This window comes from Thunnus albacares, chromosome 10 (genome assembly GCF_914725855.1).
Source record: "Thunnus albacares chromosome 10, fThuAlb1.1, whole genome shotgun sequence".
Taxonomy (NCBI): Eukaryota; Metazoa; Chordata; class Actinopteri; order Scombriformes; family Scombridae; genus Thunnus; species Thunnus albacares.
Window position 1 is genome coordinate 23,394,735 of NC_058115.1, and position 60,014 is coordinate 23,454,748.

Genomic DNA, 60,014 nt, shown 5'->3' on the forward strand with positions numbered 1-60,014 from the left:
TACATAAACACAGACCTCCACTTGAAGAGAGGTTCTGCTTTGTGATTCAGGCAATAAACAACCAATATCACCATCAATGGATTGTACTACATAGAGGGGTATTATTGGCAAAGATGGGATGTGACAAACACAGGAAAACTGGACATGGTGTTACGCAACAGAAAGTGTGTAAATTTGACCATCAGACATGAATGTTTAAATCAAATGCATTATTGTTTGCATATTTCATGAGCTCCTTGCAATTTTCTTTATGGTATTTTTTTAATCTTTGTGTAATAATTGAAATGACAAGATTTTATGTGAGTGAACCTCCTATTTGACAAATTGTATCATAGGTCATCAGAGATAAGAGATGATTCTAAACTATGTGTGTGTGTTTTTCCACCACGCTGCACACTGAAAATGAAAATGCATCACTCATGGAGTGATGAGTCTGGTATAAATCAGCTGAGCAGATCATAATCTGAGCGTTCAGAATCATCACAGCAATCTGTTTCTCGTCGACACTTGTAGTATTATGAGTAGAAGCCCTCCCTGTGTGTTTGTATTTTGGAAGTTACTGCTCTGGATGATTTTAATATCAATGCCCGCGGTGTAATATCACTACAATGCAAACAAAGCATTGCATTCTGATTTAGTTTTGGTAGAAACCTTTGTAGACCCAATCCCCACTTATTTTCCACCATGCTGCCTAAGGACTCTCTTCAGGAGTCATAACTCTGAGCTTTAGACAACTTAGATTCACTTGACTAATTTTTCTCCCTGAGGAGCACTTGATAACTTTCATATCACAGTCTTCTCCAGCGTATCTTCCTCTACTTTTACTGAAAAGTTCATCAGCATTCAGTATGCATACATATTTTTTGAGGATTGTTTTAGAGGGAGACACACCATACAATATGATCAAAATAAAGGGTTTAGATAAAATATAACCACACAGAAAGGGACTTCAACTGTGATTTAAATCACAATTACAAACACTGCTACAAAGGTGGCTTTAACAAATAGTTGATTAAATCAATTGATTGAAAATCTGAAACAATTTTTACAACAAATGAACTGTTTCAATTGTCTATCCGTGCAAAAGAAGCCAAATATTTGCTGGTTCCAAATGTGAGGATTGGCTTCTTTTAAATTGAATACTTCGTGGTTTGGGGCTGTTAGTCAGACAAAACAAGACATTTTAAGATGTATTTTTCTCTTTTTTGTGGTCTTTTCTCTGACTAAATGAAAAAAGAAATCAAATAGACAATGAAAATAATCAGTAATTGCAGCCTTAGGGGGCTTAGCCTCAATTCAATTCCAACTCCAATAATTTATTTGTTATAAAAAATGTTTGGAAGGTACATCAGTTTAATAACTAAAAGAATTGTTAAATGCATCAAGGAGAACACTTGAAAAACATGACAGAACAGATCATCAGACCAAAGAGGAACATTGGTCAAACATTGAAAATAACCAACAGGCATATACAGTTTGATAAAAAGCCATAAATTGTATGAAATATGACGGACCTTTGTAACAGTGTTTGCAAAGGTGATTTAGTCCCTTTTTATTAATTTTTGGATTCTGTCTGCTTCCATTGTAGAAAAACAGCAAAACATTATAGCCTTCACAGTAAGCCTTCACTGGATTGATCTCCTCACCAAGTTTACAATAGCTGCACCCAGGCTATTAATCTGGCTTGGCCCGACAACTAGTGACAACAACATGCTTTTTCAACACGCAGTGCAGCAGTAATGTAACATGCTACATCACAGCTCGAGTGGTCACGAGTACAATCAACCACACCTGAACAAACCCAGCTGTGATGTTAGGTGTCAGAAGTCAGAGGCAAACCTCTCAGCCCATGGAGGACAGTGCAGCTATATTTTTCCTCCTTTCAAAATCTACAGTGGAAAAGTACTCTTTAACAGCAAATATTTCATAATGTGTATGAAAAGCTGTGCAAGTACATTTACTGTATGTAAAACTTTAAGTGGATGCAGTAGCAAAAATCACGCTTGGGTTATTCTTTAAGCCTGTGTCGAACACGTAATTTGTTTGAATTTGTTTATATTGAAACTGCAAATGGTTGAGTCTCACTACACGTTCCTCGCCAAGTCTGACACACAGACTTGTTCAATGATGGCACCATTTGTTTCCGACTCACATTTAACAGCACTAGCAAGAAGACAATCACGTCATCCTGTGTCACAACAAGGGGTTAATAATGCAGGATGTTCTGACTTGAGTATTGTTAATTGTGTGTTTCCACCAAAATAATGGCAACATGTAAACAGTGGAGGGTGATGGAGTGTAGCTATTTTCATCTCTGAATCTTTTTCCATTATACTGGTTTCTGGAAAAACTCTTGCCAGGTGCTTTACTATAGAGTTACTCATCCTTTGGCCTAGTTATGTAATGAAAGAAAACTTCGTTGACGTTGTGTCTTCCTTTTACACACGATGCTACTTCTGGGCATTGATTCCTTGTTTAGTCTTTGGCAGCCAGCTGCAGCCTTCTGTCTATATGTGCTGCAGAGTAAAAGTAGTCCTAGAAATAGTTAAAGCTGTCTGCTAATGGATACATTAAAAATTAAACGTATACTTTTATACGTTTACTTTATTTAATGTCCAGACAAATACAGTCACTCTGAGGTGAAGCAGCAGGTGAGCTTTTAGTAAGACAGATCAGTTTGAAAGCACATCTTTACGTCACAAATGGCTCTATAACGCTGTTATATTCTCACTTCAAATAAAGAACACCAAAGTACTTCCTGAAGTCATGTGAGTGTTAGTTTAGGTAAACATGTATTCAGTTGCAATGTTTCTGTCTCCCAAAAAGACTTAACCAAGTGTTCCCCTCAGCAGCACCAAACAAAGCATTTGCCATTTAAAAAGGTTGAACGATGCTAATGTGTAAACATTGATCTGAGAACTTTTATTTGCAGCACTTCTGGTCCTGTTAACAATTCAACGGCACGTTCCCAGAACAGAAAATACTGAATCATTCATAACTGTCTAATCTCAAAACAAGCTCCGTGCCGATATTGGCGAAGCTTAATAAGTCAAACTATTCACTTTTTTCCCTCTGGCACAAAAACTCAGAACCCCGTATAGCAATGTTCACGGATACAATGAGAAATAAAAGGGTATAATGCTCACAAACACATAGTACAGCAGCCACAGGTAAAGAGTTTCTGCTTTTCTGATTATTTCCTTTCAAGTCCAGGGACTTGTCTTTGCTGATAATTTCCTTTTAAGACCAAGGACTTATTTTCTATGAACAGTTACTGTAGCTTTAGCAATAACAAATAAAGTGATGTGACAAAGGGCAACAGTCTTGATGGCGAGTACAATTATAATGTCAGGGTTTTCCTTATGTACCCTGCTTTGCCACATCTCTTCTAGATAGTACTGCTGGACGTTTTAGAATCAGGGTGTTTGTCCAGGATGTCTGAGCAAAATGTAGCTCTATTGTCTCTCTGTCTCTCTTCAATTCCAGTATTGATCAGAAATAATGGTCCTCTTTCAGTCACTTGAGGAGAGTGGTATTAAAGCCCCATATACTCCAGCAGCTTTCAAATCATTCTGTGTACAGACCGGACACAAAGTTCTCTGGTTCTCTCCATGTTTTTTCCTCACAATATTTCAAATAAGAGCTTCTGTTGATAATACAAATTTTCACAGGTACTGGTATACTTCATGTCTTTGTATCATACTGTACATATCTGTGTTATAATTTCATATTAACTCTTGAAAATAGATACTGTTGGATAGCTGAGAGCTGGGTTAGTCCACAAAAGCAATACTTTGACTTCATTTTGGCTTGACTTGATTGCAACAACAATGTACAAATGTACAGACTGGCTTCAGTTTGCAGACAGTCTCCCACACTCTGAGCGAGAACACTGGCAGGTGGAACTGGACCACTTAGACACAAAAATAGAAAAAAAAAACAAAAAAAAAATAGAATTGCTGTACATATTTAGAAGGAGGACTATGCCAAACGGTCCATTTTCCTCTGAACTGCACTGGTCCTCCCATCTGCTTTGTACTAGGAGGGTCCTCAGTACGCTCCCCTGCAGTCTTTAGTGTCCATTGTTGAGCAGATGAAGGAGCAACGACAGAAGGCTGAAGGCAGCTTGAAGCATTAGACTGGGAGGTGAAGCAGACTTTGGGAGGCTGTTGGTAGGCAGGGTGGACTGGCCCACTAGTAGTTCATTTCCCATGGCCTAGGAGGAGACAGAAAGATTAGTTTATGAAAATTCTTTATTTACATGTCCAGATATGCTTGGTAGTATATGTTAGTTCACTGAGTTTCAGGTGATGCTCACTGAGTAAAAGCGGGCTACAGATATTCTGTGTCTGGGTTGCTCTTAGAACTGTAAGTCAGGATAAATGCAAGGCTTCAGGCGAGATTAGGGCCACTTGTATCAATGAAATTCAGTGTTAATGTACGTGCATTCGAATTTGATAATGGACTCATTGTTTCAGTCATGTATTAAGCAAAAACACACAAGATTGGCTGCTCCTAGCTTTTCAAACGTTACTATTTGCGTCTTTCTTCAATTTTATAGAATTACAAATTGAATATACTTGGGTTTTGAAATGTTGGCCAGAAAAAAAACAAGCAATTTAACCTTGGAATCTGTGAACACAATGCATTTTTAAGTCTTTTTGTGTTTAATTCATAGAAAAAATAATTGATAGATTTATCAATAGTTAAAGTAATCATTAGTTGCAGCCCTTCATGATTTACCTTTTTTTGTGTGTCATATTATGACATCATATATTATTAGGGCTGTAACTGATGATTATATTCATTCATCTAATTTCTCGATTAATCAAGGAACCAATCAATTAGTTGTTTGGTCTACAAAATATCACAATTTAGTGAAACATGCCCATCACAATTTTCCAGAGCCCAGGTTAACATATTTATGTCTTGTTTTGTTTTGCTTGTCAGTTCAAAAATGAACAGTATTTATTTATTTTATTTATTTATTTATATCCTTATCATAGAAGACTTAGAAATTCCATTCAAATTTGAGAAGGTGGGACCAGTAAGTTTTTGGCATTTTTTCTTAAAATATGTAAACGAATCATCAATTATCAACATTTTTGCAGATAAATTTTCTGCTGATCAACTAATTGATTAATTGTTCCAGCTCCAATATTTAATATTAAACAATATAATAGCTGAACCGCTGAGCAATATTTCCTGTTAGCATCAGCAATTGTCCATTGCTGGATGAGTAACTGTGTGAACCTGCCGTAGCAAACTGACCATGACAAAAAATTACACACCTGTGTTGGTATTATTGTATCCATGATGTTCCGCATAGTTTCTAGGTTTTCTGGTTGGGAAGTACTGCTCTTGTTTTCTCTGCTGCTGTGGTCGGGGCTGGGTGTACTGGACTGGCTGAGAGTCGGCTGCTGGTCTGGTTCGCTTCCAAACGCCATAAGAGCGTTCCCTGAAACATGAGACATAGCAGTGAAAAAAGTTTATTAAACTTCAGCAACATTGTCTTGAAATGTTTTCATCAAGTTCCATCGAGTTTCTGTCATGATTGAATAAGACATGAGTGTCTTATTCAATGACGACAGATGCCTTCAGCTCTGAATTGTAAATTTTGCATGAGGGCTTTTGCCGGGCCATAGCTAGTTTGGATTTGACTGGCAGAGGAGAAGAAAAAAAAAAAAAGAAAACGGAATCAGTATTCTCTTCAAGTATCTCTGCACCTGCCTCTCCACATCGACCTCATTAACTCATAGACCATTTGCACTGGCCAAACAACTCTGAGACCTCTCTCTGTATCTTTTCTAGGCAGGAGGCCCGAGGAAAGACTGGCCAAAGATTCACCTCGCTGCAAACACCAAGCAAAGATGGTTATTGTGTGTGTATATGTAACATATATATATATATATATATATATGAGAAATGGAAGGGTGATCTTCAGCTATTTATGGTATTTCTGTTGCTTCTAAACTGCCCAGCTTACCTTCTTAAATCTGCAATCATCACTATTCATACTGTAGTCCATGCCACTTGATGTGCAGTGTTGGTCATGTTGATTAGATTTTGGTTCTCTTTTGATATATATTGACTTTAATCATATTTTAATCATTACCCATCTTTGTCTGTCACCACCATTCAGGTTTCAGAACTAGCAGTAACTAGCAGTTGAACACATGTGATAGTCAATAATCACATCTAACCCTTGAAACATATACCTGAAGTCTTCAGAGGACTGGGACTATGTTACACCCTATTTAATTCATTCATTTTATTCAGTGAAGTCTGCTAGTGGCTGTCGGTTCACCTGTGTGGTCCGGACTGAAATATCTAAAACGCAATTCAATGCATTGCAGTGACATTTTGTACAAGCATTCATGATCCCCAGAGGTTATTTTTCCTCTAGTGCCACCATGGGACTGACATTCGTAGTTTTGTGTGAAATGTCTTGACATCCATTGGATCAATAGCGATGAAATTTGATACATTCATGTTTCCCTCAGGATGAATTGTAATAGCCATTGTGATTTGTACAATACTAATGTCATTCTCATTTAATTGTACGTAGCAAAAGTTAGCATACTGAAATGCCAAATTAACATGTTGAACATTATAACTGCAAAAATCAGCACATTAACATTATCATTTTCAATTTTAACAAATTAGCAGGCTGACATTAGCATTTAGCTGACAGCACTACTGTACCAGGGCAAACCCTCACAGAGCAGCTAAGATGGCTGTAGACTGGCAGTCTCGTTAACAATTTTCTGGCATCAAAATGGCTGAAAATCACTGTTTAGTTAATGTGTTTCTTAAAAGATTTTATAGGGACAGTAGAGACCAGAGGTGTGTAAAACTCAGAAGACTTGAGTTTAACTGCATGCAGTGTGCAACAGCGATTTTTATTTGCGATTTCTGTGCTGACGGATTTGTGTTATGTGACATTCATTGAGCAGTTACAGTAACAAAGGTTACAATATTGTAACCCTAGTTCTGTAAGCACAGGTTGAGCCCTCTACTGGACTCTATGGGTAATACTCTCCTACAATCACACGCACACAATCGTCAAGAAAGGAAAGCAAGACGCTAACTTATATGTTGTGTGAGATGCACGTACATGCGTGTGATTGGAGTATTACCCATAGAGTCCAGTAGAGTGTGAGACAGAACATTTCAACAGTCATTTATAAGTGATTAGAAAACACTAAATGAAATATGCTTTGGGGTTTTTATTTGTGTGTGTGTGTGTGTGTGTGTGTGTGTGTGTGTGTGTGTGTGTGTGTGTGTGTGTGTGTGTTTTCTGTTAGCAGTTTAGTCTGAAAAGTTTACTAGCAGTATTACTTTGATTTGTAGCTCAATCTGTGTTGCATAAATAACAGGTCACTAAACACCCAAAGTATGTATGAATGTTTGGTATAACACCCATGCATTTAAGGGTTAAAAAAGATACATTAGTGTTGAAAAAACAGCTTGCTATAGGAAAAAGTGTCCAGGAGTTAGCTCTCTAACTTTTTCCGTCAATTTGTAAAAGAAAAAAAAGTAGATCAGGAGTTTGGAGGAGATTTAATAAATATATATAATTACCTAACAATCACATGGTCAGCTTACTTATAATTCACTAAGAAGTGATTGTCTGAACACCCAGGTGGAATTACCAAGGAAACAGCATGAAGGGGATGATTAATAATGAGAGAAGATGAAGTGAGAGAGTAAATAGGGGAGAGAGAAACAGAGAGAGCATAGTGTTCATTTTACCAAAAGCAGAGCATCTCAGATTTAAACACATGTCGCGCAGCTGCTGTTTGAGCATGCTGGGAAACATCTGTCTCACTGGATCCCAATAGCTCTGTCCTGTCACTGTCTTCTATTAATTCTGTCCACTTTGCTTTTTACATATTGAGCCTATTTTGAGGTCCCCTGGCACAGGTTATCATTGCCAATTATTCTGATTAGGAAAGGCCATTTTTGTATTTCATTTCATAATGAAATCATCACGCTGGCTCTACCAGCTGTGGAGTGGGATGATATGAAACCATAGAAATTCAAACAAGCCCCTGACGTATTTATGGAACAGTATTTGTTTTAGCAGTATAGTGATAGCGTTTTTCCTTACATACTCAAATGTCTTGCCCTGTTTAGGCTTAAAATATCCATATGCTTTATTTATGTTCTCCAGCGACACCACTCTGATGCTTCCTATGCAGTGTACACAGCTCAATGACACTTCAAGTGTCATTTTACAACCTGGATAACATCTTATAAGTGTATGACTCACATGCAACATACACTCCCTGCCACTTCATTAGGAACACCTGTGCAATCTAATGCAATCCAATACAACAGCTTTAAACACTTTTCGATATAATGCACTCCGGTACACCACCACCACCCACTATGACCTCAATAATAAACATAAGGTAGAATTATCACCTTTCTGACACCTTTCTGACAGTGTCAACAAAAACTGAAAATGTACAAGCTTTGGAAATGTAGAATTTATGGCAAAGATGTTGTATTGGATTGCATTAGATTGCACAGGTGTACCTAATGAAGTGGCTGGTGAGTGTAATTTTTTGAATGCTGAAATTGGGAAATATTAATGGCAATGTAATAAACAGTTATGATCTGAACAAACTGTGAAATAATAAATAGGTGCAATTCTGATCTCAGACAAACTATTAATCTTTTCAGTGTGGCAATGCAGTTTTTGTCCTTGGAGGTGCATAGAAACTGCATTTTACACTACATTATGCAACATTCGGTACAGTATCTCACCGCTGATGGCCTAATTTTCCTGTAAAGAGTCTTGGTTGTTTTAAATAGTCAATTTCTGACTCATGAACGGGAGCAGACCAAAATGTAGCCTGTAATAATGTCTGTAAAAATATAGCAGCTCTTCCCCCCACCCCCACCATCATTTGAAAGCAAATACCTCTATATAAACACAACCTCTAGCCCAAAAACCTGAGTCAGTACATTCCATGGACAGAGGACATTGTGGGATAGAGTGACACTCACGGAGACAGATGTTGTCAGTGAAGTATCCCAGGAAATCATCACACTCCTTCCTCCGGCTCCCACTGGCTGAGCAGGAGCACCATGGAGCCACGCTCGATGTGGAGTTGTTGACATAGTTGGGAGTTATTGTACTTCCTGTAGAGAAACAGCACCAGGTGTCATACAGTGTTAAATATTCATACGTCTTTGAGTTGTTACACCATATTTATAATGCTGCATGAGCAAGATGGACACTGTGTTTCCTATACAGAGACCTGATGTAAAGGGCTGATAATATTCTAGCATTGTTGGTTAGACTTGCTGCGCACTGACTTGTATGATATAATAGAGATCCTGAGAAGCACTCCAATTTTCTCTTTCTTGGGTCACAGAAGTCTCTGGCCTTGAGATTTTTTTTTTATGTGGCTGTTTTTTTCCCAACATAGTGGAGGTGGGATTTCAGATGCTTTAATAAATACAAGACAGGAATGAAAATGCCAAGTATGTGTTTGTGCTGAGGGGCACCATTTGAGGTTCTTGAAATGCATTAGGTTAGGCTTGCTCCTCTTTCCAGTGCATGGAAAGGAACTGCTTCCCTTTTTCTGTTGCGGACCGTTACAAAACAAATTAAACATGCGTGCATTGTGTGAAGAGTTTTCTGTTTTTCTATAATGAGAGATTTTTGTATCTCACACCATCTTGAACTTTGTCTTTTGGTTTAGAATTAGAAGTTTCATTTCCTTCTCCCACTCACTCTTAATCTTCTGTATTTATTAATTTACCCTCTAGCTAGCTTTCAGTCATTCCTGCCTCCTTGCAGCTGCACAAGTCTCTCTTTCATCCTCTCACACAGCATATAGCACATATGTTCTTTCTGTATTTACACAGTGACTACATCTCTCCACCTCATTTTTCTTCTCCTGTACATATCTTCTCTCTGTGTGTTACCTCTCAGGTGTGAACCTACCTATGAGCCCTGTGTAGGCAAGGAGACATGCTCCATAGTTCCTTTGCTTGCAGCCACTGGCAGACGTTTCGGAGGGTTCACAGTCATATTGAAACTGTGCCAGGCGAGACCTACAATACAGAAGCAACGGGCACTGGTTAGCAAGAACATGATAAGGCCTTGTATTGTTTTATGTAAAAAAGTTTCCTAGTTCTTTTTTATAATTTTTTTCTACTATTACTTGGACATTTAATTAAGAGTTTGCCCCTCTGACATAAAGAAATATTGTTGGCTGTGGTGAAGACTGAAAGCATTGGACTGTAATGTGAAAGTGATAGAAAGAGTAATATATTGCATCCCCCAGATCTAGGATCATTAGTAAAGCCCTCTGAGTGTAATGGGGCTGTGAAAAATAATGGCCATGACCAGAGATAGCAATGAGCGATAACTCTGATCCATCTGGCTCTTTATCTGGGCTAAATATTTAATGTGTTATTCCAACAGACTCTCTGGGGTGTTCTAACCAATGGTGGTAGAAAGCTTTAGGGTAAAACAGCGGGCCATTTTGTTGATTGAATGGCTGTTTATTTGGTTTCAAAGAGTCATAATACTGAATAGCTCTGGCCAAAATATATATGATGAGTATATCTGAGATCTATATCCGAGGAGTACTTGAATAAACTAGGAATAATGAAACATTGTTTTAGCTGGTTTGGGATACTGTGAGAAAAGAGAAGGACTATTAAGCAAAATAAAACTGGGGATTACAATGATATTACAGCCATATGTTATTGTATCCATATGAGAACATGGCTATGTGAGCAATAACTTTAATATCTGTTATAGGCATGAGAGAAAAACTGGAATAAATGGAAATCAATTAAAAGCTTCCATTTAGCTTTGTTCTAACCTGCACACGTAGTCGGCATCACAGATCCGCATCTGTGTAATGCAGCTGGGTTTTTCCACGCTTTCATAAGAGCAGCTTGGTACAATGGTCTGCCTTCGACGTTCTGCGCATGCTGTGTCCGTACAGGGGCAAAAGAGCAGCTCATGTGTGTAGTCGGCAGGGACGCGGTCAAAGAACCTGCGAAGAGCCTTATTGCATTTAGGTCGGTTGCACAGTCCGGACTTGGCAGTGGGTTTGATACAAGCTGAGACATATTCTGTGCGGAGCTTCTGGCACAAGTCGTCCACATTGCAAGCCTTGGCTGCATCCAGGCAGCGATTCACAGTTGTCATGCCAACATCAGAGTCTGTGGATAGAAGTAAGGTCAAAGACAAGCGTAGATATCAGTGGAAAAATAATGGCAATAGAGCAAAAAGGTTTTGTGTTTATATGAATAAGGGTATATGTGACATGCAGAATGTATTCTGTGTATTTATTTTAAACATGCTGAGATCTTGTCTTGTTAGAGTTTCAAAAGTTGAGATAGGTAGCTTTGAATTAAAGTTCAGCTTCAAAGTGTAAGTGTCCATAAATAAACAATGGATGCTCATTTTCTGAAGACCAGAATAACAATGCGATTATTAAGAGATAAGCCGAGTCTCTCTGTTCTTATGAAAATAGCACAATTTCTTAAAATAAAAATAAGTAAATAAACGTACGGTAAGTATAGCCCTGTGGACTGTTTTTTTTTTCTTTTTTGTTTGTTTGTTTGTTTTTTTGCATTATTTTAATGTCAGCACAATAACCAGGCCAACACAACACTCCATGCCCTTCCATCCTACCAGTTAAAATTATCACAGTATGCTGGCATATTGCACTACCAGCCTTTTAACTTCAGCTGTTAACCTACTGTGAGCCATTTTGCAAAAGTACAGGCTGCTATTTTGGTATTCAGCACAGTGATGTGTCTCTACTGTCTGTTGCATATCCCTCTTTGTTGTCTCAGGCTGTTTGTAGAGCCCTCTTTTATCAGTAAAATGTGCATCAGTACCATGTTACTATGTCTATTCCTCCATTTGTTATTTCAAAGGAACTAAAGTAAAAGCAGTCTTTTGTGTTGTGTGAAATGATGTACATACAGCACAAAAGATTTAGCTTTTATCAAACCTATTATGCTCATTTCCAGCTCTATATTTTTATTCTGGGACTCCACTAGAGTAGCTTTGAATGGTTCACAGTTCTAAAAACTCCCTATTTATCTTATACTGGCCCTTTATGCAGTCCCTCAGTTCAGCCTCTGTCTCTAACAAGCAGTCTTAGCTCCTGTCTCCTTAAGGCCCCCCTCCTGATGAGCCCATTCTGTTCTGATTGGCCAGCTTTCCAGAAGCCTGCCAAGGGGCGGCCGTATCAAAGTTGTGTTAAGTTACTGCCAATGGAAACACATTTCCTGCTTTACTGCTTCATATTAAAAGCTTTTAAATGACTCACTGACCTTAAGTTTACAGGAAATGAAACTTGCTCCTCACCGAATTAGCAGAGCTTTGTTAGCGGTACTAAAAATTGGTCGACACAACAACATATGGAGATATTTGGAGTTCTTTGTTCAGCGGATCAGTTAGAAATAATACAGGGAGGAATAGTTCAAGCAGAAACAGCCAGTGGTGATGATGTTTGATGAAGAGCTGCAGACAACCAGCACAACTCCAACAGGTAAACAACCTATTTTACTTTGCAGTGCTGTGTAATAGAAAAACACTCACAGCGTGCCAGCTCAATTCAAGTCATGGCTCGGCGTGACTACCCCCAAAACAATGGAAAAATGCTATAATGTTAGCAGAGTAGAGCACTGAACTCCCATGCTGTGCGTGGAGCAGATGAAGAAATCCATCATGAGCCAATGTCGGCTCGGGCTGAAAGTAGAAAAAAACATTGGAAACCGAGCGTTCCAAGCAGTCTGAAGCCGGTGCTTTTGGCTCACAGGGATTACTTCTACATACATTTACCTCATCATTTGACACTTTGGCCATGTTTAATATGAACATCTGACATTGTAATATTATATATATGATAGGATAAGGAAAAGCATTTAGAAAGTAATGAAAGAACTAACTTATAAGAATCTTATATATGAATATATCTAAGAATATATCTACAGAATCAGATGAAGTGTTATGCGATTTGGACTAAAGGCACCAAAAAAAAGCTCCAGTGCCTTTTTGCATCAGCAAATAAAGCGGTCCTGAATTTCTGAATAGGCATGTTTGGTGTGAGAGTGAACCCTGGTGCTCAGTGTGGCAACTTCTGAATGAACCTTTTGTGTATATCCTGCCTGGGAAATGAGCAACCAGCCATTGAACTTTTTGAGCTTGTTGCTTCAAGTATGAGTCATCAGCTTTCTGCAGCATGGTAGTTATAGTTTTGTAACAATGACAGGTGTTCTAGCTGGGGTGGTAGATAGATATACTGTATATCTATACACATGTCTTTGATTTTCTAATGCTAGTCACTTTTTTCATTTCTTGCAAAATGTTTTCTTTAACCATGATCAAATAATTAACATAGTAGTCTAACTTTTAGTTCTTTTACCCTAATCTTTACTTTGTTTACATGTACAGAAAACGTATATTCGTGGTGTTGTCATTTAATTCTTCCATAATGGAGGATAGTTGTTTTTTTTGCTTAAGATTGCATTTTTATATGAGCCTGACAATATAACAAACAATGCAAATTTGTAAGATATTCTATTCTATCATTTCATATTTTAAGTTAATGTTACACAAAAGTGACTGTTTTAGTATCTGTCAGCATTAGTATTCATTCACATTCATAGGTTAAGTTTTACCGGATATGAACGAGGTTGCCATCCAACAACCTGAAGACAAATATATAATTTTGGATACTTGAATTGTGTTCAGGTAAATGGTAAAACTTGTATAACTGTGCATGTCTTAAGGATATAACAGTCCTCTATTTGCCTTGGGCAGGCTTCCAGGGAACATTCAGGAGAGTCATGTATTCTTGCGAGGACAAAACATCTTCAAAGGGTAAAATGGTATAAAATAAGGGGAAAATTAATGAAGGTCAGTGAACTTGCCAGCTGTAATAGAGGCCAAGCGGACATAGTCATAATCCCTCTGCACTGTCTCGTAAGGATAACTCTCCACCAGGTTGAGTCCTGAAAGAATAATAGACACAGGCAGGAACATTGGCTTGAATGTTCATCTTAACTGTATGAAACATAAATAATACTCTAATGTAATCATTTTCATTTGGCCACTGAAGCTCCAATTGGATAATTCATAACTTATACACATATGAAAGTCTTCCCATTATCTATTCATCTCAGTTACTGTATTATGTTTTAATGAACCATTGTTCATCAGCTACAGTGTGTAAATAAAATAGAGATGTGATAATGTGATGAAAGTTTTTTTTAGCAGTAGAGACTGCTGCTATCCAGTAACCACTGACCATGTATGATGGACTGATGAAGGCTCCAGTAGATGCTCAAGCAGTTCTTCTCCTTCTTCATGCCCCGTTTACACTGGCAGCCATGTAAGGGGCTGGACAGAAGGGCAGACACTGCGTTGGCACACTGGCTCCTGGCACCAGGGCCCAGCTTCATGCTGCCGTTGCCCGCAACACACTGGCGCAAAGTCCGCAGACGTGGGCTACAAGTCTCATCACTTGAACATGAGTCTCCAGCCACCAAGCAGTCTCTGCCGGCCAGTATAACCTCTAACAGAGCTGTGAGAGAGTGAAACAGAGCACAACAGAGAGCAGAGAGATAAGGGGATTTCAGATGGCAGCTGAGTTGTGAGGTTATGAGATGAGACGGGAAATTCAGAATAAAGGAGAGGCAGGCTGAAAAGTCTGACCCAAATGTCAAGAATAAGAAAGGAGGAGAGCAGTAAAAGTAAGGAAAATTCTGAAGAAGAAAAATGTGAACAGTTGTAAGGGGATATTGAGCATTATTAAATCCACTCCTTATTACAGCACTCCTATCAGAGCAGCCAGTACAGTTTTCATAGATGCAGTTGACGCAGCTGATTACTTTGTTGCTACAGAACTTGAGATGGATCTGAAGTTTGGAACAAATCTGAGTAGGCATCCAAGATATTATGTGTGATAGACGGGCAGATAGTTCTTAGCTCGAGGTGCAATCAAGAAAGATTTACTGTAATTTTTGTATTTTGTGTTTTTAGCCACACTAATGGTGGGGTTCTACGGGTTGCAAGGTCAGTCAATTCACCACACTATCAAACCACAACTATTGGATGGATTGCCATTAAATTTTGCACCGACATCCATGAACTCTTCAGGATAAACTGTAGTAACTTCAGTGACCATTTAACTTTTCATCAAGTCCAACTTCAAAAAAAAAATATTCAGCCTCAGCTGTACTTTGTGTTCAGTGCTAATTAGCAAATGTTAACATGCTTACACACCAAACTAAGATGGTGAACATGGTAAACATTGTACCTGCAAAATATCAGCATGTTAACATTTTCACTGTGAGCATATTAGTTACTGTTTAGTTCAAAGCACCACTTTGCCTGAGTACAGCCTCATGTAGGCTCTTGGTCTTGTTTTTCCTGTTGACTCTGTGTTTCCTAAAAGTATAAACAAAAGTATCCCCAGACTATAGTTGAGTGTAGGTAAAGTAAAATAAAGAATAGTGAAAAGTTAGTCTTCATTGTTGAAAGCAGGGACATTGAATGAATAGAATGAATCTTTTCTCATCCAAATATCCCAAAACAAAATACTGCAGAAAGTAATTCAGCTCTTTTGGATAACTGAGATTATTCCTTCCACACCACACAACTCTTCTTTTTATGATGAAAAATCATCTTGAAGAACACTGAATGAAACCACTTCTTGCATAAGCTGTAATATCTGTTTATCTTTTCACATAACCTCTGTTAGGTTGATACCTTGATAACTTTGTTTGAATTCATTACAATGGATAACATGCTTATAGTCTATCTACTGTCCTACAACTGGGCCTGTGGGCTAGAGCATTTGCTGCTTTATTCTGAGGAGAACGGCCTCAAGGCTGAGTTACTTCAGGTATTTTCACTAACCTCTCACAGAGTACAAGATATGTTGATATATTGTATTTGTAATGCAGGGTGAATAAATTACACGCAGTTACTGTGTGAGTGGCAGAGTAATGCAGTAGCTAAACAATGCTGTCGTTTTTTTTTTTTTTTGACAAATCTTGTCCTGAGCAGGTTTTGAGCTCCACTGTATGATTCAAGCCTATTCTGTGATAATAAGTGTGTGTCATGAACAGAATATCCAGAGAACATTAACAAGTGAAAGAACCATAGATATTCATCTGTTGCTGTGGTGGAAAGATCATGCAGTACCATGTCTGTTTATTGCTCTCTATCTCAACGTGCCAACATAACAGCCGGTGAGATAGTAGTTGCTGGTTCTCTTTTGCACGGCTGTGTTCTGGGATGGCAGGATAAATACTTTAAGTAAACATGGGATGAACGGAAAAGGTGATATTTATGTTAAGTAGTGTATATACTAGCAGTACATGTGGTTGTATAGCAGTATTTGAACCGCACTGTCTAATCATGAGGGAAAACAAAGTGAAATGTATTATGCATTATTTAATATTATGGCTCTTTGTTCTTATATGTTGCAAACATCTGACACTGTAGTCATTAATATAGAATTTAAAATCAACTTACTGCTGTTTCTTTTATATCCTGCTGTGTATCTTGATTTAGGTTGAATATTCTTTGACATCTTGTACAGCCTTTAAGTGCTGTCACACAGTTGAGATAACTTAGTATACAGAGACTTCATCCAATTAAATTCAAACTTTTGGGGCTTAATACTGAGTGACATTTCGTAGTATTTGGGATCCCAAGGATTTTAACCTCAGTCATCTCCATTTTAAAATTATGTTAATCAGAAGAAACGGATCACCAAATTGCCATGGATGAATAAAAATGTAATGTGTCAGTACGTACAGCAACATACAGCAATAGGAGCTCTTACATAACTTAATAATGCACACCAAGATGTTGGTCCCAGATGTAAAATGTAGACAGTTAAAAGTAGAACATTTTCATTGGATATGTTTTTGTCATAGAGCTCATAAGCCACATAACATACAGCCCCTAGCTGGAGTTAATTGCATTGGAGGTGGTGAATTTGTAAAAAGAGCTGCCAGTCTTCTTTATGAGTTTCTTGTATTCTTACATTCTCTGCAGTTTTTTCTAAAAATTCTACTGTAATGGGAAAAAAGTAAGATTCGTAGAGTAAAGTGTTTTCATTTTTATTCCTGCTTTCCATTAGTGTTTGTTTAACTTGATGTTTTACATCTTAAAGGTGCAGTGTGTATAATTTAGTGGCATTTAGCAGAACAGACCTGGCAGAAATGGAATATAATATTCAAATATATGTTTTAATTAGTATATAATCACCTGAAAATAAGAATATTTGTGTGTTACCTTAAATAATATATCTACATAGGGAGCCCCTTCAACAGAGCCCACCATGATGCACTGCCATGTTTCTACAGTAGTCCAGAACAGACAAACCAAACACCTGCTCTAGAAAGGGCCTTGTGTGTTTTTTGTGAGTTTTGCAGCCACCGTAGGTTCTCCTACATGCTTGGAAGGGGAGGGTGAGGGGAGGTGTATTCAGTTGGTTGTAATCTGCAACCTCACTGCTAGATGCTAACCTCACTGCTATTTCTAATCAAGAATTGTAGGTATGTTTTTTTAGGTTTGTGTTCTCAGGTTTTTCTATAAACATATTCCTAAGCATGAATTGTAATAAGCCAAGTGGATCCTATTATTCAAACACTGTAAATTCATACCACCTCTGGTATCTCTCGTAATGTCTCTTACCTCCTCTGCTTAAATCAAATTTTTTTCAATTTCATGCTGCTTTCATCTGCTTACATTGTAGGTAATTTTGGGGCAAACTAGTTTCAACCATTGTCTTGATTTCCAAAACACACAAACACAGTAGGAAAGAAAGAAAGTAATAAAACAACATATTTTCCATTCTGTCAACACCATTCAATCAATTACGTCTGCTTTCAAGGCTGGATCTTTACTAAAATCCCATAGGTGTATCGAGTCTGCCTCACATCAGGAGTTATCGGAGCTCTCATCTTCTATTCAGCACATGTCAGCTAAGCGCATCCAAAACAGACGAGGATACTGTGGGGGTGGGGGTGAGGGGGTGAGTTCCAACCAAAGCCAACGTCCTGGAAGTCCAGATGGTCAGTTGCAAATTCAAGGCAGAGATCCCAGGCCCTTCCTCTACAGCTATGTGTGTCAGTTTGTGCTGCCTGGGCAGAAGCTGGAATAGACACCATACATCATGAATGCAAATGAGCCGCTTGATTTGACATTTCCAATAAGCCTGTCTCAATGTACCAGTGGGTTTAGCCAATTAACCATGTCAGTAATCAATGTGTTCTGAGGCTCAGTTAAGTCCTCAGTTTCCCTGCCACATAAATCACGGGCAGATTAGCTGATCAGTTACCCTTGCGCACCGACTTAATGGTCCACTTCAGGAGAGATAAAATGGAAAATGAAACTTAATGAAGTCAGCTGGAATGTTAGGCTCACTCCTACAAAGCAGTGAGGCTGTGGGGGAAAATGGTAATGTATCGGTGCATTTAATGAGTATCACCTTTGTTTCAGTGCTCCTAAGATTTGTAAATTATCTTTATAGTTGCAAGTGGGCAGGCTCAGTGAAACATATCAGTTTAACGGTGTTTGGTAACATAGCAAAGCCATCTTTACTATGACTGCTGATTCGGCAATCACACTAATTTCCTTCTTACTCTTTATTTTTTCTGCTTATTCCACCCACTCTGCCTTCCCCTGGAGTTCACTTTGGTCATCAACTCAGCTGTGTGCGTACCACCACAGACAGATGCCGATGCAGCATTGTTGGAGCTGGTGATGGTGTTCTGTGCCACCAGACCAGGTACCTGGATGCTGTTCTCGTTATGACTGGGGATTTTGGCAAGGTAAACCTTAAAAAAGTTCTGCCAAAACTTCTATCAATATGGTGCCCCACTAGAAGGTTTTGGTAACAAGGCTAATTCTTTCCCACCATTCAGCAAGTTCAATCACGCCACTGTCTTCCTCATACTAGAATATAAACAATGGATGGTACAAGAAGCTGTGTTATGAGAAAGGTCAATCATTGGATTGCTGTATCAGAGACTACGCTGCAAGGCACATTGAGTGACATTGACCAGGATATGGTCCACTCCAGCTCTAAAACATCATCGAGTCTGCTGTAGTAGTGATGAGATTCATGGCAACACAGGCTGATAGTAATATCCCTACAGTGCCTGTACGGTCATTTCTGAAACAGAAACAATGGATCCATCCAATCCATCTGCAAACTGTGCCAACTTCAGGGTATTTACCCCCAAAATAGCCTATTAAAACATATGAAGTTCTATGATTATTGTAGTTTGTTTCCTGAATCATATATTTAACAACTGTGAGACTCTCCTTTTACTCAAACAGCTCGTTTCCTCCTTCTTTGCCATTTTCAGTAGCATGCCGTGTCAAGGTTGGTATTAATACATACTAGTACATACTGAACTTGTCAATGAGTGTCTCTCTTTTTAAAGCACTTGTTACACAACTTGGTACAGTTCATGTCTCTTTTGCCATTTCTACTTCCACAGTTTATCAAGATATAACTTTGATAACTGTAAAAGATGCTTTAATCCTCACTTCTTCAAAACTTTACTTCTTTAGTTTGTATGTTCTTTTGAAAAATTAACTTGAGCCAAAGGAAGGTGATTTTTTTTTGAGAAGAGAAAGACATTCAGACCATTAAATGTACTTCGGCATTTTAATTTGTTCATCAAAAGTCATTAAAATGTGAAGGGTTAGAAGTGGTGGTTAGCACAGTGGTGCTGTGGTTAACACTGTCACCTCACAGCAAGAGTTTGCATGTTCTCCCTATGTCTGCGTGGGTTCTCTCTGGGTACTCTGAATTCTTCCCACAGACCAAAAACATGCAGGTTAGGTTAATTATTGTGAATGTCACGTTGAATGGTTGTCTGTCTCTATACCAAATGTTAGCCCTGTGATTGATTGGCGACCTGTCCAGGGTGTACCCCACCTCTCGCCCAATGTCAGCTGAGATTGGTTCCAGTTTTCCTGTGACCCTCGAGAGGATAGAAAATGGATGGATGGATTAAATCCAAGTGAATATTACATTTGTCTTATTTGTTATTGATCTCCTGCTGGTCATATTAAGTTTCTTACATATAGCATACTACTCAAGTTTGAGAGAAAAATGAAGTTCATCATCTTGTGAAAGTACTGTCCTTTTTGCTTTATTAGTGACAACTTTGAGGAGCTAAACATTAAAGTTATTTGCATAATTATAAATATCAATAGATAAATAGATAGATACATTTTTCTACCAGTGTATGAATCATATTTCAAAAGAAGTCTGTATTTTCTATTATAAATTGTTGCTGTTTGAAATTCTGCATAAGACAGCATTATTTGCTTTTATGGTACAAAGTTAGCAATTTCAGACATCAAAGCAGAGTAGATTGAATTTGGCAAAATGAGACAGCAAAATATCCAACTACAGTCAAAATAAAGCAAAGTCAGCTCCACATATACCTAATGTTAGACATCAGACAAACACTGCATGAAGACCCAGAAAAAAGCATGGTAATTTAGCTTCAATGTTTTGAAAAAAAGCATTCACACTTTCAGCAGAATCTGTTAAAAACTAACTGCATCATACACATTACATTTTTTTAGCTAAAAAAAATCACTCTTTGAGTTGATCCTTTTCCAACAGCGGCCATTTTCAACTTTTAGAAAATGAGTCCTGTAAGATTGTCATGTAAATGATTTTCTCAGAACTTCAGACAATCTCAGATACATTTCAGAGATATGAAATCAATGAATTATTTCTATCAAATGCGGATATGCGTCGGCCTTTGTCAGAAAATACTAATCGTGATCAGTATGTGTGTTGAGCTATTACACACATCACAGATGTATGTAATGTACTTGAGGTATGAGGCAAGGTTCTTTATGCAACGATGGGCCAGCTGTGTAGAGGTTTGAAAGTAAGGTGTCTGAATGTATCTCTCTAGCCTTCTTTATTCATTCATTCCTCACTCAACTATTTCTGTCACTTTTCATATGATGCCACTGAGTTCAATGCCACAAATGCCTTTGAGGCATTTGTATGAGAGAGTGTCAAAGTGTGTGCAGTTATCCCCAGTTGCACGATTTATTGTGTTGAGATGTACAGTGATCTTGGAGAGATGTCAGTGAGGCAGCATGATTTGCTAGCTTTAATAGGCCAAGTGTATTACCTCGTGAATCGACAACCCTCTATATTACTGATTGATTTATTTCAAATTAGACCTCTGTAGCAGGAAAATGATGACATGAAAATATTCCTTCAGATGTTTGCATGAAGTGTGTAGTGGTAGTAAGACAGAACTGGACCATGCTTACACTTCCCAACACAAGCAAGTTCAAAATGTCTGCTGGGAGAAGTTTATATTTAATTCAGTAACTAAGTCCTTTTTATAGGCTAGGCAACAAGCCAAAAACAGAAAAGGCAGATTATATATTTTAACCATAGGTCTTAAAGGATAAGGCTTGCATTATTCTAACTGTCTGTGGTAGATGAAAAGCTTTAAAAACAGGTCACAAATATATAGTTGTTGGGGGTTTTATATACAAACTATTTTCATAAAACAGCTGGGTACTGTAGTTCTTAAAAAATGTCACTCAAACAGGAGTAACTAGTGCATTTGTTCAGGACTATTTTCAGCTGCAGATTATTTCACAATAGGTTAATATTTATGGCACGATGGTGAATGTAGGATTGACTCAAAATAAACTACAGTGCCAGTTCATGGTAATGAAGGAGGACGTCACCAAATGCAACAGTGTGGCTCATTTACGTTTTAATAGTTTCTGGACAACAATGAAGGTCTATGGCACAGAGGAATAAGCTACATCAGGCTTTAGCTACACAGACAATACTTTTTAATAGAATCAATACAATGTTGTTGTTTTTTTTTCTTGGGATTTGTTGACAGTTGCAAAAATACATAATCTTGCTTGCCTTATCCTTTAATAATGAATTTTCTAATATGGCATGTGGAGTTGCTAAACACTCCTAATCCTTATTAACATCTGTTTCTAAGTTTAGTGCTGCAAGAATTTGAAAACTCACACTGCATATAGAACAACAGAGAAATACACACACACACAAACATGTCATTTGATTGAGAGTGATTAAGAGGTCTGCTGAAGCACTGAAAACCTGTATTCCTCTAAGTGACATCGCACACTCTCAGAAAATATCAGGTCCCAAATAGAGACCATTTAGTTCCCTGATAACATCTACCCTCCTCCACCAACACCACCAACCTTGTCTTTAATCGATGCTCTCCCTCACAGGAGCTTTGGCCGGAAAGGAGATGTCTGTGGGAAGGCGTTCCTAATCTCTCACTGTTTTCCCCATCTCCAAACATGGACACAAACACTGCATGAGGACATTTAAGCGGCTAACAGATATGCAAAAAATCCCAGCCAGTACTAAACATCACAATGCATTCTGCTCTTCAAAACTATTACATGCTCATGCTACTCTAAATGTACTGTACTGTATGTAATGAATTGATAATAAACCCGTGTCACAGCCTTCACTCCCTCAGCCACCTCCTCTTCTTAATTGTGCATGTGCTAACATCTCTCCCCCAAGGTTCTTACATTGACAAATATGCTTATTATTAATCACTCTCCATCACTGGTAGCAGGAACATGATGTCGACATGTTCTACCACTCTAGTAACACAGGCATGTTTTCTCTTCAGCCGTGTACATTTCACGTTTTTTCTCGCATTACTTCTCACCTATATTATTGAATTCCACATTCCCCCGATACAGTTTAAAAAAACAAACATACAGATTCATCCTGTAATGCAAGCGCTGCTGTGTGAAGGGAGCAAATTGTAAACAAAGATTATATCTGAACACGCTGGAGACAGTGGTTGTTATTCATGACTCGAATCACTGCTGCAAGTGGGAACCCGTGTCCGTTTGATCCGAGGGCTAGATGCTGTAAGACTGACTGGCACAGTTGCAAAGGTCTTGTAGCATTAAAGTTTGTTTGGATCGTTGGAGTACGAGCTAACTTGTAACAGCTTGAGTCTGTGTGTGTTTGAGAGAATGTGTATGCTCTTGTTGTATCCTTTTGAGAGCCAGTTCGGGTTTAAGTCTCTTGAATGATGCAGTGAGGGGAGAGGTTAAGGAGTTTGAGATTTGAAGGAGCATTATGTCATTCATAATAAAACTCTATCAGCAACAACTTTGACAAGACTCATGTTGTGGTGTTCAGTTAAAGTCACATGAGATCACATCACTGCTGTGACACTGTCATAGCCATGGGGTAAGAATGAAGATGACAAGCAAAAATGCAACTGAAAGAGCTTGTGAAAAGAATTTATTTCGACAGAATCTTCATTTGCAACAACAATTCTGTCTCTGTCTGCACTGTAGTGGCTATAATCAATACAGTTCCCTTCAGCTTTACAGAGCATTTTAGTGCTTTTAAGCTTATTATTTTGGTTTTCCGGCCTACAACGTTACTGTTGTGGTTCACTCCCACCGCTCTCATTAGTGTCATTTTTGGCTGCAGTAGCCAAATGTTTTCAGTGAAAAAGCTCTGAAAACCCACTGTGACGAGCACCAAATTGCAGACAGACAAAGTAAATGAGCATTTAGCAGCTAAAGAGCCAAATATTTCACTCAGGAGTAGATGGAGATCAAAAATAGAGCTAAAAGGAATATATTGATTTTTAGACATACATTCTTAAAGAGGCTAGAAACACAACTCCAAATGAATGGTAATGTTGCTCTGTATCTACTGAAAAATCGGCAATTTTTTGTTTTGTTCACTATATGAACTTAAAATGTGATAAAAATGTCAATGTTGTGTTCAATCTGTATCCAATCATGAGTTGGTGAGGGAGGAGGTTACAACCCTGAGTGGAGGTTCAAGGCAAGCTACACAAAAAACATTTTAAAAAAGCATTCATACCTCAGACATATGGAGCTCTTGCTCATATGTATCTGTACTCACATTTTTCTAGAACAGGTCAAGAGTATTATGGATTGAAAGTGAAAATAAAAATTGAAGACACTGAATTTAGTATGCAACAATAATCTTGTGGGTTTTTTAATCGTGTATATTTTTTGTCTAATGCAACTAAAGCACCTATTATATGTAATTGCCAAAGGCACATTTATGAATTTATTGCTTTTGTGTGCTCAAGTTTATTGTTTTTATTTAGTTTACTTTTGATGTCTTTTTCATTGTTATTTTATTTCTCTGTGTTTGTGAAGCACTTTGTAAACTGTTTCCACATGAGTGCTGTAAACAAAATCATCATCATCACATCACCATCATTACCTTTCTGATGGTTTTTTTTGATGATGATCACTGTCTGATGGTTCACAAGTGCATTCACAAGCGTGATGAATTAATTACACTATGTGTGCTGTAAATAGTCACAGATGTGCATAATTGTAGTTCATAAAGATCACTGCTCTGGTGTTGTTGGAGGATTTTGCTGATGTGAAACTCTGGTTCCTCTTTGCCATTCTTTTCATTGAATAGTCTTAAGACTAGTGGAGCAGACAGATGTATACATGTGCAACAATACAATTTCACAATGATTGAGATTTGTGAAAAAGAATCATGTGTCCACAAAGCTTTGTAAATCTGTCACAAAGAATATGTATATTTGTTTGCCTTTGCATGCACAGAGTTGTGATCTTGAACCTGCACAGAGTTTAATGCATCTGGCTCATTGTTGGCTAAACGCTGCTCACAGTGAAACCCTGCTCACAATGCCAAAACCAAAGTTCAGGCAAACCCATCAAGTTTCACTGATAGATACCTGAAAAACAGATGTTGCACCAGTGTAAACACTGAAATTTACCGAAGCTGAAAAGAGATGGCTTGAAAATCTCCTCCGTCACTCCATTATTTGCCTCTCTTTGTTATTGTTATTGGAATGAAACAGAAGCAGCACACTCCATTGGTGTGTGTGTGTGTGTGTGTGTGTGTGTGTGTGTGTGTGTGTGTGTGTGTGTGTGTGTGTGTGTGTGTGTGTGTGTGTGTGTGTGTGTGTGTTCTGCAAAAGCTTTAACCGTTCCTCCTCAGGTGGTTTCTAAAGGCTTTCTGAACCACCTGAGGCTTATGTCACTGGCAGGCTGAAATAGTCTTAAAGCCATCGGCCCTGTGCCAAAAGTCAAACCAGAGCAACGCCACTCATTGGCTGATACACACACACACACACACACATACACACACACACACAAACACATATAGCTTTAGCCTTTTTCATTTCTATGGAGCCTCAAGAAAGGCCAATACGCTACCTGGAACAGTCATCAGATACTGTCTTTGTCATTTTGCTGGGGCTAAAAGGTAGCAGATCTCAACACTGACAGCAAACTCCCTCCAAGCTGTGGTAAATACAAGAAGATGTGCAGACACCATAGGATGAAGCTGGACAAAACAGAGACACCGATACCATGTGGCAACAGTTAACACCATGTTTGATGCTTTAGTAGCATTAATGTACAATGCTAACAGAAGCTGAACACACTGAGATTACATCCACACTAAGTAGGCTTCAGACCAAAACAGCCCTGTGTTAAAACAACGCAAGAGGCTAGGTTGGTGTGGGGGAGTTCTGCTTCTGGTACCGATGAGACATGCAATACGATCCAGGAAGCCCAGTTTGAGTCACATATCCATGAGTTTGAAGGCTTATCAGATGCCAACACACTGTACAGTGGTTTCTAATACTCTGAGACAGGATTTTAAAACCCATGAGGAGCAACAATTATGAGGTAAACAGTAGAGATAAAGCAATCATTTTACAAAGTAATCTACCATGAGTGTGCGCACATTTAACTGGCCACCACAGCGTCCCACCGGATGACGGAATTTTTTTTTTCGTCTAGCAAAAGTTGAGCCAGTTTAAACTTTTTTGCAGGACAACCTTGTGCTTTTTTGCTGTAGCCCCCTGTGTTGTCACCCTTGCTCAGTCACCAGACTCGCCCCATTGAAATGAATGAGGGGGCTGCTTTTTTTCACACAGGGCTACAGTTGGTCTGAAAGCAGCCTAAGTCTCTTAAATCTGAAGACAGTAATGTGTGAAAACATTCATAAAAATCGTTGTTCATAAAGTTGATCCCCACTGAAACATCAAAACAATAAGTAAATGTCTAAATCACATAATCTTCCTCTTTTCTCAGTTGACATACAACAAAAGTGTGTTAATAATACAGTTGTTACTTGTTTTCATCTACTTTGTTTTGTCAGACAACTGTACAAGCATAAAACTGTGATTGAATCACTGCTCATAAATGCTGCATTTTTACCAAGGTGAACAGTCAGCGCTGTGCTGAGATGATCAAATCACTTCTTTACATTAACAAAGTCTCCTGAAAAAATTAATGAACCTACAGGTTAATGACAACACTTGAATTGTGTGATCACCTGTTTTGAAAAAAAATTAATGAGTGATCACAGTAAGGCGACAGAAAGTTGGTAAATTAACACAGTGTAATTCCCAAAAGCTAAAACATGTTGCCAGTGTTTTCAGATTCAGAAAAACAATGGCTTAATGAGGACAAAAGGCAAAAATGGAGAGACAAAGATGTGTTTTTCCAATTTAGCCAGTGTGGATGTAGTCTGAGGAAGCATGCAGGGGTGCAGGAGAACCAAGTGCAGGAGAAATTAGGGGGAAAAAAGCTTCAGGCGGAAATCAAATACAAATAGGGCCGAATTGTTTTTTGAAAGATGTTATTATTGCCATTATTAGAGATATCTGGAAAATGTATTACACTGAAAGTCACTTCTACTTCTTTTTCTGGAGAGACTTTATTCCAGTCATAACAGGAGACTTCTAACATTTATATGGGAGGAGGACATACAATTTGTTATTGCTAATGAGAAAAGGAAATATGAACATTTTTTCTTTCGATACGCAGAGAAGTTTCTATCAGACTGACTTGGAAAAGTTAATTTAATTCATTTTCCCAGATGTGAGTGAAGTAAAGGCTGTGATTATTTAGAAGTTAAGTCCTGTGTGTGTGTGTGTGTCTGTGTGTCTGTGTACCAATTCGTATGTTAGTGTGAAGGCTTGTCAAGTTCAAACTCAATGTCACACAACAAAGACTGCTTTATCTTCACTTGGAAATGGTGACATTATGAGTGCATCAAATATTGGTATGTAATGCTTGCAATTAACTTATCAGCATATCGTCCTTTGCTTGCAGAGGGGGAGAGCATGACACATCATGCTTTTCTCTCTGTGAGAGTGCTGGCTGTCTGCAGCACTGAGCAGGAACTGCGCCAGCCAACCAGGGCATACAAATGATGGGTCTTCTCTAATATAGGGTGCAGTGCAAATACTGATCCTGACTTATTTTAAAAAATGTGTCCATCACACTGCAAGACAGTTGCGAATCATACCTCACTCATATAAGAAGACCAGAATGCCTTAAAAACAGGAAACAACCTTGTCCACATTGCTATTAATCATCTCATCTCACTATTTAGATTCCTACTGTGCCCTCTTATGAAACACCTGAACAGCCACCTTTTAGTTTGCAAAGTTGTTCCTAAGTGACCATTGCTTAAGCCCCACTCCCCTGAGCGGAACAATGGTTCCTTGATTTCAGACAGAGGTAGACTAAAGCAGGCTTCTCATTTCTGGCTGGTGACTATCGATTTTGCCATCTTGAATAACAATTTAACAAATAAATAGCCCCAGTAGTTGGTTGAAAATGCGGACTTTTTAATGTTTCCAACTGTTTTATAAAAGAATCTTATAAAAGGGGTCTTGAGTGTGCACTAGATGCCTACATGCTGTGCATAATTTCATGCTAAAAGACTGACGCCAAAGCCACATGTCCCAGGCAAAAAGGTCAGCATTTTCATCAGTCAATGATCCATGTCGATGTGTAAATAAAGAAGAAGCATTGTTCTTGTGGTGTATAGCTAGTCAGTCCTAGTATTATAAATAATGAGAAAGAAACATGTAAAATCAGACTGATATTTTGTATTTTGTATAACCCTGTTTGGCTGGGTAGCTTATATACTTGTTTGTATTTTCACTTTTGTTTTCACTTTTAATGTTACCAGAGAAGGATGAGGAAGTGTAAACTACCTAAACTCCAATGAAGAGCCTGTCAGAGCCATCAACATTAGCCCAAACTCTGATAGGCTCCAGGATCAGCTTTCTCATAGTTGGAAAATGCTACACTAGTAGATTTGCTAATTGTGAATTGTTTTGTTTTGTTTGTTGTTGTTGTTTTTAATGGAACCTGTAATCTTACAAACCCATATAATTGGCTGATTATATGCTCCTTGGCCTTGGAGGTAACACTTGATTACTACTATAAGGAGTAAGCTAAATTGCCAATCATGCTAACATTTGAATTACATTAGAGCAAATAAACAACTAGAGCTGCAATGATTAGTTGATTAATTGATAGTTGCAAACTATAAATGAATCACCTATCACTATTTTGATAATCAATCAATCCTTTTTCAGTCATTTTTAAGAAGAAAATTTCCAAATTCTCTGATTCCAACTTCTGAAAGTTTTTTGGTTTTTTTTTAGTCCTCCATGATAGTAAACAAAAAATATTTGGGTTGTGGACTGTTGGTCGAGACATTTGAAGACATCATCTTGGTCTTTGGGAAACGGTGATCGCCAATTCATGGACCAAACAACTAACCGATTAATCAAGAAAATAATTGAAAGAACAATCGATAATGAAAATAATTTTTAGTTGCAGCCCTACTGTAAAGCCTACAAGTAAATTTCTTACATGTTTGCTCTTTTGTTTTAGAAAAAGATCCCACCTCAGCAAGGGGAGAAGTCCAAAGTTTGACAGACCTGGTTACAGTTGGTCACTATCTGGGAAAGGGATTTAACAACACTTGTTTTGGCAGAGCATCAAATCCCTCTGTGTTGGGAGGCTGAAGTTCCTGTAAGAACAACTTTATCTAAATCAGAGGAAATATTTACAGAACAGTAGCAGTCAGCGCTGCTTTAACACAGTGTTGAAGTGTTAACCTTCTGTGGGGTCTGATGTTGTGGCAAGGCCATAATACCTGGCAGCTGTGGCTGTCACTCAAGAGTCATTACAGGTGGGGGGAGGGTCCCCACATTCCCATACAATGACTGATGGGCACTTTTACTGATGAGACTCTTTAACAGCAGAGTCTTCTGTGTTGCTCAGACTCCCAGCACGCCTTCAGTCCTTGAGACCCATCTGTGGTGTTGTAATGCAGCAGAAGCACCAACAATGACAGGAGCTCACACATGAATCTTGAGAAAGGGCTTTTCAGCAGATTTCAGCCCCCATTTGTTTCCATCATGATAAAGAGTTACAACATGGCAAAATTCACAGTATGTTTTATTTTAAGTCGGGTTCAGTACCACGCTCGGTGCTTTTAAGGGTACCAACTGAATTACATCAGTAGTACCGAGCACCTATATTAAATCAATCATGCCAACTTTCAGTACCTTGAGAGTGGGTTTTGTTGTGAACTCAAATAAATATTGATAAGATTCCTTAAGAATTTTTGAAAAATCTCTCCTACTTTAGCGACACTCGTGCGCCTGACATTTCTCTCCTGTGTTCCTGTTGTACTTTCAGATATCAGCCTTATTTTTGATCAGTTTCAGCCGTATTAGAGCTTTGTGAAGTTACTGCTGATGAAAACACTTCCTGCTGCTGCTCCTTAATATTAAAAACCTTTAAATGGCAAACTAACAGGGGGCCTTTTATTGTGAAGAATTTAAAGGAAATTAAATGTGTTTATTGCTGAGTTAGCAGAGCTTCGTTAGCAGTGCAATTCTTCAATAAAAACAAATCGACACAAGATCTGGAGATATTTGGAGCTATTTTTCAGCAGATCAGTTATAAATACTGAAGAGATTAACAGTACAAGCAGAAACAGCCACAGTGAGATGTTTGATGAAAAGCTGCAGACGAAAGGCTCTTAGTGCATTTTCGGCAAACAGCACATCTGCAGCAGGTAGCTTCAACAACTTATTGTACCTTGTTTATTAATAATTTACCATTTATTATTGTTTATTTTACCTGACACAACAAATGCTCTAAATAAATAACAATGTTAAAATTGAGAAGTTTGGACTTATTTTTACAACTGAAATTACATTTTTGTTATTACAGAGAGACAAAGTACCGAAAAAGGTACTGTTGGCTACCAGTACCGAATTTCAGGTACCAGCACTGGTACCAGTATCCGTTCAAATGTGAATGGTATGATAATAAATCTACAGGCTTTTTGCTGTGTTTTTCAATTTTATGCAAATGCCCACTACACTGGTGATGTGAAACAAGAGCCTGGCCTGTTTTAGCTGTACATTATTTAAATGCGTTGCATGACCTTTTAAAAGCACCATTGCTTTAGATCTTAGTTTGATTTTGTGTCTCCATTAGAGATCCATGATCTGTAATTGGTGTCTTCACATATGCACTAAAAATCCACTTTGTAAGAGATTCTCAGTGCAGGGAAATTATCATTCACCTAGAGCCAACATTAAGATGACAAAAAGTGAAATGTGGGTCAGCATGACCAGATGTTAACCTATTATGGTAGACTCTGGAGCAGAGGACTCTGTCAATCATGAGGGACCCGTGGGACTACAACAGTGATCTGCAGTAGCTCAGTTACAGCTTCTTCGAGCTCCTTTGTGATTCACTGTTTTAAAGCCTCATATGAAAGGTCACAAAGGGATCAGAGACACCAAAAGGCATGGCTTGGAGATCAAAAGGAACATAAGCCCTTAGTCGACACAGGCTTAAGTATAAAGTCACAAGTCTGACACCCTCCACTATTAAACAAGCAATTTCAAGTATCTCAAATCTTAATATCAAATCTCTGTGCTTCAGTGTGTCAAAATAGGACTGTTTGTCATAGCGGGACTTCTGAAAATGATTGCAAAGTATCCATGAAAGTCATTCCTCGAGGATCTAAAACCTGGGCACCTATTTGTCATCTTCAGAGTTGTCAGTCATGCTTACAACACTGTTAGTGATAAATGCAATTTACAGTCAGTTTCTAAAGTGATGTGCAAAGTCTTAAAAAAATACTGGGAATACACTCGGGATAAGTTGACAGTGAAGCATCAACATTCTCCTCTCCTCATTAGCATGTCACAGGAGTGATTCATAACATAACACACTGCTTCACATGGTTGTAAAGAAGCTTTGAGTCACTGTCACTGCATTCTGGTTATTATTTCATTATTTATACACATTTTAATTACACAATATGTGTTTGTGGATAATTTTCTCTTTTATTTTCTGTTGTGATCAGTCTTGTCCCGCCCTTATTTATAATATAAAATGATGTTTTTAATTATTTATTTGATATATATTGCAGTTTCTCCTCAAATCTTTTGGTGGGCATTGTTTTGTGACGCTAATGTCTACAGATTCATCCTCTGTTCACTGTTCATTGTTACCGGAAACACTGTGTCTCACTCATAGACTGTATAGGTCTCTCTACAACAGCTATCCATTATTCTAACAAAAAACTCCATTAGACATTTCTGTCACAGTTTGTAGAACAAAAGCAATACTGTGCATGAAATGATTACAATTTTCTTTTTCAGTCACTTCAATTTTACTTCCACTGGCAATAAACCATAACAATGTCCTAATTAATTTCATCTCTGAAATTCATAGTTACTCAGTCAAACAGACTGCCTGGATTATAGCTTGCAGGGCCAAACATGTCTGAAGCCAAAGTATAATTGAATAAGTGGCTCCATTAACCATGTTTGCTGTGCCTCTGTAAAGGTAATAATAAAGAAGAATCTAAAAATGTTCAGAGACAGACTAGCAAGCTGTGTTTTTCTCGAATGACAAAATTGCAACAATACAAGCTCAGAAAAAAAAACCAAACTATAATAAGTACATGATGGGTGCCGCAATTCCAGCATCATTCCAGTTGCTTTCATCCTAGGTCCTTTTTTAGTAGGTTTTCACCTGGTGGACTATAATCGAGATTTCTCTTCACTTCACCATAGATCCTGCATTTGTATTTGCCTCTAAAATGCACAGAGACCGGCCGAACACAGCCTCCAACATTTCGACAAAATGGGATTTGATAAGTATTTTCCACCATAACACATTGCACAGTGTCTTGTAGAAGTCACTAAAACATTAACAATTGGCTTTAGAGAAAAGAGCCTGCTTGTGAAGTACAGGAAGTGAGAAAAATGATTCTGATTCTGTCAATTGCTATGGAAATAAGGCTGAACTGAATCATCCTCTAAGTGGAAGCAGAGGTAGGCCTTTCATAACAAATATCTCCTCATTAGCGCCATATCACACCAGTGCTCACTCGTATACTTTGGCACTGTTTCTCTCCCGCTGTTATAGTCCACTGAGAGCAACACAGTGACACAGATCAAATGTGTCAATGCACTTCAACTGATCCTCCATCACGACCGGGGTTTGGAGCGAGTCACACACTGCCTCATTTTGGTGAAACAGCTTTTCTATCAGAGATAGAAATTGATTTAGTAATACCAAAGTTTTAACGTCATTTAACCAACTCTTCTAAAAAGAGAAACAAAGGCAGACAGTAAAAAATAAAAAGCTCAAATAAGCGTGCATATGATAGAAAATTATTATTTGTCATTACAACACATTTTAGTTACTCTTGATCCTGGGTAAAGCTTATGGAATCATTCACCAACCGTGGGTTGCATGCTATAATTTTACTGTGCACTACATTACCATTTGTATGATAATCACATAGATCGCTTTCCTTACTTTCCTTGAGTCCCTGAGCATCAAAACTGCCAAGGCTAGCTCATATTGAATGCAATGTGTGTCACTTCCCAACAGTCTGTTCAAGGATTCCTGGTGAGTTAAACTGATCAAAAATGAATGAACGTAGGCAGATTAATGTGATTTACATGGTTGATAAAAAAAAAAGGAAGGCTAGAAAAAAGCGAGGTGTCCAGTAAAGTAAAGGTGAAATTGAACTGAAAATGGTGACAATGTGACCAGAAAATATTCACTGAAGAAAAAAATATATATATCACCAAAGATGGGTCATTATGTGTCTTTCTAAACTGTACAATATTCACACTTGAAAATGTCAAGCTGCCCTTAGTGGTGTAAATTCCCGAATGCTTTATTATTAATTCATTACATTCAATACTATAAAATAATACGTCCAAATGAGTTTTATTAAGAGACTTGCACATGTACTGTGGCATGATTCTGACTGCAATTAAGCCAAGTTATGATCCACTCTCTTGTCCCTATGCATTACCTCTTGAACAGCAGGGAAGGATATTAATCCCGAAACAACCTCTTTTTTTCTCAGGAAATGCTTTAAAAGTCTTGTGGCCATGCAACATCAGCTTTTACATGACCTTTTGTTTTGCACAACATCACCATATGTTGTCTCTCTAACCTCAAGCAGGTGTTCCTCCCAGGTTCGAAGGGTAAAAGAACTGAGGCAGGTAATCTCTGGCAGCAGCTTGTTCTGCAAACCTGCCATAGAGACCCCCACCTCCACCCCCTCACAACCTGACTCAAAAGCGCTCTTCCTCTTTCCGTAGGCCGAACGTGTGATGTTGTAAGAGATATCAAGCTGCGTCTCATTTTGATGCAGACCATGAGAACTGCAGGGCAATGGATCAGCATCCCAAAAGCAATAATAATGCTGCAGAAAACCTAGAGCTGAGACTTCTCGGCTTCTCTACCTTCTACTGAGCATTTTTTTGCACCATTAATGAGCAGGTCATTTGGCCAAAGAAACCTCCATGCATGAGATCACAGCCCCAGAACCTTAATCATTTTTCTCAACGGGTGAGCTGCCTATATTTCCACTCCTGGCTTGTTAGTCCATCAAACAGTATGTATAGGCTTTCTATAATATGGCTCATTGATCCTGAATCATAGGAAGTCAATGAAGACTCCATTCATTGTAGATTATATCTTAATAAAAATAATTTTGTTCCTCAAATTTGACAGCAAATTTTAAATATTTTTTTGCAACATAGTTATAGTAAGTGTCAAATACTACTTGTATTATTGTATCACAAGTAAATAAAATATGAGGAATAAATATATTTATATTGTATTATATTTCAATAATGAATGTTGCTATGTTAACAGTGACTCACATGACAATGTGAAAGATGCCACCCAACTCCTCAGTTCCTCAGCTCTAATGAGTGTTTTAGTGACAAATAAATAAAATAAATTAATGCAGTTTGTGTGTGCATATAGATACATATATACATATATGTGCGTGTGTGTGTGTATGTTATATATTAGAGATATATATAGATATATATAGATATATTCTATTTAGAGCTGCAACGATTAATCAATTAGTTCCCAACTATTTTGATAATGGATTAATTGTTTTGAGTCATTTTTTTTAAGATGAAAATGTCCAAATTCTCTGATTCCAGCGTCTCAAGCGTGAATATTTTCTGGTCTTCTATAATAGTAAACTGAATATCTTTGAGCTATGGACTGTTGGTCGGGACAAAACAAGGCATTTGAGGACATCACCTTGGACTTTGGGAAACAGTGATCGCCATTTTTCACCATTTTATGAACCATATGATTAATCAAGAAAATAAGTGACAGATTAATCGATAATAAAAATGATCGTTAGTTTCAGCCTTAATTCTTTTATACTAACCGTGATGAAGATAACTTCATAACTGAACATAATTGAAAAATGTTGCGTTTGTTATATGTCACACTGCATCCTTCAAAGCGGGGTCTTCCTGCTTTTTATCACAGCAGCAGTGTTGAATCCCCCAGGATGTATGAGGCAGAGTCAATGGACCTAATATGGAATGATTCTTCTCCAGGGGCATATCCATGGGAATGTGGCTCTGGTTTCCACAGTTATCACTCACATCGAGCTGTCAATTGCTTAGTGGCATTCTCTTGATCCAATTAATTAGTGCCTAACAAGGCATGGAGAGGAAAGGGATTTGGATCTACAGGGTGGTGACAGAGTCAAAGGCCTCCACAAAGGCGGCCAAATTCTTGTCATACACTGGCCATTAATGAGACATGTGAAGTGCTGCTGTGTCAAAGAAAGTTATGAATGTAAAACATGCTCACTTAGGTTTCCAGCTACATATAAACATGTAGCAAAGGCAGCCAATCTCATTCTCACAAAATCATTCATGTTCACAAGTTTAAGTTCTACTAAATGAAAAAAAATAAATGGTCCTGAAAGCTGAAAAAAGATTTAATAACACTATCTTCCTGAGATGCAAGTATCATTGATCTTCTGTGCACACAATTTGCAATTTACTGGCTGCGTCATTCGCTTTGTCTGAAATAATTAATCAAGTAGTGGTGAACGGAGGTGGCATCCTCTCCTGCATGGAGCAGATGTTGTAAATCCACTGCAGTTCACACAGACAGGTGCCCTCCAGCCGGTTCCTGTCTGCTGCTTCGGTAATGGCGTGTTTCCTTTCCTGGAACACTGGAGGAATCGAGCAGCACTCAGTCCACCCTCTATCATCTCCTCATTACAAGGTTATACAGTAGGCAATAGTTGACTTAATCACCTCACAAGGGTTTTTGGTGGAACAAAATGTTCACAACACGGATAAGCATTTCCAGACCAAAGCTCAGGTTCGTAAATGCTCCACGGAGTCCTTTTCACTGATCAGCTGAATAAACTGCTCGCAAGAATAGACATTCCAGTCAATAGTCAATCCAAAGAGACTTATCTTCTAGTTTGAAATTTGAAAAGCCAGGGTCCCAAAGAAACTCTCACACACTCACTGACTGTAAAAACAAGTTTTTTATCATGGCGTTGCTAAACATTGGTGACTTGATAGTTATAGCAATGTTGACGTTCATGGTAGGACATTAGGGTTAGCATAATGCATATAGCATACTCAGGCCTGAGTTGGTCAAAGTGAACACTTCAGATTTTAGGTGTTTGCCTGCTTGCGGGCTGCTTCACTTAAAACTTCTACTAAAGGCTTTAGAATTAGTCTTCTTTTCAAGTCTATATTCTGATGCATCCTCCTTTGGGACAATATTCATCCATCAATCCAACCTTTACATCCACCTAATTCTAGGCCGGGTTGTGGACAGTTAGGGCCAATTTCTGCATGCACTGAGCAAAAAGCAGAGAAACACTGGGTAGGTATGCCAGTCATCACATGGCAGATACATATAGTGCAGGCAGGCATATTTGCATTCAGACCCAAGGGGAAATTTAGTTTCCAGTTCACTTGTCCTGTAGGTTTTTGGATCGTGGGAGGAAACAGAAGGAGTGCAAAGGGAACATGCTAATTGAACACAGAAGGGGCCAGAGCAAAGATTCAAAACCAGAATGTGCTAATCACTGAGCCACTATACCATATATGAGGGCAATAGATAAATGTAATACTAATAAAACTTAAATGTTTTGCCATATTTTCTGTGTGTATCACCTTATGGAGCCACAGCATAGCTCAGATATTCATTCATTCATTCCAAATAAGCTCTTGTGGATGACTGTACACAAATCAAAAGCACAGGACAGATTGACAAATTTCTTCCAATGTTTTTGTGATTAAACCATTCATACATTATTTTGATACATCTAGCATATCTTGGTATACAGATGTTTTTTGGTTTATTGTCAGAAAACCGTTGAGTCCTAGCTATACTGCAGGTTTGGGATCGATTTAAAGTCCCCCTCCACTCAAAAATGTGTTTTTCTTCTTGTTCCTTGAGTTAGATGTTTGAGCTTCCCTGTGCAGAATGATGTGATGTCCAAAATTTGACACTAGAGTCTAGTGTTACCTTAAATTCAAGTTAAAGGTGTGTACCTCTGAGAATGATTTGTGACATCACAACTAGTTTGGAGCCAATTGTGGTCCAACCTACACAAATGTGATGTGGAAACCCGAAGTCTCCAGTGCAAATGCACTGAGAATGGACTTTTCAGTGAAGTAGGACACATCCTGTATCCAGCAGTTAATCTTTTGAAATGAACAATATTTTCATATTCATAAATTCTAGATTTTTCAATGAGAGAGAAGGATGACATGTCATTTTAAGGATTTTTAACATGGTAATTTTAAGTTTTTGGGGAAAAACCTTAGACACAATTTATTATTCCAAGCAGGGCAATTTTGTATGTGTTAAAACTTGATGATTTTTAAGCAAAAATAACACTTTTAACTTGTTTTGGGAGACAGACTGATTCAGATAAGCAAGTTTTGCACTTGCATCATTTCCACTAAGATAGGATCCAATGTGTTTCCTCCTACACTAGTGACTATATGAGAGACATGCTTTAGAGTAAGGACACATGACCTGTGAGGGTCCATGAATTGCTGCCAGACTGCGTGTTTATTGCCATTCTGCCATTTACTGTATTTCATATTTCTCAGTTTAGACAATAATTCAATTTATTTCGTGCAAACAAGCATTTCCAGTCATTCCTTTTTATTGTGGCTACGATGAGGCCGCAAACAGATTTTACTGATTTGATTAACTGAAGAGCTCCTCCTAGGCATAAAAGATGCCGAATTAATTTCAGTGAAAAACTGTTTGGTGCCATAGCTCAGCTGGTATATGGTCTAGTCTGGGAATACTGATAAGAAACAGTCCCATTTGCTGGCTGAACGGCAGTGTAATTCACTTGCCTGTGCATGTAAACAAACAATGAAACAGTAATTAAATACTATAAAGTTTGAGGCCGCTCTTATTTTAATTAAATAATATCAATAATACAGCATAGAGTACATATGCACAGCCACAGATATCAAATAGTCCAGTTCATCATTCATCCTGCCTGTGATAAAACCTGTGTTGGGACCACAATGATACAAGGCAGCTGCACCCATCATTTTTGCAAGCAACGTTGTCTTAGCTCTTTTTCTGGCTTTGAGGTTGGTTTATGAACTTTTCTTCAGTTTTTGGCTCACATTGCTTAAGACTTTGACACATCTGAAAATTTATGGAGCAGTATAATAGGTCTATGTTTATGAAAAAAATAAGTGAAATGAGACAGGGGAAATTATACAAAAATATCTGATTTTCTTGGGCTCACAATACTTCTATCTAGGTGTTAATTAGTGCTCCAAGGATATACTGCTGCACAAAGCTACTCAAAAAGCTGACCAGTGTGTAATACAGTAGCTTTTTTACCATAGGAAAATTGGAAGCAATAAAGGGGATGAACATCAGCAGCTGTCATTTCTATTTGGAGAGAAAAAACATAGTACAGATGACTGGTTTATCAGAATGTCACTTCCCTGTCTGCACTCTTTGTGGTTATTAATGCCAGCAAGTCAGAGAGGAAACAAAACTCACCATATTAATCAAAAAGAAGTTCAAAATTGACTGAAGGTTATAACAGAAGAAGAGAGAGCACCGTTATTTACACAAAAAGAAGTCCACATCTAAATCTCATCATTTTTAAGAGGATTATTTCTTTCCGAATCTCACCAAAGTCGTGTGTTTGAGTATATCCTTCAAAAAAATTATAATTACTTCTGAATACTCAATGGCCATACTGTAGCCTTTGTGTGCAATGAAAATATTAATTTCACACTCAGCTAACTGGAGGAGGGAGAATGAAAAATATGTCCTTGGACCTTTGTCGCATGTACTCTTCCAAGATCCACTTCCATCTATCTTCATGAAACTGGCATGCTAAATAGATTTAGCAGTGTCCCAGAAATACAACAAGAAGATAGGAAGTGGAGCTTAAGCCTCCTATTTGAAATTGTGTCACAGTGGGGCTGTGCCTACTTGTCTGGAACAGTTTTTCTCTCTGGATAACCACCGACAGACTCGGAACTAATGGGACTCTGTTTGGCCCTTAGAGACCAGTGTATGTCAATAACCTGTAATGGAAGTTTATACTCTCATGTTATACTCTTGTATTATACAGTTTTATGATTATATGCATATATGTGAAACTTTTTTTACTTGTATAACCCTTGTGTGAGAAATTGCAGAAATGTTATCAGAAAAAAAGCTGTGTGATTTGACCTTCAACTTCCAGTTCCCAGCAGATGGATGCCTAGGCAGAACTCCTCCAGGAAGAAACACTGATAAGCGATGAACAAAGGGCCAACTGTTGTACCAATTACCTGCCAAGGTATGCGTATACTAAGGCTCACAGAGTGCTTTGTAACTTTCCATGGCAGGTGTGGCTACAACCATAAATCTGGGTGTTTGACTTCGCTTTTTGTCTCTCTGTCTAATCCAGATTTAGAGTCCTGTATGCATACGTGTGTGATTCCGGAGTAAAGCTCTGAAAGACAATCCCTCTTTGTGAAATCCATCCTCTATTACATAAATTTCCATGACAATTTGGTGACAAGGATGGGATGCTGAACCTGAACCAGTGTCAAGCTCACAGCTTAAGGGAAAATCGCATCGCATGCAGGAGACTGGGTCCCTGAAAGGGTCCAAATACGTCCCCCAAAAACAACTTTGTAAACAAGGTCGCGTGGGTGAGAAGCAGACCACCAGAGGTGTGAGACCAGCACTGAGTCCCTAAGGCGTCCCCAAGAAAGAGGGAATGAACAGAATTCACTCAGAGAAACTGTCCGGTAAGAGATCCTCTAAAATAATTACTAGAAATAATTGTTGAATAAAAGACCGGCAGCAAAATAGACTTGTGATTCTGAATAAATTGTTATAGTCAAAAATAATAGTTATTTAGAAAAGACCAAGCTGTGAGACAGGTCTGCTCAGAAGTGACGACTTATTGATATTACTGAGGTAAATCAATCAGACTGCCATAATGGGTTCCCAAAGTAGCAGGCCTAAAATATTTTCCCTTATGAGAGGAAAATATGGACAGCAGAGTTGTCTGTCTGGTTGGTGTTTGTGTGTGTGTGTGTGTGTGTGTGTGTGTGTGTGTGATAGAGAGAGAGAGAGAGAGAGAGAGAGAGAGAGAGAGAGAGAGAACAGAGAGGGGTTCCTTTCCTTTTTCTTATATAAAGCTGTTTTGTGGTAAGAAAAGTTAGTTTGTTGATTTTAAATTTAAGAATTTATTATAAATTGTATAATAATGATATCAAGTTTTACATAATTGTGACAGGATTGCCATGAGTACCAAATGTAGCAACGAAAGTGTGAGAAAGCTGCTGATGTGAGGGTCCACCCGTGGTCCAACACATGAGGGAAAGATATGGAGAACAAAGCTGCAATCAGTTTGCAATTTGGGTTGAAGAGTTTATTTTCTCTGTCAGATGGAAGCATTAGTCCAAGGCAGATAGATAAGTTAAAAAAGAATATGGAAGCAAGAGTAGAGGAGGATAAAGAAAAGATATAAGGAATGTCAAATAAAGAAAGAGAGAGGTTTACTCCATTCCTAGGGGATTGGAGGGCTTTCATGGACTGCTAGAAAGAAACAGATCTGAGACAGAGCAGCTACAAGCAGCAGCGCAGGCAGAGTCCACTAAAAAAATCTGTTCAGTGTCTTAAAACATCTAGGTATCTTGACCTGAATATACAGCCCCGCCACCAAGATGCCAACCATGGCCACAGAACAACCCTTCACAGCCAGTCAACAGAGGGGCAGCAGCATTAGCATTGACAGCAGTGACGGCAGCAGAGGCGGAACCAGAGGGTGGCCAGGGGGCCCCTCCAGCTCCTTCCCAAACTCCTCAGTGCCCATCATATGAGAGAATATATCCAGACTCAAAATCCATGCTGAACTGCAGTCCCTTCAACCCATATGAGACACACCCTGAGGCTGCAACACCATTGAAACAAACACCCTGTGCACCCCCAGCGCCTCCAATACCATTGGGACCTCCTGAGGCTGACATTGGTTGAGCCCTCCAGCAGGACAGACAGGACCTGCTGACCACACCATGAGTAAGACAGGTGGAGACCTGCCTCAAGCATTCATCTTTCCTATGATTGAGTGTGTGCTCAGGCCAATTGAGACTGTAGCAGATTATCTGGTGCGGCTGACACAAATCTACGAAATAAACAGTGGAATCATGCCAAGAGAGAAAAAGAGCCATGACTCCATGGGAAGCACACTTAAAGTCCTACTTCATAGAAGGACTGCCGAAAAACTGACGAAAATTATTCATCAACAAAATTAGCACTTTACCAGACATGATGAAACCATGCACACGAACACTGATGAAAAGAGTGGTTATATGACATCTGTATTGTTGCAGGAACATGGTAACAGATTGAGACAAGTTGCTTATTTCTCATCTAAATTAGACACAGTAGTAACAGGGTTGCCTTTTTGTCTAAGACCTGTAGCAGCTGCAGAGAAAGCTGTTATGGCATCAAGAGATCTGGTTGGTTATCAAAACCTAACATTGCTTGTTCCCCACTCAGTGTCAATAATCCTGTTGGAACAGAAAACAACACATCTCTTTGCAGCCAGATATTTGACATATCATGCTATGTTGCTAGAAATGCCAAATAACTGTCAAATGTTGTACTATGGTTAACCCAGCTACCCTTCACCATATGGCAGCCTGAGACCTGACCTTAGAGACACATCACTGATTCACGCAGAGCTGGGGTTGTTTGGAGCAGACATGTTGGAGTTACCCAACATAAGACATTGAAGGTAGAACCACTGTCTTCCCACTTCTCTCCACAAGCTGCAGAACTGAAAGCACGCACAGAGGCTTGCAAATTGGCTAAGAGGAAAACAGCCACTATCTACACAGGCAGTAGATATGCATTTGGTTTAATGCATGATTTTAGTTCATTGTGGAAAAATAGAACATTTTTGGCAGCTACAGGAAAATCTGTAGCACATCCAAGCTGGTGGCTGATCTCTTGAATGTTGTTATGTTACCAGAACAACTTGCAGTGTGCAAATGTGATGCTCATACTAATCAAACCGATCCACTTTCCACAGGAAATCGAGGGGGAGGGGAAATTAACTACTTCCTCTTTGCAGATGCTCACAGCAGAAACACAGGTGCAGACTTCAATTGCAGATCTCACAGACCTGCAGGGTAGAGCAATACCTGATGAATAACATCAATGGAATTTGGCAGGAGTAAATAAACAAGATAGCATCTGGATAGGCCCTAATGGCAATCCATGCCTACACAAATATCTATTTCCTTTCTATGTTTAATTGTCACATGGTGTGGATCATGTGTCAAAAGGGGGGATGCTGGCAGAGGTAAACAATAAATAATTCACAAATTCACAAATGGACTCTTAGATTACTCCAAAAAAAATAAAATGTGTTTTTTTATTGCTATCTAATGTTATCTATGCTGGAAAGACCATTTCATTACGCTGTGAAGATCAAAAGATCAAAAATACTTATAAAAGGATGATTGATATTTTTAATTTAATGTCATAAGGAATTTTGTTCACAAGTGGCCAAGGTATAAACAGGAATAGGGCCTGATAAAAGGCAACTCCCAGAGACAGAGGAGTGCTGTGATGAAATGACGAGATATTTTGCAAACCTGTCCCCTGTTCTCAGTGCCACAAAGGTGAAAGCAGCTCTATCTCAGGAGAGATCAGGAAACCTGCTCAACTTCAAGCCAGGAGATGGGATACTGGTGAAGGACTTCAGGAGAAAAAGCTGCAACAAACCTAGATGGTTGGGGCCCTACCAAATCACGTTCTCACAACGGCCTCAGCGGTCAAAGTGTCAGCATGTCAAATTCCATGCAAATAAAGCCTACTGAATTGAGAGAGGGGGAAAAGAAAAAAGAGAAGGAAACAATGGGTGTTGGCTGAGGGCACTACCATTGGTCACTGTCATGGGTGCGGTCTGTGCAGCTGTGATAGCTGGTATCAAGGTGGGAGCAGCTGAGGTGGCCAAAAAAGATGGGACATGAAAGGTAGGACCAAGAGAAGAGGAAAGAATGCTGGGATGGAGGGATGTATGTGCTCAGGTAGTTTGTGAAGCTAATTGTGGATTCGACGCTGGGAATGTGTGCATGGGAAGCTTGGTGGAGAGTGGTGTTTTGTTGCAAGTCTGTGTACAATTGAAAAAGTCTTTGCTTCAAGCGAGCGACTGTCCATTCAGATATGTTTGGAGTGGAAGGATGCCTGTCATTGGGCACCTGGATCTTGAGCAAGTCAGAGAGGGGCATTGAGAATGGGTGGCATCCCTCAGACACTGAAAACGGGATCTTCCCCTAAAGCCGCTGGAAGGCAAAGGCCTGACAATGCTCGAATTATCAGAGGATGAAGTCTGAGAGCTCTGAGGAATATCAATTTCTGAGTGTGACCAAGGTTGCCAAAAAGTTTGGACATCAGGAGATGACTCTGGGACTTCAGGAGCTTGCTGATCCAGATCATCATCTGATGCATTGAGAATGAGCTCCTGATCCATGTTTAAGGTAAGTTAAGTAAATCGTTAGCGATGTGAGTCTGTCACAGGCCATCTGAAAACTGAGACAAAGGGGAAAGGAATGGATAAGGTGTGCCTAAATACTCTTTGTCTGGAAATAAGATGTGTATGTGGCGTGGTCTTTGTTACAGAACTTAGTTATAAGACTTCATTAGACCTCCCTAAAATACTGTTACTTATTGTTGTAACTGATTATGGTTACTCAGTTGTTGTTGATCAATTTTATTTTTTATTGTAATCATGTTTACATTTGTATTATTCATACCAATGATGATGATTTTAGTTTGTTTGTGTGTATTTTAGGTAGATGTTGAGTGCCTTAAGGCACTTATACTCTTCCAGACTTTGAGGTTTTTCTCTCATTACACTGATAGTTAGAGTAGCTAGACACAGTGATCTTTTAATTATGGGATGGCATGTTTGGCCACTGTGTACCTATGACTTGTGCCAGGAGTCTTCACCTCTGAGGCTGAGTGTCCACATAGAATTTTTTTCCGAGCGCCAGTGTCTTTTTTTCAATGGTTCCCAATGAGGAGAGAGTATATGTGGCAACATGCAGCCGCCTAGAGAAAAAGCACTACACCCAGTGCCTTTTTTTTTGAGCGCTCCAACTTTTTTTTTCAGAAAGGCACTGGTGTTGTCACTGTCGCTCCTTTTCAGACAACCAATCATATATTAGATGGGGCAGGACTTGTCACCCTAGTAAAAAATGGAGGAGGAGCGTGTTTATGTGTCAGACAGAAACTATATTAACAAAGACAGAAAAGCCCATTTGTGGGAGCAGATCAGCCAGACACATGTTGCTGGTGAGTGTTGTCATAGAAGTTGTCAAGATATTGTTGTCATAGAAACAAAAACCATGCACAGCATTTTTTTCTCTCACCACACAAGCGCTTTATCCCAGTGCTCCCCAGCGCCCTGCCAGCATTTTTCTGCCAGGGAAAAACACTATATGGACACATACCCTTAGTGAGGATCCTTTGAACCTGACTGTTGTTGGGTCATACGGAGCTCATGGGACATAGGATAGATAGGTCATGTTGATCTCATGAAGATTTAAGTTAGCATAAAATACTAAAAGGGGGGAGTGCAATGGAAATGTATACTCTTATGTTATACTGTTTTATGATTTTGTGCATGTGTGAAACTTTTTTTACTTGTGTAACCCTTGTGTGAGAAAGTGCAGAAATGTTATCAGAAGCAAAGCTGTGTGATTCGACCTTCAACTTCCAGTTCCCAGGAGATGGATGCCTAGGCAGAACTCCTCCAGGAAGAAACACTGATAAGTGTTGAACAAAGGGCCAACTGCTGTACCAATTAACTGTCAAGGTATGCTCATACTAAGGATCACGGAGAGCTTTGTAACATTCTGAATCTAAGTGTTTGACTTCGCTATTTGTGTCTCTTTTTAATCCAGACTTAGAGTTGTGCATATGTGTGTGATTCCAGATTAAAGCTCTGAAAGACAATCCCTCTTTCTGAAATCCATCTCTATAACAGAAATTTCCATGACAAACCTCGAAAGTCATTTTCTGAATTTCCAAACAGGTCTAATTGAGAGGGAGACAGATTTTAGTCTGATCAGGAGTCCTACTTATGCAAGTACTGTATCATCATATCATGTTCTATCTCTGAGCTTGGTGATCAATAGCAGTGTTCAAAACATGTGTTATGAAGATTAAAGGAAACCCATTCTGTGTCACTGTCATCTGAGTTTGGATAATGACCACTGGTATTACTTTCTCACACCATAGTGACAGTTACAATCACTTTTGAGCATAAGCTACCAGTGTAATGGAGGGCTTCTTAACATTTAGCAGAGTCAGACCTGAGAACTTAAAATTGGTCCAGAAAAATTATAATTGACGATGATGTGACAGCCAAAGTAAACAGGGTTGAGTGAAAGCAGATACTACATATCGCTGAAAAAAATATATAGTATAGCATGTCCATCCCAAATTTTTCATTGAGTCTATCTTGACCCATCTCTTTGACACATCTTTCCGTAGCCATGTGCAAAATGCTTTATTTCTCTAAACCCACAACATTTCATCCAATCATGCAAATTGTAGACTAATAAAAACTAACTGCTCAGCAGTTGGGAGAAAAGATTTAAATCAAATAAAATAAAACCTATTGTTGGGATGATTGATTTACTTAATCCCTAAGGTTTTCTCCAAAAACAAAACATCTAACCATGACCCAAGATTGTTCCCCCAACTTTAACACAGTGGGGTTTGTTTTTGCCAAAAACTCATTTCAGTGGCCCTGATGTAAGGTGAGTAAACTCTTTGCCCTAAACCAGCCACTGCCTTTCAGTGTTTGCTTAGAGGAAGGGACAAATAGAAGGAATATGTTGATGCCACGCTATGGGGTACTGTATAGTTTTGTTGGTTACCATGGAAAACTATGCTGATGAGAGTGAACTAAAACAGTGAAGTTTAGGGCTGTAAAACCAAAACAATGAGCTGAAAGACACAAAAATGCTCTGCAGAGCTGAGGGGAGCTGCAGAAATTATCATAATTATCTGTGTCTGTGTTACTGTGAGCAATAGAAATTACTACATGGATATGTAGTAATGTAATATCTATTTTATTGTAGCAGCTTTAAGTAAAATTTTAAAATACTGAAAACACAATACTGACTGACTACCAAATTATACATAACAGGTTTGTGAAAATAAATAAAACTCATAAAATAGCAGCTGAACTTAATGGGGCAGTTTCTGCTCAATTTTTTTTTTTTTAAAAAACTCATTTGACATGAAATTTAAAAATATGGATGGATAAAGAATGAGACTTTTCAGCTTCTACCATCCATTGCAACTTCATGTTGGAGTTTATCCTATTTTCATGTACAAACTAAGCCACTAAGCCTCTTACAATATGAATATTTATATTCATGTTTTAAAAGTACGTAATGTAAATGTAACATAGACAGGAGTCATATTGTATCTCCACATTACTTGCTGTTGATCATTTTCTCCCAACAGACTGCCTTCAATCACATAAATCTCAAAATGTCAACACATTCAGTAATGAGTTAACAGTGATATAATTGGAGGCACTCGACTACAATAATGGATTAGGGCTTTAAACTCAGACTCATTTATTTCTCACCGACATTCATCACGGCTAATCAATGGTACATCTTTGGCTTTAACCCTCCCCCAGCAGGCCCCGACAATATCTCTGCTTTCCTCTGTCTTGACTTTTCAGTCGTGAGCAGCTCTCTACAGGTAGAGTCATTCACTCTGGAGAAAGATTGTTGATATTTGAACTAAACACCCAAGCAAATACACCCCTCCCGTCATGCTCCTTCAGAAGCTCCACTCCCCTAATTCACGGACATGTATTACCAAGGCAACAACGAAAAGAGAAATATGGTGGAATTCAGAGCAATGTGTCAGCTGTAAAGTCACTTTTGTTCCTCTAACACATTATCACAAGCAGAAAAAAAAAATTGTCTCATGTGAGCACAGCAGTCCATCTATACTCTGCCGCTCCGCGGCCTCCCCACTTCTCACTCAACCTGCGTCCAGCATCTCTGTCCACAGAAGCAGACGTCTGTCAGCTGCGGCTCCTGGGGAGCTGAGAGGACAAACTGCCTTCAGCAGGCTGACTGACAGCAGAAATTTACTAAAACAAAATAGTTTGCATGTCAGCTCTATGGGAAGAAATTGACAGTGTTTGTATTTATTGATTAATTGATATGGTTAATAAGTTCAAAACACATATACGGTGAGATATCTGTGTTATTTAAACAGCTGCCTGCTCAGATTACACCTCACTAAACGTGACAGAAATAGATTCGAAGTGTAAAAAAACATGGGTGGTCTCCGTGAGACCGTCTCAGATTCAGTGTGGATTGATACATTTAATAAAATGGAAGCATATCTGTTCCGTGAGAAAATGCTTTCTACGTGAATTGGCCACAGCCTCAATCTCTCCAGTTCGCCAGCCCTCCCTTACTATTCAATGGGTGCTGGAGACGGGAGACTGTCATGTCCTCACACAGACAGCTGATGTCTTCCCCCTGTCCTGTGCACGAGCATGAACGTCTTGTGCTGCTTGGCTGAAACAGTGTTTTGTGGTTCGCTCTGAGCCACTTTGTTTCCCATTTACAGAGCCAGGGCTGTCTTTGAAGACCATATTTTTTTAGTGCACACACAGAATGGTCAGCTAGCAGACCATAAGGAGATATTTGCTGAATTTGACAAAAAGTGTATTAAACAATCTTTCTCCAGAATCACTGATTCTACCTTTAACTCCAAACTTTATGTACTGTGTGAAGTTATTACAGTTTAATATTATAGGCAGATGATTATGTGAGATATTGAATAATGTCATCATTAAAGGTCAGAGCCATCAGACTGACTGACATCACATGAATGGCAATGTGCCAGCTCAACAGCAGATTTTAAAACCCATAATAATTAAATACAAAGGCATTTTAAGGGCTCTGACAATGGCTGGAGAACAGAAGCAGCCCACAGGAAAAGTGTAACAGCCATCCTGTCTCTAAAGCTTTTAACCCCCCAGCTCTGCCAGTGAATGAGTGAGTTACTTAAGTATATTGATAGGGTTTAGATGGAAAACTCATATCCTTCATAGAGTTCTATTTCCTGTAGACTATAAGGCTCATGAGATGCAAGACTGACCCTTTGGGTCTTATAGTCAGTTATTTTAAAAGTTCAGTAAAGATTTGAGGTGCTGTCAGGATAGATGCATGAAGTCATGACTGAAACTTCCATGTGTGCCAGATAACATAGTATTTTACCTTGCTGTAAAACACTTTAATACATTATGTTAAGGAGAAACACCCTTAAACCTCTTTCAGACCGATGCTTGGACGTGATATTAACCCAGTTATCTATCTATTTTCCATGATGCAGCTCCCAGGTTGGATTTAACATCACTGCTCAATTTTGTGAGCATGGATTTCCATAATAACTATGTAATTATCCTATATGCTGTATATTACCCTAACAATTTCATAGGGCCCTGAACAAAAGGAAATAACCTGAAAATATAGGAGCACAGTTTGTGGAGTTTATATATAGCGATTGATTTCCAGATGCATTTTCTTGAATGAATTGCAAAAATCTAAATCAAAGGAAAACCTGACAGAAATTTATTTAGTAACATGAGTTGATTCATATGTACACTCTGTTGCCAGTTTTATCTAAAACTGCTGCAGTCTAATATAACAGCTCTGCAATAAAACCTACCTTTTTAAGGTTTATAATGTTCAGTTTAAAAAGACTTAAAAGTTGTTGAATTAACTGGAGACTATAGTTTGTGGTGCTGTTGAATTATAATTCAATAGCTGCCTCTTTCTAATATTTAGCCTACCCTAACTGATATAACTAACAACTGAGTGTGGTTTAAAAGTTTATTCTCCAAAATTTCTAAATTGCAAAATAAGAATCATACAGGAATGTGCACAATAAACAAACACAATTTTTGTGTTTAGCTGAACTGGTAACCACTGAGTAAAACACACTCTAGGCCATGCTGAAAAATAATTGGAAAATATGCATGTGTATCAAGTGAACACTGCTTTTTCCCTACAGTCAGTACCAAATTTCATAGTCTTTTCCACAACAGTTCCTAACGAAACAAATAAAGTAAAATATCTGTGTCTCCACTGAAACTCAGACATAAACTTTGCTCCCCTCAATGATAAATACTTGACAATGACTGGAGAAAATTAGTAGTTGCATTAACTTTGCATGGTGACAAAGTGAAAACCACATCAGTTTGCCACAATGGCAACTATGTTGAATCTCCACTGCAAACATTGCAGTGACCTCTTTAATGAGAAAGAGAACTATATAAGGTGCTGTGTAATTATCTGGTTTAGCAGGTATTTGTATGGAGCTGAACAGTGATGACCAGGTATTTAACCTTGAACCACAGTGAGTATGAGGGTTCAAAAACATATTAAATGCATGTTCATTATCCTGTCATACAAGGGGTTTCTGTGTTATAGTGGTAATAACATCTACTATAGATAAAACCCCCAACACTATCCCCTCTCATGAATTTACTGGGACTGGAATGACTGACACATCTGCCTCACATGGAGAAAGTGTGAGCATCTGATGGGTTGCCTGTTGGCTACGGGCACTACCTGCTTCAAATGAGATTCATGACAAATCCCCTACAAGAGGCCAGCCAATATGCTAGGTAATAGCATGCTTGGCAGTACTTATCTGTCTCCATTAAAGACACAGGTCATATCCCACAATGTCAAAACCATTAAATCAAAAAATATAGCATGATCATAGGCTTGAAGCTGGGTGCTGCTGCAGCTCTGATTGAGGAATGAGGTTAAAAATAGATCATATACAATAAAAAAAAATCTGAAAATAAGCTAAAAAGCTATGTCAAGACTTAATGAGAATATTTTATATTATTAGAACAGTTACGACTATTTGTTTATGTCTTTGTTAGGTGTGGTTTTCACCAGGTCATCACCAGTGTGAACACCACTGGAGTTAATTTTGTATGCTTTCAGTTTGACCCATTAATATTAAATGCAATCACCTTGTGCTAAAATTTGGACTTGCACCATGATATGAAATGGTTGTGATGTGACTGTGTTGCACCTTTTGCCATTTCAGGTTAATACTGCATAGAAATTGTTACCTGACCTAAAAAAAAAGCACTTGCACTGCACAATTGTGCTTAATTCTATATAATTTCGGGCCTCCCTGTGGATCTGTCAAATTGAGCCCCCATGTACATTTATCATGCAGATAAGATCAAAGCTTGGACAGTCAACTGCTGGCCTGGGATCCATTTTATTTTTCATAACAGTGGAGGCAACAGTAATGCAGTTTGAACTCCCAACTCCTCTGGATGTAAGCTGACCCTCCAGTAGATTAATGTCTTCCTCAAGACCTCTAGTCCTGGACTGAACATCATCACTCCTCGAGGTTCACGTGTCAGCTCAGACCAACATACCAAAGAACCAGCTACCTAATGAGCAAGCTTTAATACACCGAGCATGGTGTGAAAATATTGATTGACTTACAAAACTGTTACAATGTGTGAGTCTGTGTGATTTCTACAACCTTAGCTGTTGTTTTCTCTTGAATAAGTAAGTATTCATCACTTTGATTACTTGAATTCATGTAAGACTATGAATTAGAGATATTGAATCGAAAAATGACACAAACAGCAATATACTATAATTTTGGTGACACTATCTAACAAAAAAAGAAGTCAATATTTACTGGCATTTGTACCAAATAAAAGAAAATTGAACATGGTCTGGCTCTGTGCTTGAAAAGTAAATATTGAGCACAAGTAAGCACACAGAAATTTTTCACTCTTGTAACATGATTTCACCCAAAAAAGACAAAAACCAAAAGAAATTCATCAAAAAATGTCAGCCTCTAATGGCCACTCTTCCCAGCTGAGAAACGCTGCTCCTGATGTTTGCCTTAAGAGCTCCTTCTGGAAAATTGTGGTGATTTCGAGCTCCCTCTGTGTTGGCTTTCAGGTATCTAGGGCAGTTACGAGAGCTGAATAATGTGTGAGCTCAGATTTCTGTCCATATAGGCCATGGAAGTCACAGAAACTGCCCAGAATGCTACATAAATGTGTCGAGTCATCCAAACGGCCCATAGTTTCTGACCTTTTGCAGTTTTGTCTTGGCTAATTGATTTGGGCAGATGGCTAAACAGGCTCGAATCATCTATCGCAAATGTAACAAAATATTGGCAATATCAGCAATTTCTCTTGAATAGAGAAATATTTTTTTAATTGAGTATTCGAATTTAAACAGAAATCTGAAGGTCTCCAAAGAGAAATACAGAAACTGGAGTTGTTTTCAGACATAACAGCTGAATTAACAGCTGAATCATGCCAAATAAACGTGTGACCGTCAAAGGTCATTACAGAGAGAGAAAAAGCAAACTGTATTCTTTTCCATTCAGCATTTCTTGCTGGTATGTCCCTTCATTTCTCTACTGCAAACCTAGAGGATATTGATAATGAATAAAGAGGTGCATTCCTGCTTTTGTTAAGAAGGAAAAGCTGGTGCTAATTAAAATGAGAATGATCATCTCTGGTGTCATGGTCATCAGTGAGTATAATTATATTAGCAGTGTGGCAGCAGGACTGAGATTGACACATTTGGGCAGTGACAAAGAGACAATGGGAGTCAACAACAGCAGCTCTCCTCTCAACACTGTGGATTGTTGCCACAAAAATCAATATTCCAGCTTCATTCAATTACATGGAGAGCAGGTAGCTCAGTGACACTCACTGCAATGACTGATCTAGTGCTGAGGATGGTAACTTTTGGAGGGTTTACTAGAATAAACAATTACGCAAGTCTACTAAAAAAAACTTTGAGGGCATACAGTAGGTAAATGTGACTGATATTGTTTGGTGTAGGCGATGAGAAGCTGTTGAATATTAATTAGCCTAATAATAAGCACTGTATCATGAAAACATTGCAATTATATACTGCAGTGAGTAAATACTGGAAGCCAGAGGCATAGGTCACACACTGATTCATACAGAAAAAAGAGCGTTTTTGTGCAGTTTTTATAGGCACACAAAGAGAAACACACGCATCCCAGACACATGCACTCATTTAAGCGTGTGTGCGTCCTCTCCACACAGCCCTTCGCACAGCGCTATACAACCCAACTGATCTGTGACAGTAAATTTAACAAATAGAATAATGCAAGTTCATTCAAATTAGAAATCGAAATATAGCACTTTGATTGACAGACAGCTGTTAACGACAATCATCAAATCAAACCATAAAAGGATCAAGAAAGAAACGAGCGACAAACCCTTTATTAATGTGAGCTTTTTTTTATCAGAGCTTTATCGGGACAAGTTGGATTAGTTTGCTCTCCAGCTAAAGATAAATAGAATTGAAATATTTGCTGAATTCATTAAAAAAAAGACAAGTCGTCACTTACCTGAAGTTGTGAGATGAAACAGATAAACTCCCCACAGATCCATTTCTGTGCAAAATGAGAAATTCAGATTACGCGTCGGAACTACACCTACAGCTGTACAATTACACTGCAAGAAGAGGATATCCTGTTATGCGTGTGGAGATCATTATTGGCGCAAGCAGATTAATCTCTTTAAAAAAAAAATCCTTAAATCGTTCTTTCAGCTTGTTGTGGCTGTCTTCTTTTATGTTACAATCCCATCAGTTTCTTCAAGACGCTGTTACAGTCGCGCTTTTGCGCAAAGGCAGAGCCATGCGTAATTATGGGAGTGAAAGTTGTCCTGTGCGCTGTATGGTCCGGTATTGTGAGAGAGCCTTCTGTTGCGCGTTGAGGTGGTCGCACAAGTCCATGAGTCCGCTGCAAGAGAGATGCTGAGTGCTGCCGGGAAGAACAACTGCCAAGAGGGAGGGAGACAGTGAAAACTGTTTGTGCAGGAAAGGACATTAAGCAGCCTGGTTAATTCTGCAACGCAACGTTATTGTAATAGTCCTACAGGGACTCAGAGTGTGGTATAGAGTAGTTTATAAGGACATTAACCTGCTTTGTGGTATTTTTTTAAATCATGTTATAGCATTAATGATATTCTAATAGTATTCAGTACATGGTCTGTATTTTTTATCCTGTACATTTTATCACATACACAATATTCACAGTAGTGATTTCTACTTTACCCTGTACTGTACTCATGTGGGTTTGTTAGATAAAGACCTGCCCTTTCATAATTCGTGTCCTTTTCTGTCCTTTATCAGGAGCTCAGTGTCTAACCCTTGTCTTTGGGTGTGCTTATAAAATGTAAAGTATTAGTGTCTGTAGTAGACAGGGAATAAAAAAAAGTCTGAAAGAGCTTGCAGTGAGTTGGCAGTTTGAGGTGAGTGTTGAAAACCTGATCTTGATGCACATTTTTGTCTGTGGCTGAGATAACTTTCTGTACCAGCATCAACATATCTTATAAAGTCCTACTTATTTATGTGCGTCTCTTGTGAAATGCCTCTATTTTGAAGTCAGTATCGATCAAATGTGTTACAAGAGAGACCTACAGTGGTGCAATAGTCAAACCAACAAACCAACAAAAAAATGAATATCAATCAGAGATTTAGCAGAATTCTCAGAAGAGGCAGATTTGGGGCACTAACTAGAAACTTATTTCATTTTAGGTTTCCTATGTGCACAAGGTTTGAGACCTCATAGTCGAAATTCATGTCGACAGCACACCTCTAATTGGCTATACAATAAAATCCAGACAGACAGGCAGTCCCTTCTAGTAGAATCCTTCCCAGGTCACATTGCTTTAGGTGGTGAGTCACTTAAATTGTCCATATTTACTCAGCACAGCTATTAAATGATAAGAACAACCACATTTCTAATGTTAACAGGAGGAAACATTGTTTGTAACACCAGAAAGTCACCTGTGTGTATAGACAAAACTTTCCAAATACATTTTGGATAAAAAGCAGATTGTTGTATCTATCTACCGCTGTTAAAGGTTTTCCTTTTGTTCCACACAGCAGCAAAAACATTTGGCCCACATGGAGAGGTGGATCCAGTTGCTGGTCACTACCAGAGCTGCACAGCTCCATTTTCAGAGCTGCTCACTGTTTTGAAACAGACAGTTATTGATTCTTTAGTGTTAAGAATTCAACTTTCGCACCATCTGTTCATTTTATGGTTCAGAACCCCCTTTTCGTTCGAAGGGAACATCAGCAGGCCAGGATGTGCATTTGGAGTTTGTTGACTCACCCCTTTAGTGTGTCTCCAAAACGGCAACAACAAATGGAGTTTCCAGATGATCCATGCAAACAAAGCTGGTGAGGAGCAGATAACAACGGGTCACCATGTTGGATCAGCCAGACTCAGTGTGTGTGCTTTACTGTATGTGTGTGTAAACATGTGTGTCTGTGTCTGTAAAGCAACCCAGGGGTCCAAAAGGATGATCCAGCTGTGTACCAAAGACAGAATGAAGACCCTCTGAAGAGCCATTTCAGCCTGTTGGTGTTATCTTTACTGCCATTCATGGCTGCTCTACTACAGTATTTCACTGGTCTTACATGAGCTGGCAACATTACTTCAAGCGTTTTAGTTGCTTTATGTTTTTATTTTATTTTTTGCTGAGACCTCAAATTGGAAAGACTGTAACTGTAATGTCTTTACGCCTCAATGATTGTAATTTTAACTCCCTAACAAGCTTGCTATGAGAATATTTTGAACAATACATTACTGTGTCTGTTGGGACTCGGAATACTTAGACGTGGGGAGATGGGCTCTGAAAATGCTTTATAAATCTTTAAAGAACAACTTGGTGCCATGGGGATCTTTGGTAAAGTAGCCTACATACTGTATTTGCAGTGTGCTTCTGTATTTGTAATTCAAATCAACATTACATTTTTCAAGAATAAAAAAGCCCTGTCGACAATTTAACAAGAATTAGAGGGAAATTGTTTATTTCCTTCTAAACTATTAAAGCATTTGGCTTCCTCCCAGTGGATTGTGGGTGCAGAGGGCTTTGTCTTTCCTACCCTCAAATTAAAAACGCTAACTTAACCTCAGTTTTGAGCATGGCATAGAGCAGTCTCCTAAGCCAAAAACCTCTCTTTTAAAACATTATTTTGTCCTTGCGTATTGTCAATAGGTTCAGGATCTCTTACTTCTAACAATCTTTCAATATGGAGAGTAGGTCCTGCTTAAACATGGGAGATGGACAGCTCTCAGTTCTTGCTTCAGGCAAAGGTACATTGATTTCCTATCTTTGTGAGCCGGAGCAGTGTGGACACAACATTAATGAGGGATTAGTTATTGTACCCATAATTATTGCTATGTCAAAGCGCCAGAACTGGATGATGAAGAGGGGCTTTGTAAATATTTGTTGGAGCCATTTAACAGCCACGCTCGCTGCCAAATGCTGGCTTCTAACCTCTGCATGACAGACCAAAGCATGGTGCCTCATTTCCTTTTGCTTCAAAGTACAGTCTCTTATTTGATGCATACCTATTTTTTGTTTTGTTTGGGGGATTATTTTGTTTTGTTCTGGGAGGTTTTAAAGCTCCTGTGAACACAGCCACACAGGTGTTTTACTTTGTCTCATTGGACCTCATTCAGGTTGAAGATGGGTGGAGCCATGTTGGAGTTCACGTGAGGTCACCAAATGCAATTTAGACCTTATTCTCAACAGAAACTTGTTATAGCAGGGGAAACACAGGTGTATGTAATAACATCAACAATAGCTCTGTTTCATTTAAGTGTACCAATAGGCTAAGCCATGCCATGGATCCAGTATGCACAGAACCCTGGAACTGGCTCACCCAAACAGAGTTTAGCCTTCATCAATGAAGGTGTATAAGAAAGATAAAGATGTGAGTTGTGACAGAAGTTAGTTAATCTCCTCATCTTCACGAAATAGACCGTGCTAGAAGTTTGGTGATGTAGAGACAACTTGTTGGGCTGATAGGTAAACTACTGTAACTGCTAACATGCTAGCAAGCTGGTAACATGCTAGTGCTATTCAGTCACAACAGTTCTACAAGCCAGCTACCTTGGTCGATAACAAGAAAGTTAATTCACAGATTTTATTCAAGAGACATTCAGTATTTGTAACCGTGACTCCTGTCTCATAACTGTCTGCTCATCGTTCGTCTTTTATAGAGCAGCTGATACTCGAACAAAAGAGGATTATGTGAAAGTTGAAGGTGCAACACAGCTAATAAGCTACAATAGCTACTGCTGCTTAAGACTCTCAGTGTCCTTAAACCTGTAGTAACTGCACTTGGGGGCAGCAGAAACAAGGTGTGAACACAACATTGTATTATCATCACATTTTAAATTGATATGCCATGTTTATATGCCGAATAACCGTGTATTTACATGTCCAGCAGCTAGGGAGCAACATTAGCGAAGTAGTGTTCTGAAAAAGGCAAAAAAAATGCCAGAATTTGAAAATAAAGCCCTCTTCCTGCAGCTCTCTCCCCTCCACTCTGTCCTTAAATCCTCCCACTAGACAAGCACAGGCATATGCACGCACTTCATTCATGCACGCAGCACAACAGTTTAACAGTTTAATATTGCACTCACTCACACACACACACAACTTCTTCTCAAGGCACAACAACCTTTTGTAAACAGTAAACGGTAAATAGGACTGCCTCTGACCTGTTTGAAGTCTGCCACAAAAGTAATGACTGTCCCATCTCCCTGCTTGAATTCGAGTGATATCACATCTCTTTCATTGTACGCCTCCAAAACCTCCTCAGTCACCAGTCTGTCAGAGAGCCAGACCTGCAGCTCCGAACCAAGTCCCAGAATGACAAGCAGCACTAGGGCACAGAGACGGGTCAGTATCTGACCTGAAGCCACAGCGATGTATAAAAATCTATCACTGCTTTTCACTTCTAGGAGTTTCACATTGAAAGTCTCTCGCTCTGTCATTGTTGATAAGATTATGCGCTGTTCAGTTTCCCCTGCGCTATAGGCAATAGTCTGATGATTCATTCGGGCCGAATGAAATGATTGGATGGACTTATTACGGGCCTGCAGCAGCTATGATACCGGATTTTTTCCGTTTTATTTCAGAACATTTGATTTATTGATTGCTGTCGGCATGTACAGAGAACTTTCAACAAAAATAACAAAAAATGCTTCTGCAATACCTGACCTACCTTAGCTTTAATTTGGAGATGTGTTTCTTGCCACCTGCAATGTAAATCCAATATTCACTCTGTTTTTGCTATTTTTTTTTTCTTTCTACCAACTCCTGAGGGAAATATCTGGCTCTTTAGCTACTAATTGCTCCACTATGTTCATCAGTGAGTCGCTAACTGTGTCTGTAGGTTGTTACTGAGCAGGTAATGTGCAGTGGGTTTTAAGAGCTTTTTCTCTGAAAACAGCTGCCTGCTATGAGTGTGAACCAAAACTGTAAAGTTACAGTCAGAGTGCTAAACAATGAGCCGAAACTGGCTATAAAGCTGAAAGTCTGATGGTTGGTTTATCACTGTGAGTAACACCTTATTACATATTGTCATTTGATAAATTACTTTTTGGAGAAATATTGATTATGGCTGTTTTAAAGGACTGCACTGTCAAGACAGTCTGCTGTTGGTCAGCGCCAATTCGCTTGTCAAAGTTCACCAAAATTGAACTCCGTGCAAAATGTTCATGTGGCTTTACTTTACTTTGCCCCAGTGAGTGAACCTGCTAAACACAGTATAACAGTAGCCAGTGGGCACAGTGCTGTGCAGTAAGTAAATCTCAGTCCCCAACATCTTAAGAGACATGCTGGTGACAGTGGCAAGCAGCCATGGGTTTTAGCCACGGATGTATAAAGAGAATTGGATACAGTAGGCGGAGGCGGGGTCCTATTCATTCTCATGAAAGTTGCTAAGTGGCCCATGAAGCCAAAAAAGTTCAACTTCTTGCGCATCTGTGGGGCCCATAGAGCAAGCACACTAGTGACTTCTGCTTCCGGTTTAGCCTTCTGCCTAACTTGAATGGGAATAAAACAAATTAAATCACGCGGCTCTTCTAGACTTTTAAAATTTGATTGGACCAGATGGATCAAATTCTGATAGTGAAACGAGTCATTTTGTGGGGGTTGTGACGCTCAAAAAAATTTAACCACTGATTTAGAGAGGTCTCTTTCACAATGTAAGTCTATGGGAAAAAGTCTTTTTGGGCCCAATAGCATCACATGACACTCTAATTACACGGTTTGGCCACTATGTCAAATTGGCTTCACAGCCCGGTGCTGTTCCTGGGGGCTTGGTTTTAGCCTATTTCTAGCGTACCCGCCTCCCATGTCCGAGGTTGTGAGTTTGAGTCCAGTGCAGGACTGTGCGTATCTACACAACGCAGGTTACATTGGTGCCATGACCCATATTGTGAATGAGGTTTAGGGGAGTGAGTGTAACGGTAGCCAGATGGTACAATGCTGTGCAATGAGTAAGCCTCACTCCCTGACACCCAATGTGCTGGCGACAGGCACTAGTGCCCATGGGTTTCAGCTTCCATGCTAGCGTGCCTGCCTCTCATGTCCGATATCGTGAGTTCAAGTCCAGTGTGGGACTGTGTTTGTCTACACAACGCAGGTCACAGCAGTATTATTGAAATAACTGAATTTTGAGTTTTTAATGCTGGTGTGAGGCCGGGCTTTAACAGGTACAATAAAACTAACAGCAGTGTCAGATGTCAATCAAGCACAGTTTGTACACAACTACACAATCCCAAGAGGTCTAATCAGGTGAAATAAGTGGGGACACAAATCTGTGAAGTGAAAAAAGCTACCATTAGTATATATTTTGTAGTTGCTGTCATAATTGTTTTTCTTATTTACTTATTAGCATAATTGGAAATATCAGAGCTGCCTTTCCTTCTTTCAGAGGAAGCCGTTAGCTGTCATTCTTGTGCAGTACGGTAAACAAGTTTCACAGACCTTAACATTTCCCAGGTTGCATAATCCATCACATCAAACACAAGCCCTTCATTTTCATGTTGTTATTTCACTGCCCAAGTTGAGACATTTTGTACCACATTGTCCATTATGTTACACTCTGCCTACTGTCAATCACCCAACATACACAGGAGGAAATGTAAAGTCTGCAGTAGGAAATAATCCCTGAAAAGCATGTCACTACGCTCTTTTTTTTTTTTTATCCATGTCATCAAAGCTGAAACATCTATGAGTCTGGTGACGTGTTTCAGGACTTCATTCTACACCTCAAAACATTCACAGAGTTGACAAAGAAGCAGGCTATACACACATACTGCTCCCCAGATAGTGACATCATACTTGATTGTGAACAGAGTGGTGGTTGTTCTGTGTGAACCCTGGGGACACTCCCCCCCCCCCCCCCCCCCCTCTCTCTTAACAGCTCAGCTGGTCCATATAGGAAAAACTTGAGACATCAAGAAGCTCTTTTCCGCACCACAAGTGTCATTGTCTCATTCTTGAATATTTGTAGAGGCTTAACGTGGTTTAATGAAGCTTAAACTCCCGCAGGCCAGCCAATATTGGCTGAGGGCTATCTTTTAAATGTCTGAGGAGAAAAATCTACCTTGTCATCTCTAATTTTATCAAAGAGGAACCCCAGTATTTGTCAAACATGCAGGGAAGTTTGGGTGCATGTTGTCAGGGTGTTTCACAGCCAGTGCCATGCCAAATAGAGTAGTGCTCAAATCGTGCCAGACTGCATGGCGGGCATTTGCACAGACGGTGACTCCGTTACCTCTCACTACAACAGATGGTGTGTCTCATGCATGCTGTGTGGAAGGTTATGTTACTGCTCTGCGGATGCCTAGTTGTGTCTTAAACCTCATTTGGACCACACAGGCGCAGGCACATACAGACACACACACACACATAAGCATGCAGAGACACATACAGTACATGGAGAGGGCACTGCTGAATTAATCAAGTAGAAAGTGTTGAAAAGATGACCGTAATTGTTTTCTAATGGTAAGCACAGTGAAGATTGGCACCACATGCTGCAACACCAACACAGTCACAAAGGTGTGGGTTGTTCCTCTCCCCCCAGTCCGTCTTTTCTTTAACAGCTGAATACAGGAAACATGTATCTGCTTAGATTCAAATTTTTCTTTCACCTTAGGGTTCAAGAATTATCACTCATGTAATTACAGATTAGTACAGACATAGAATAAGAGCAAAAAGATCAGGTTACACTGACTGAAGTTAGATGTTTAAATTCATGAAATCTTTCTTTTTTTGTCAGCAGAGGCTATCTACCTCTGTGGTAGG

At 38.9% G+C, this 60,014-nt stretch overlaps 1 protein-coding gene across 1 annotated transcript; it reads right to left on the reverse strand.

The window, feature by feature from the left end:
- Window positions 1-1,352: 1,352 nt before the first annotated feature.
- gfra4b (GDNF family receptor alpha 4b) lies at window positions 1,353-52,901 on the reverse strand. Its single transcript, XM_044362820.1, has 8 exons — window positions 52,238-52,901; window positions 14,304-14,579; window positions 13,927-14,007; window positions 10,854-11,199; window positions 9,965-10,074; window positions 9,019-9,153; window positions 5,292-5,458; window positions 1,353-4,216 (listed from the first exon to the last, which is right to left on the reverse strand). Exons 1-8 carry the CDS (start codon window positions 52,278-52,280, stop codon window positions 4,073-4,075), a joined length of 1,302 nt encoding a protein of 433 aa, XP_044218755.1. The 5' UTR covers window positions 52,281-52,901; the 3' UTR covers window positions 1,353-4,072.
- Between the last annotated feature and the right edge of the window lie 7,113 nt (window positions 52,902-60,014).

Excerpts from the sequence above, each read along its gene's own strand:
- gfra4b (XM_044362820.1), bottom strand. The coding sequence starts at position 52,280 with ATGGATCTGTGGGGAGTTTATCTGTTTCATCTCACAACTTCAG. Across the intron at positions 14,580-52,237 it reads GTTTCATCTCACAACTTCAG|CTCTGTTAGAGGTTATACTG; the intron begins GTAAGTGACGAC and ends ACTCTCTCACAG. Across the intron at positions 5,459-9,018 it reads CACTGACAACATCTGTCTCC|GGAACGCTCTTATGGCGTTT; the intron begins GTGAGTGTCACT and ends CTCATGTTTCAG.